The 72089-nt window shown below is 35.0% G+C and overlaps 1 protein-coding gene across 1 annotated transcript; it reads right to left on the reverse strand.

Moving 5' to 3' along the window:
• Window positions 1-18487: 18487 nt before the first annotated feature.
• LOC143639964 (kinetochore protein NDC80 homolog) lies at window positions 18488-58776 on the reverse strand. The gene is given in 18 exon segments (XM_077107973.1): window positions 18488-18625; window positions 21842-21944; window positions 23776-23906; window positions 25175-25267; window positions 31787-31819; window positions 31821-31877; window positions 34145-34297; window positions 38523-38728; window positions 41774-41918; window positions 42655-42758; window positions 44125-44218; window positions 45964-46053; window positions 50360-50459; window positions 54985-54987; window positions 55531-55703; window positions 55803-55926; window positions 57447-57524; window positions 58670-58776. Coding segments are annotated over 18 exon segments (1932 nt in total).
• Between the last annotated feature and the right edge of the window lie 13313 nt (window positions 58777-72089).

Consider the following 72089-nt stretch of genomic DNA (forward strand, 5'->3'; position numbering starts at 1 on the left):
GCCTTACACTGCACTGCATTCCACAATCATAGTGTGAAACCATGCTTGGGAACCATTGTCCTGGGGCGTTTTATCCACAGTGAAAACATGGCCTCAAATTTTGAAGCATTTGTGTAGCAGAACTTCCAGATAACCCTGTATAGAACTTCCAGATAACCCTGTGTCTTCCAACATGTAGAGGTCGTTTTGAAGAAACCAAAATCATTGTGTATTATCCTAAAGTAGACACAAGAGTTCTTCTTGGCTCCCCACTAAATTCACTTCTGTCCTCATAGCTAGTCTGGAGGATATATCTGCTCTTCTGTGGCAACTGGCTGATTGTCAGAAAAGATATGACTTATCCTGGCTGAGATGAAGGTCTCACTTCTCTTCAATGCCTCACATGATATTAGCTCATAGAAGATACCTAGTAAATATTGGAGTTTGATTATTATTTTTCTCTTGCAGATAATACAGCAAGGGAATTGTCTTATGGATGTGAGTATCCTATGAGTCTAAGCACAGCAGAGTGAATTTTTCAAAGATGTGGCAGCATAATTTGTTCTACCCTAAATATTCTTCTTACAATGTGGTGTGTTTCATCAAGAGGTGAAGTATATGTTCCCTCCACTTGAATCTGGGTGAACCTTGGTAAATGCCTTGAACAAGAGAATATGGCAGAGGTGGTGTGGGTCATTGTAAGGCTGGGTCATTAACAGATCTTTGACTTTATTTGTTTTCTCCTTTTTGGCATATCTCTTGGGAACCTCAGTGCATCTTATGAGAACTGTGGCCACCCTGAAGCCACAGTTATACTCTAGAGAGTATACTGAGGGATAACTTACAGAGCTAAAGAGGGGGTGGCCTGAACTGTCTTCCCATTAGGATTTCCAGATTCATACCTAATGTAGCCTTCAGGATGGATGACTCTCTCAGTCATCATGTGGCTGCAATTTATGAAAACCCCAAAGCCAAAACTTCCTGATCTATACACTTACAGAAAATTCCTGACTCTCAGAAACCATAAAGGTAGTTCATGATGATTGTTGCTTACTTCACTGAGTTTTGAGGTCATTTGGTACACAGCATTAGATAACTAGAACTCTAGGCACTGTGTGTATACAATTTTTCTTATAAAAATTTGATAATTGTTCAGCTTTGGCTTTGTAATCTTTATTTCACACCACGGTAGCTGTTTCTCAATGAATATTAATTTTCTTCTCATATTGCTTTCTTCTGCTCTATTGATACATTCAGATATAAATTCTTCATAAGAAACCAATGACTTTTTAGCTTAAAAATGTATCCCTTTCATTTGTCACCAGAATTTCTCCCTTAAGAATCATTTGAGCAGCATTCCAGGTGTATGATGTTTTGCACATTAATGAAGGCATATCTCCAGGAAGGAACTATTGAACTATTGAGTATTTCATAGGTATTGAGACAACATTTAAATTTAAGGAAAATGTGCTAGTAACTGTCTATAGTCACATCTGAAAATACTATTTAAGGTTATTTCTTTTATTTTGACAAATTTCTAGAGAATGTTTATATTTGTAATATCAGATTCATAGAAAATTATGTAATGTTATTCATAAGATAGTAGGCTTGGTGAATTTTGTGTGCATTAGAGTGGTGGTTGACATTTGTAAATAGTCACATTTTATTCCTACTATATTCTGTTGAAACAGGTAAGAAAGATTTTATTCAGATCAATAACTATGGCACATAAAATAATAAACCCTTTCAAAAATGTAACAGAATAAATTATGTGTGCTTGTGGCAGTGGTTGAGAAACCGAACATAAAACTTTAAAATATTAAAGCTTGAAAAACCTAATAATCTATCAGCTATTAAAATAGAACATGGGCAAGAAGTCATTACTCTGAAATTTAATAAGATTGCAAGGTGTTTGGGTGTTTTTTTTAACCTTCTCAGTATAGTAGTAGCTTTGAAGACAAAGCAGATTTGTTTGATCTTAAGTAAGTTGAGTGAGTTAAATCACCATCTGGATTGTTTAGTAGCTATGGTGAGACTTTCTACTGTGTGTTTGATAGTATGGTTAAGTTAAAATAGGGGAGAGGGAATGGGGGTAGGAAGGATAGTAGAATAAATCAGACACAATTTCCTAATGTGTATATATAACTCTAATGACTGGTGTGGTTTTACATCATGTACAACCAGAAGAATGAGAAAATATACTCCATTTATATAAGTTATCAAAGTGCACTCTACTGTCATGTATAACTAATTAGAATAAATTTTAAAAAGGTATACTGTGTGTGTATGTGTGTGTGTGTGCAGGTGCATGCACACACATGTGTGTGTATGTGAGTCACCCTGTTCCAGAGCGGTTCAACTCAGATTATAAAAATAATAAGAACACGTGATAAAATAAAAGTAATTGGATTAGGTAAATGGAATGAAAAGCTATGAACATCAGTTTGAGAATGAGGTTAAAACTTGCATGTTGTTTGGTCTTGGGTGACATTGACATTTTCCCAATACCACTGAATTGTCCACTATTTAACTCACATTCCTCCTTTTTTTTCCCTTCTCATAGTAAAAATCAAGCTTCTTGTCCTAGGGGCAATTTCTTTGAGGTCTGGGGCAAGGCACAGGAGTGGCATAAAGGGTATACTGATGTTTCTGAATGATGGGGACACTATTAAGTAACTTAGAAGCTTTAAATTACTGGCACTTGTGCTGTGAGAAGTAAAAATCAGTCTTAAGATATGGCCTAGCATGTCCTTGCTGTGGGGAAGGGTGAATGCCATGTTGACTGAGCAGACACTTATCTTCCATTTAGAATTCTTCCTGTCTGTGTGCTGTGTGTGTGTACCCTCAATATAGCTATTTAAAAAAAATGCCCCTCTGAACAGGACTAGAAGAAATAAAAGCATTTGTTGGTTTAGGCTAGTGGGATTATGGGTTCATTTTTATTTCATCTTTATGATAATTTTAATGTTGTTTTAAGTATCTTTATGATATAAATATGAAGAAAAAAATAAAAAAGGTTGATTACTTATCAAGTATTACTGGCCTCCAGGATATTTGAAGTCTTTAGAGAGGAAATTCTCATTATACTGACAATATTGTTCAATCATTTAAGCAATATTTACCCAGCAAAATATTGTGGGAAACTCAGGGTCCCAATGGAGACACTGTTCTCACAGAGTCATAAGGGTCATAAGAGGTAAAATAATGTGCTCTGTACATTAACCCTATGGATAGCTTCATTTTATCAAAAGGAATCAGGGATATCTTTTAGAAGTAGGTAGAACTGTACTTTGATTAGGAAGAATGATCAGATTTGGGATCCATGGAGATCAGAAGTCATTAATAGGGGGTTGGTCAAATATTTTTAGCTTCCAGACATATGGTAGAATTGTACTTTTATGGCTTGGTGAAACCACATGACTAGATATGGTATTGAATTGTGTCATTTTGAACTGCACACCTAATTTCTGGTACAAGGCTCCAACATAGTTTTCCTTTTCTCCTGGCATGGCTATACATAGTTTATGAATTGGTGGTTATACCCTCAGCTGGATGCCTATGTATCCAAGGTGGACAGAACTGCCTCAATGAACAGTATTCAAGACATAAAACTTTGTGTGACCAGTTTCTGAAATTTTGGGGCTGCTTATTATCACAGCAACATTTAGCTTAATCTAATGATGTAATGGCAGAAGATATTCAGAGCAGTGAGGTATATGAGGAAATACATTAAAAAAAAATTGACTGGAACGCAATAGTGTAGTGACATTGGTGTAAACCATGTTTGGAAAGACTTGGAGTCATGCACAATGGGGTTATGCCTGCAATCCCAGCCACTTGGGATGCTGAGGAAGGAGGATGACAAGTTTGAGACCACCCTGGGCAACTAATCGAGACCCTGTCTCAAAATAAAATTAAAAGGCTGGGGGGGTGGTTTCTCAGTGGTAAACTGCTTGCTTAGCATGTGAGAGGCTCTGGATTCAATCTCCAGTGTCAAGAAAAAAAAATGGATAAATAAAGGTGGCCAGAGGAAGTGGGGAGAGATGAGACCCACCATGGCAAGAAAGCCTGGAACTTTGTTAATGATTAAATTAAGACAATCCTGTGTGCTGTGGCTGGGAAACATTTTTAATTTCAATGTTATTTCACACTCTACTGCAAAAGTGAAAGTGGGAAAATTTTATGTTTAATGAAGGGGCCTCTCTGTAAAACCTTGATCAGTTTTAAAAAGGAAAAAAATATCTAATGAACAAATTAATAAAAACATCATAAAACACCTCAACACTTTACCTGTATAGGATTCTGAAATGATGAATTTCTCCACATGGTGTCCTTTCTGTGAAATCCAGCTCGCTACCTGTCTGACTGCTTCCTCCCTTCCTAGGGCCTGGTGTGCTCTTTGTGTGCTCCTTGTTAACCATGGTATTTTTGGCCCAAGGAGGATTTCCTTACCATGATCAGGTGGCTTGATCCTCTGAATCAAGTTTGTGCATTCATTGCTCTGTGTTATCTTTTTCTCTGAAGCACGATGAAAATGAGTTAAAGTTTATAAAATGTTTGAGGAGACACTGGGAAAAAATATATGAATGAGATGATACAAATAATGAAATTACAACTGAGTTAGAGATTGGTGAAGAAAATTTAGTTTCATTTGCATCAAACAGGCCCAATGCTTTGAAGGGATGGTAAAGTTAAATCTAATTTCTGAAGTTCTTCAACATTCTCATTTCTAATCAGGGCTTTAATATCATTTTAATGCAGTTTTTTACATATGAATTATATAATAAATGTCAATGTTGAATAGAATAAGGTCACATTTTACTACTTTGACCAGAAGTGCAATCTTCCAAGATTTATTTTTATTACTATTATAACAGTCATACTGGATAAGGTCACCAATATTTCTTTCCAAGTGATATAATATATGACAACAGCCTTTATACCAACTTTAGTTTTGTAATTTGGATTTATGTTCTGAAACATGTTGACAAAGATATGCCACAAATATTTCTTGGTCAAATGGCAGCCTAGGGAAAATGTTTCCTTCTAATTTATGGGAAATTTGAAGATGGATAAATGGAGCCATTGAAATGTAGCATTTTCTTGATCATATCATCACGTGTCTACAGGTAATTAAATTCTGGTGATGTTTTAGTCTTCTGCTTGAGAGAGAAAGGTGATGTTAAAAGACTTCTTCATAAGTAAGAGTTTTTCTCTATTCCCTGGATGAGTGTGAGTGTGAGCAGCCCAGCCTGCCAGACTGCACAATTCATATGAGTGACATGTTCATTGAATGAGAAGAGTTCAGGGTTATACGGGTGGGTAAAGGGCAACTAGCAAAACCATATACCTTGACCCTCTTCTGCAACATCTTGACCAAGCCATCAGTATCTTATGGCACAGCTCCAGTGGGGACAGTGAGTATGCCCACCTTGTGACATTGTCATGAAGATTAAATGAGGACCTCTCTGCCCTGTTAAAAGTGCTCATGAAATGTAAACTAATGCCATTAGGAATATTCTGTTGGCCTTCAACTCAGAAGACACTTTATTTTCATTTTTCCAGAACTCTGTTAAAAACTTTTTCTTATATTGAGTTCAAAGCTATCTCTTTGTCCTTTTAACTAATTAATCTCAGTTTTGACTTTAGAGATCTTAATGATAATGATGATGCTAATTGTCTCAAATTGATATTGAGTGCTTACTGTGTGCCAGGTAGTATATTCAGTGCATAATAACATTTAAACTTCATTTTCTAATGTTTCAAACACACTCAAAAGTAGCATAAATAAAGAATGCCAGTTTGCCTTCAACCAGATTCAGTTGTTACCTAGATTACACACACACACACACAGAGAGAGAGAGAGAGAGAGAGAGAGAGAGAGAGAGAGAGAGAGAGTTTACAGGGTCACCCTGAACATTTTAGTTTCTTAGGTCCATAAGATCTGAACCCTTTCCATTTTAAAGAATGCTTTTGTAATACTGAATTGGTTCAACCTTGCTGTTTTTATGGAATGAAGGGAACAAGTCAATACTAAATAGTATATTGCTTCTAACTTTGCAAACCTAAGAGAAAAATTGTTGCAACTCAAAGCCAAATTCCTCAAGGTGTTCTAGCTCAAAGCCAACCACAACAGGAAGGGGAAGCATGCAATTTCTAACACAGAGTATAATCGTGGTACTCTCTCCCCATGTTCTTAGCCTTCTTCCTTGTCTCTAAATCTTCTCACAGAAGAACACTTCCATGAGATTGCAGGAAAGAGATAATGAGTATCTGAAGGAAGATTCACCTTAGATATTTCAACTATTGTTCAGTGGCCATCTATCTCACACAAGTCGTAGTTCTCATTATCTTCTGCCTATGTAGAATTGTTCATGGATTACTCTTCGTGAATTACAACCCTACAGAGATTTTTAAATTTTTTTAAAAATTGTTTTTTAGTTGTCAATGGACATGTATTTAATTTATTCATATACAGTGCCTCATACATGCCAGACAGGTGTTCTACCACTGAGCCACAATCCCAGTGTCTACATTTTTGTTTTGTCTATCTATCTATCTATCTATCTATCTATCTATTTATATATTTATATATTGATTGATTGATTGGTTGATTTTTAGTTTTAGTTGGACACAATATCTTTATTTTGTTTATTTATTTTTATGTGGTGCTGAGGATCGAACCCAGGGCCTCACACATGCTAGGCGAGCACTCTACCACTGAGCCATAACCCTAACCCGTAAATTTTTATTTTTTAGTTGCAGGTGGACACAATATGTTTATTTTATTCATTAATTTTTAAAAAAAAAATTTAGTTGTAGGTGAACAAAATACTTTTATTTTATTTATGTGGTTCTGAGGATAGAACCAAGGGCCTCACACATGTGAGATGAGTGCTCTACTGCTGAGCCCCAGCCCCAGCCCTTATTCATTTATTTTTATGTGGTGCTGAGAATCGAACCCAGTTCCTCACATGTGCTAGTTCAGCACTCTATCACTGAGCCACAACTCCAGCCGCCTACAGAGATTTTTCCATGGCCTTCTATTCAGTCAAATTACTTTCTCCAACCAGCACTCTTAACTCCAAGCAGAGCTTGCCAGATTCTGCTAAGAGTCAGACTCTAATGAATGATGTTTGCAATAGGACAGGGAGAAGGCTAACAAAACAATGTTTCTAACCAAATTTAATAAAGGGTATACTGCACTTGAAAAAAAACTAGCAGTCTCCTCTTACAAGCAACCCACACAAACTCCAACACAATAACAAGCTCCTCCCCACTCTATCTGACTGAGATATCTCATGATCATTTTCTTGTTGCAACATTTAGTTTAATAAACAACTAGTCTCTGTGAGTAAGATAGCTACTGGGCTTTAACTAGCTTTTGTTAGTTCTGGCTGGCTTCTCTAATTCTCAGAGTGTCTGTCCCATAGAATTAGAGTCTCCTGCCTCTCCTCTTCAAAGCCACATTTTCCCATTTGCTTGATGAAACTCCCCAATTTCCTTTTCTTTGCTCCAGGATATACGTTTACTTAAGGGGAGACCCAAGAACAAGCTGTTTTTGGGTCCCCGTTGCTCAATTGCTCACCCTCTATTTTTTTAAGAGAGAGAGAGAGAGAGAGAGAGAGAGAGAGATAGAGAGAGAGAGGAGAGAGTGTGAGAGAGAATTTTTTAATATTCATTTTTTAGTTTTCAGAAGACACAACATTTTTTAGTTTTCAGAAGACACAACATGTACTGCTGAGGATCGAAACCAGGCCACACGCATGCCAGGCGGGTGCACTATCGCTTGAGCCACATCCCCAGCCCTGCTCACCCTCTCTTTATCCACAGATGGAGAATATATAAATTTTTTGCTCTCAGGATCCACCCCTTGCTCACTACCTTCCATCTGGGGACTCCAGGCTGATATGTCAGAGACAACCAATCAGCCTTTGCCTTCTCCACAGCCAACTACATTTCCAGCCTGATTTCATTCCACATCTTTTCTTCTTCTCCTGAAAATGGACTATTTCAAGTAAATAGCTATTTCACTTCTTTTTCTTTTTTTAAGGTGGACACAATATCTTTTCTTTATTCTTATGTGGCACTGAGGATCGAACCCAGTGCCTCACGCATGCCAGGTGAGCACGCTACCACTTGAGCCACATCCTCAGCCCCTATTCCACTTTTTCATACCCCATTCCAGAAGTGGAGGCATTAAGATTGTAGGTGTAGAAATTAGAATTCCTTTTCCAGGATTTATATGACTTAGACCTTGCCTGGAAAACCAACTCAAAAAAGACTTTCTCTCATTTTCCCTACTGAAGTTGACTGATATCTAGGGATTCCAATTTACAATTAGTTTATTTATCTTCCAATTCAGTGCATTCTTTTTTTCTTTCTTTCTTTTTTTCTTTTTTTTTTTTTGGTGAGCAAAATGAAGCTTTTCTCAAGTGTCCAAATAAATAACTTATTCTTTAATGCATAACATAGTTACTCATTCTACGTTTGAAGACGAAAGATAAGGAAGGGGTAGTTTTTCCCACAATGACACCCTTCTGCGAGGACACTGCTCTGGTTCATATCCTCTTTTAAACAGAGTAACCCAAAAATTTCTACTAGTGAACAGACTGGCTTAGCCTGTATATCTCCCTCCTTTCTCAGGAGTTAGAACGGCTGTCAGTGGAGAGCTACTTATTATCCCACCCTCCACCAACAAGGAACTGTCACCTCCCCCTCAGAGGCACTCCAGTAATGGGCCTTCCCCATTTGTCCCTTAATCCTGACAAATCTGGTGGGTGGAGTCTCCTGCTTTAGAGCTGATATCTTTCTCTCTAGTCAGAGGTTGTTAGGTTTGTAAAGAATAAACAACTCCACTACCATACCCTTCTCACAGAAAAGTGGTGTCACTTGTCCTGTGCAAACTCAGTTGCTTGATAAAAGCCTTTTTGGTGAGGGAGGGGTACTGAGATTGAATTCAGGGGCACTTTACCACTGAGCCACATCCACAGCCCTATTCTGTATTTTATTTAGAGACATGGTCTCACTGAGTTGCTTAGTGCCTCGCTTTTTACTGAAGTTGGCTTTGAAGTGATTCTCCAGCCTCAGCCTCCCAAACTGCTGGGATGAAAGGCTGCACCACCACACTGGCATGAGCCATTTTACCATCCCAAATTTACATACCACTTGCTTGGCAATTTCATTGACCAGATCCCAAGTAGTTGCCAAGTAGTTGACAGGACGGTAGTTGAAAGATCCTTTCCCTCTACTCATATTATTATTATTATTATTTTTTGGTACTGGGGTTTGAACTCAGTGGCACTCAACCACTGAGCCACATCCCTAGCTCTATTTTATATTTTATTTAGAGACAGGTCTCATGGAATTTTTTAGTGCATCGCCATTGCTGAGGCTGACTTTGAACTTGTGATCCTCCTTCCTCAGTTTCCTGAGCTCCTGGGATTACAGGTGTTTGCCACCTGCTTGGCCATGTTATCCTTTTGCAAATTCCTTGGAGGGCTGCCTGACTTCCTGGATGCCTTGCTAAGTTGCTTCACAATCATTTTTATTGATTTCAACTTGTTTCACTTGGGAGATCTATTTTGCCTACTAAATGGGTAAGCAAGTCATCCCAAGTGACATCCCACAGAGAAAATTCTAAAAAAAAAAAAAAAAAAAAAAAAAAGAATGTGAGGCTATACTGTATATAGCCAGTGGTACAGGGCAGCATGCTTGGCATGTGTAAGGCCCTGAGTCTAAGCCTTAGCACCATTTAAAAAAAAATAAAAATCTAACTCAAAAATTAGAAAGGAAAAACCAACCCAATAAATTAAAGCAAAGCAGAAGTCAATTAGTACAGAAAAAAAAAAAAAAGCAAAAATCTATCCGGTTATAAAACAGAAACAAGGGCTGGGGTTGTGGATCAGTGATAGAGCACTTGCCTCTAATGTGTGAGACCCTGGGTTCAGCACTACATAAAAAATAAATAAATAAAGGTATTGTGTCTATCTACAATTAAAAAAAAAACAAGTATTAAGTTAAAAACATCAATAGAGAAATCATTAGCATTTTGATTCTAGGAAAAAGGAGAGTGTTCAAATAAGCAAAAAATTTAATTTTTAAATTTTAATAATTTGCAAAAATTATTAATTCATATATTTTGTTTTGTTGTTTCCTAGAACCATGTGGAAAAAAATCACAATAGATTACTTTGTTGAGTTCTGTGCAAATCAATTTTAGAAACTGGATTAAATAAAGAATGTAAAAGATAATATAGTTTACCAAATCTACAGAAAATATTTGAAACAAAATCTTTAACTGAGTTCTAGAAGAACCAGATAAAGCTGGGTATAATGGTGCATGCCTGTAATCCCAGCAACATGGGAGCCTGAGGCAGGAGGATGACAAGTTTGAGGTCAGCCTCAGCAATTTAGCAAGACCCTGTCTCAAAATAAAAAAATAAAAAGGACTGGGGATGCAGCTTAGTTGTAGAGCACTCCTGGTTTCAATCCTCAGTACCACAAACAAAACAAAGCAAAACCTAGGAAAAATTGCCCAAGAACTACATATATAAAAAGCAACCCACTCAGATATAAAATTATACCAAATTTAATAATTATATTATTTTAGGGGTAGGCATATAGCTCAGTTGGTGGAGTGCTTACCTTGCATGCACAAGGCCCTTTGTTTGATCCCTGGCACCAAAAGAAAAAGAAATCATATTATTTTAATATTTTTAAGTTGTTCCAGAATATTTTGTTATTTGTAAAAAAAAAATGTCTTTTTTCTTTGATGTGAATATAATATTGGTACTAAAACCTGACAAAAATTAAAAACTACCATACCACCACGCTTACTTATGACTATCAATTCAAATAATAAAGTTCAGATAAGATATTAAGAGAGTCCAGGAGCATATTAAAAGAAATAAATACAGCTAGGCACAATGGCACATCTGCTTAGGAGGCTGAGGCAGCAGGATCACTCAGACCCAGAAGTTCAAGTTTGTATTGGGCTGATAATTTGTCCACACTATGTATCAGTAGAGGGACAGCACCTGTAGATAACCAGTGTACTCTAGACTGGGCAAGTTGGTGAGACCCTTTCTGTTAAAAAGGGAAAGCAACACCATTATCTCATAGGATTTATTCTAGTGATGCAAAAATAATTAATGTGCTAGGAATATAATCATACAAACTCTTCAGAAAGAAAACATATATAGCAATGTCATAGATGCTTAAAAGTCATTTGATAAAATTCAACAACCATAATAAAATGATGGAAAAAAATGGGTGCTTACTTATCAACATATATATCATTTATCACAAAAGTTGTGATTGTGATTAATGAGACAACACTCAAAGCATCATCACTAAAATTTGGAAAAAAATCAAGAATGGTCTCTCTCACAATTAGTATTTAGCATTCTTGTATTTGATCAACTGGCGAAGAAAATTAGACAAAAGGAAATTGGAAGTATAAGTAAAAGATGTAAGTAAAGCTGTTACTATTTGCAGGAATTATAATTTAAAAAACCAAGAGATTCAACCACAATGTAACTATTGAATAATAAGATTGGTAAGTTTGTGACAAATTAGATAAATATGTAGAAATCAGTATCTTTATTATATACAAACCACAAACACATAGAAAGTAGAATGGAAGAAAAGACACACTTATAATAAGATAAGATACTTAGGTGGTGCAAAGATACCTAGGTGGCACTCACCTGTAATCCCAGCATCTTGATGCAGGAGGATTGTGAGTTCAAAGCCAGACTCCGCAACAGTGAGGCACTAAGCAACTCAAGTAAGACCCTGTCTCTAAATAAAATCCAAAAGAGAACTGGGGAGTGGTTGAGTGCTCCGTGGTTGAGTGCCCCTGAGTTCAATCCCTGGTACTGCCCTCCCCCCATAAAACTTTTATGAAGCAAAGCTAAAAAAAAAAAAAAAAAGGGCTTTCAGCAAGAAGGAAAATAAGGGGCTGGGATGTGGCTCAGTGGTTGAATGCTCACCTGGCTCACCTGGCACGTGCAAGGCCCTGGGTTCGATCCTCAGCACCACATGTAAATAAAATAAAGGTATTGCGTCAACTACAACTAAAAATTATTTAAAAAACAAAGAAAGAAAAATATGCCCAGCTTTTTTTAGCTGAGCCTCCCCATCTGGGCAATGGCAAATGACTGCAATCCCAGCAACTCTGGAGGCTGTGACAGAGGATTCCAAGTTTCAGGACAATATTGGCAATTTAGACTCTATTTCAAAAAACAAAAAAACAGAAATGTCTGAGGACATAGCTCAGGATAGAAAACTACTAGGTGCACTCTCCAGTACTAAGGAAAAAAAAAGAATCTCTCTAATTTATAAATCTTTTAGTGCAAGTCTTCCTAGAAACAAACCAAGGTGGATTAAATGTGCCAGAAAATCTGAGAAAGTTATCCAACCACAAAGCAATGAAGGGGAGGGAGAGAAAATTGGGTTAAAGTTTTATATACTGCTGGGTCTTCTGAGGAAGCTGTGGAAAGCTATAATGGAATTCTTGAGCCAAAGTCAATTTGCTCCCTGTTGGCAAATCTGTGAGGCACATTCTCATAGGAGCCACACTTCACCAAACATATCCACTTCACCCAGGCTTAGGGCATAACTCTTCCATGGGTATTTCTTAAGAGATGTGAGAGTGGGGTTAGCAAGAAGATTGACAGCCTCTATTCCTACAGTTGATCTCTGGGCCATAACTAGCATTCATCTTCTCTCTCTTTCATTTTCCATCCCCAGTTCCCTTACTCCCAACTGCCAACTGGGCTTACTCAATGCTATGACTTAAAGTTCATGAATGCACTTCTCTTTTGGGTTTGTTCTACTTGTTTGTTCAAAGTCACAATGAGGCAAGAGCATACTAGAAGTGCTCAATGGATCACCTGGTTCTGCCATCATTGTACAAAAGCTGGTCTAGTTCCTTGGTGAATAGGTAATTTGTCTCTGACATGTTGGTGTCTTCTTTACTTTTCTCCTGCTCTCCAAGCACATGAAGTCCACAGTATTGTGGTGGCAGCTGTAAATGGTAGCTGTAACAGGCAGATTGATGGTACTTTGGGCAAGAATATGTCTACTTTGGGAATAGGACCTTTAATCCTGCAGAGTTTGGGAATCGCAAAATCACCATTGGATCACAGAGACTGATGTTATATAGAGCAAATCTTGGTTCCACTACTTGATTTATCACCCATGTATTTTTCTTACTGGGAATAAAGCCCACATAGAGGTCTGCAATTTAAAGCTGGGATATATATATATATTAGTTGTAGAAGGACACAATATCATTCTTTCTTTCTTTTTATGTGGTGTTGAGGATTGAACCCAGTGGCTCACGTGTGTGGCCAAGTGCTCCAACACTGAGCTACAGCCCCAGCCCCAAAACTGGGTTGTATTAAATATATATATATATATATATATATATATATATATATATATATATATATATATATATACACACATATATACACTTAGTTGTAGATGTAGACAATAGCTTTATCTTGTTTATTTATTTATTTTTTATGTGGTGCCATGATTGAACCCAGTGCTTAGGCAAGTACTCTTCCACTGAGCAACAACTGCAGCCCCTGGGTTGTATATTGTGGGATGCCTTCAGTTACTTCTCCAAACATGCATATCACTTGCATCTTTAGAAGTCTGTTCCAGCCATTCTAAGTCAGTATATGATAGTCAATATTCCCATTGTCATGGATTCACTCCTACATTTCTTTCACTGACCAATGTTATATATGTGGAATTTATTGCTTCCAGATCAGGCATTCCTTAAACCCCAGATAATGGTAGGGATTGAGATTCTATGGGGAGAAAAGGGCATCTCTATTATTATTTTTAAACTTAGTATGTCTGTTTTCATACTGACTAGTTTTTGCTTGTTATTCAATAATTATCTTCTGCTTTACTTCAATTAGTTTCATGTTTTTCCCTAAAATTTGAGTTAGATTCTTATTATTTATTTAATTTTTTAAGTTGTAGATCAACACAATAACTTTATTTTATTTATTTATTTTTATGTGGTGCTGAGGGTATAACCCAGTGTCTCATATGTGCTAGGTGAGTACTCTACCACTGAGCCAAAACTCCAGCCCTTAATTATTTCTTAAAAATGTATTTAAAACTATGAATTTTCTTCAGGGTTTTACTTTAGTAGTATTCCATGTTTTAATATATTGTGTTTCATTTCCTATAATAGTAATCTATCCTTGTGAGGATAAAGTGCTAGTCTTACTAGGATGGAAGGACTCATGGAGTCAACTTGTCATCAAATGGTCATTTGGTCTATTTAAGGACTAATACTTATCAGAGGCACAGTATCATTCTCTGTTGCAGACAAGATGAACATTCAGAAGTAGGTCACTAGATCAATCTTGTAAATATGAATCCTGGCTATTGGGCATACATATGACTTCCATTTCTGAAGCATGGCCATGCGGGTGTCCAATTACATCAGTTTTGCTTAACTTCAACTGACTGAGTGATTTTCTCCTTATCTCTTCTATTGTAGCTGTTTTCTGGTGGGTATTGACATGTGATGCAGAAGTCTTCACTTTGTGCCAACTCGGTTTGTACGCTTGGCTCTAACACATATAACTGACTCCTGTTTTTTCATCAGCTCTATGCCTTCTAGGCCCTGGGGCCATGGCAAATCCATTGGTCACTATTTGAGAATCTGCATGTCTTCTCATCTCAGGCCACTTCTACAAGAAGAAAACCCATTAAGAAAATCTTTCCTGGAAGGCTTCCAGGGTCACCTCTTAATGTGGCTGCAAAGTACCTGCTGAGAGTTTTCTCCTTGGAATCCACATAGAACTGGCTGATTCATCCCTTTTTCCTGCTTTTTCAGCTAGTTGCATAGGACTCTGTGATGTCCATAGGTTAAAATTAGGGGGAAAGCTTTTGTGCAACTGTTGAAGGGGAAAGAAGGCCTCAACTTCCTTAGGCAGCTTATTTTTTCCCTCTGATCTTGTTCAGACTAATTCTGGAGGTACTATTTCTATCTTGTGATGGGCTTTTGGGTCTGACTTTATGACAAGGGTCACAATGGGAAGTATACATAGGCACTTACTGTCCCATGCTCATGTGTTGTTTTTACCAGACCTCTGTAATATGCCAACAGCTGTTTCTTAACTGGTGTGCACTTCTGCACAGATAGCAAGAATTTATCCTAGAGCCCCAAACATTTGTTACTGGAGCTCTCTAGTGTATATTTTACCCAAGAGAAATGAAAGCATATATCCATAGGAATACTTGTATGTGAATGTTCATAATGGCTTTATTTGTAATAGCCAGAAATTTTAAATAATTTGTTTTAGTCTGCTTTTCATCACTATAATGCCATAGTCGAGGCAGGTTTATTTTTTTTTATTTATTTATTTTAGTGGTGCTGGGGATTGAACTCAGGGACTTATACATGCAAGGCAAGCATTCTACCAACTGAGATATACCCCCAGTCCCTGAGGCAGGTTTATTATGGCAGATGGTTCTAGAGGCACAGGTCTAGGAGCCTTATTGGATGATAGCCCCTCCATCCCCCTGCAGAGTCCAAAGGGAGCTCATAGTATTACATGACAGGGAACATGTAAATGTACATCCTCTGGTCTGTTTTCTTATAAAACCACAAGGATTCAATTATAGGGGCTCTACCCTAATGATTTTAATTAATTAATAAACCTAAGTACTTCCCAAAGGTCCTGCCTCTAAGCAGCACAGTTGAACTAAGTTTCCATTCTCTTAATTTCTCCTGATGGGGGTTAAATTTAACCACAGGAAGCCTTGGGAGAGAAACTATATCCTAACCATAACATAACCAAGTGACCTTCAATAGGTATGATACCTGAGTGTATTAATTCAAAAGGAATGAACAACTGTTACACAGAACATGCATAAATCTCAAAATATTTGGAGTGAAAGAAACCATGCAAGAGTGCATGGACCAGGCATAGTGACAGATGCATGTAGTCACAGCTACTCAGGAGACTGAGGAAGGATGATCACTTGAGTCCAGGAATTTGAGACAAGCCTGGCCAACATAATGAGGTGTCCTTTATGGAAAGCACTATGGAGATTCCTCAGAAAATTGGGAATGGGGCCACCATTTGACCCAGGTATCCCACTCCTTGGTTTATGCCCAAAGGACTTAAAATCAGCATACTATAGTGACACAGCCACATCAATGTTTTTAGCAGCTCAATCCACAATAGCTAGACTATGGAACCAACCTAGATAGATGAATTTGGATAAAGAAAATGTGGTATATATATACTCAATGGAATATTACTCAGCTCTAAAGAAGAGTAAAATTATGGCATTTGCTAGAAAATGGTTGGAGTTGGAGAATATCATATTAAGTGAAATAAGCTAATCCCACAAAACCAAAGGCAGAATGTTTTCTCTATTATGCAGATGCTAATTCATAATAAGGCAGGGGGCACTAGAGAATATGTTACCTTAGACTAGGTAGAGGGAAGTGATGGGAAAGAAGGGGAGGGGATGTGGGGATAGGAAAGATACTAGAATGAAACAGACATTATTACTTGTTGTATATATGTGATTACATGACCAATATGAGTCTGCAACATGTACACTCAGACAAATGAGAATTATATCCCTTTTATGTATGATATATCAAAGTGTAAAAATGCATTCTACTGTCATATAACTAATTAAAACAAAATAATTAAAATTTTTTGAAAAGTACATTTTTCAATAACTATTTGTGTAAAATTCCAGTAAACACTATAGTTTATCTATCTATCATTTGAGTTTTATCCCTAGTAATAGAAAGATCAGTACTTGCCTGAGGATTGGGTGGGGTGGGGAGTTAGAGAGGTCAGAGGAAAAATTCTGAAAAGCCATTAAGAAAACTCTGGTTTTAATAGATGCTCATTAGCTTGATTGTAATGAACATTTTACAGGTATATGTCATAATTTATGAAAACTTTACATGTTTTCGTTATTTATTTTTAATACTCTATAAAAATGCAGATTCTGATTTAGTTGGTTTTGAGTGGGGTCAAACATTTGTACTTCTAACAAGACCACAGGTGATGGTGATGCTGCTGCACCCCCCACTCAGTTTGAGTGACAAGGCTCTTGTGTCTTTTACCACAGATACCATCTAAGTGAAAACTAACTATGGGAGCTGGTACCATATTGCACAATGCACAAACCATTTCTTTTGAAGAAAGTTCTACTGGATTCTGTAAGTCAAGATTCTAGAATACCTAGTAATCATTAATCTTGTCATATCTATTAGTTATCCTCCAACTATGATCTTTCTTTGTTCATTGTGCTCTTAGGCTGAATGCCTTCCTTTATAAGTCTTTATTGTAATTCCATTCCAAGTTCTCATGCCTTTCTTTTTATCATGTTTTTTTGTTCTGACTTACATTAGATTTTAAATAGTACTGAAAAAATAAACTTAATAGTAGAGGCAGATGCCAGTTCAATTTAAGAGATTGCCTAACTGAGACCTGTTTAAAAAATTCCCCATCCTAAACACAACTTCCTTAGCATTGGGAATATTCACTTTTCATGACTCTTGTAGCTAAAATTTCAGATTGTGCACCAAAACCAAGTTCCAATGTTGTGTCTACCACTACTACCAGGTGTGACCTGCGATGAATCAGAGCTTCTCTAAAAATGAAATCTTATCACTAAAATGAGGGTTTGAGCTAAATTATTTTGCTATTTCTTTTAATTCTGTTTCCTTTAATTTCCTTAACTAACATTGCATATTCTTCTGCTTCAGAGTAAAGATGAACTTTAGCTTCTTGGAAAGCCATACAGCTGTAAACCAGGAGTGGGTTGAACTATTGTGTGTCCAGCATCATTAAGAAGTTTTAGTTGGGTATGGTGGTGCATGCCAGTATTCCCAGGAACTAGCGAGTCTCACAAATTTGAGGCTGGCTTCAGCAACATAGTGAGATCCTGTCTCAAAATTAAAGCAAACAAACAAATAAATAAATAAAAAGGACCAGTAATGTGGATCAGTGGTAAAGTGTCCCTGGGTTCAATCCCCAGTACAAAAACAAAACAAAACAAAAAAAGTTTCAAAATTAGGCAATACTAACCATGTATACTTTATACAAGTGGTCAGTAATCTTTTCCTATAAAGGACTTTAGAGTCAACATTTCTGGCCTTGGAGATCAAAAGATTTCTGTTGTGTATATACTCAACTCTGCCACTAGAGTGGGAAAACAGACAAAATGTAAATGAATGACTGTGTCTGATTTGGTTCACAGGGTACTTGGCTAATTTCTGATTTAGACAACACTACCTATCTTCTCACCAATTGAAGTTAGGCAAAGACATATGAAAAAAAAAAACCACTGTACAAATGTAGTTTTATTAACTATAGGTACATTTAAAACTTGGCTATTGCATCTAAAAATGATCAAGAAATTATCATAATTTTAGGTTTCACATATTTTCAGTTCATGAATTATTTTTATAAAGGATAATCAGCAATTGATCTTCATTCACCAGAAGTCTTAAGTAGAGCAGCATTCTTCTTATATTTTTCTGTAATCTCTCTAATATTTTCCAAGAGATCTTCAGACATGCATTCTTCATATTCTCTATCAACTTTAGTAATCTCCTCCTCAAGATGTTTCTAGTAGAAGCAATTAGAAATTGTTAATGGAGAAACATTAATTTGTTCAAAGTGTGAAATTTGCAAACAAGAGTGAAATGTTTGTTAACAATAGAAATAAAAAGAATATTCTTGTATCTACCATGTTGGCCCTGTGTCCTTTCTTATTGAGATTCCCTCTTTTCTTCCCTAGAGATATTACTTGCCTGAATGTTTTGACTTTCTTTATACTTTTACCACATAGAGAGATATGTATGTGTCTCTAATAGGTTGTTATGTACCACATAATGATGTTTTGGACAATGATGTATTGTACACATAATGGTGGTTTCATAAGATTATATATCACCTAATTACATCTTAGTTTGTGTAGGGATCTATATGATGTGCAGAAAAGGACAAAATTGCCTAAAAATATTTCTATGAATGTGTTTCTGTCATACAATGCATGACTATCTTGGTTTAGTGGGTGCTGGTTTCAACCTTTGTGCTTATTGGAAATTATTAAATATAATAATCTATGACATGTTTTTCACTCAGTATTTTAAGATCACTTAGTGCACAGATGTACTAGCTATAGATTATTCAGATAGTGCTATGTAGCATTTAAATATGACTGAATCAACATTTTCTTATCTTTCTTTCTATTAGTGAATTTTTGTTTCTATTAGTGATTTTTTGTTCATTTCCAGATATAGCAGGCTGAAAACAATAATCTCCCCAGAGCTGATCATGCCTTAATTCCAGGAATCTGTGGCTATGCTATTGTGTATGGTAAAGAAACTTTACAGATGTGATTAAAAAGGTTTTAATTTTCTTTTTTAAAGCTAAGAATCTCATGAAAAGGTGATTATTCTGCATTATCTTGGTAGGCCAAATGTAACCACAAGGTCTTTATAAGGGGGAATTAGTTGTATCAGAGCCAGAGAGAGAGAAGAAAACAGAAGAGGGAAGAGAGGAGAAATCTACCCTGCTGCTGGCTTTGAAGACAGAAGAAAGAGCTACAAGCCAAGGACTGTAGGGGACTCTAGAAGCTGGAAAAAGGAAAGAAATGGATTCTACCCTAAATCCCTTGAAGGGCTGCAGCCCTGTGAACCCACATTAGACTTCTAACCTCCCTAACTGCAAGGTAAGGAACATGTGCTATTTTAAGACATTAATTAAGTTGGTGATAATTAGTTTTAGCAATCATAAGATATTAGCATACCATGTTATTATTATTATTATTATTATTGCTATTGTGAATGATACCATAAAAAATCACCACAAACCAGGTGGCTTAAAATAACAGTCATTTATTCTCATAATTCTTCAGGCTAGAAGTCTGAGATCAAGATGTAAGCAGGAGGGCTGGGGATGTGGCTCAAGCAGTAGCATGCTCGCCTGGCATGCGTGTGGCCCGGGTTCGATCCTCAGCACCACAAACACACAAAGATGTTGTGTCTGCCAAATACTAAAAAATAAATATTAAAATTCTCTCTCTCTCCCTCTCTGTCATTCTCTCACTCTTTCTAAAAAAAAAAAAAAAAGATGTAAGCAGGATGGTGCTCTCTGAAGGATACAGGGGAGAATCCTTTATTGCTTCTTCTCTGTTAATGGCAGTTCCACGAAATTCTTAGTGCTCTTTAGCTTACAGCAGAATCACTCACTTTAATCTCTACCTCTGTTTCATATGGATTTCTTATAAGGACATCAGATAGTGGATTTAGGGCCTGTGCTAATCCAATATGATTTCAACCTATTACCTGTGCAAAGACTCTACTTCCTAATAATGTTATATTCTGAGATCAAGGTAAAACAAGAATTCTGGGTGGCACTATTCAACTCAATACAGTGACCTAGAGGTAGAGTACTCACCTATCACATATGAGGCACTGGGTTCGACCATTAGCACACATACAAAAATAAATAAATAAAATAAAGTTATTAAAAAAAATAAATCCAGGGTGCATAGTTATATTAAGGATTGCCATGTTGTTTTCTAAAAGTGTTATATCAATTTCTACAACCACTGCAGTAAATGAGAACTTCTCTCTCTCTCTACATTGAGAATTATTAAACATTAATCTTTAGCCAACTTTTCTTTTCTTTTTTTTTAGGGGGGGGGTTTACTGGGGACTAATCTCAGGTGCACTTGACCAGTGAGATACATGCCCAGTCCTATTTTGTATTTTATTTAGAGACAAAGTCTTGCTGAGTTGCTTAGTGCCATGCTTTTTGCTGAGACTGGCTTTGAACTCATGATCCTCCTGCCTCAGCCTCCCATGCTATTGGGATTATAGGTGTGTGCCACCGCTCCAGGCTTTGGCCAACTTCTTGAATGTGGAATATGGTATATATTTTCATGTTTATTGCTTCATTTGTGCTTTTCTGAAATTTTCATTTGGGTCTTTCACTATTTTTATTTATTTTTAAAGGCCATAATATTTCTGGATATTAATTCTTTCTCACTTATGTTTTGAAAGCAGCAGTTTCAAGGTCTTTCAGGAGAGATGATGGGAAGTAGGGCAGCATATGCTCATATTTTGATAAGGTGATGTGATGAGTATTTTTTAAGCCATTTTCAACTGGAAATACATTATCACCCAAAAAAAGTACCCAGGAATTCTATGGTTCAGGAATTTATCTTAGCTTTTAGGGCTTGGCATTATAAGTTTGGGGAATAGTTATTTTTTTATTTAGTTGTGAATGAACACACAGTATCTTTATTTATTTTTATGTGGTGCTGAGGATTTAACCCAGTGCCTCAGAAATGCGAAGCAAGAATTTTACCACTGAGCTACAGCCTCAGCGCTGGATAAATAGTTTTATTGGTATACTACTAAGCTATTGGAAAGCTAGGGATAAGGCAAAACCTCATATTTCAGAAATACTTTATTCTGCATTTACATGAAATTACAGAAAGGAAAAACACTTATTATAAAGATATGTTCTTTCTTCTCAATCTTAATTAAATCCCAAATGTTCTCATATATTTTTGTTAAGTTGAACATGGCCTGGTGCAATACCATTATAGATTGTTGATATGAAAATATTATTGTATGTCATTTATGTGAATAAAACAGATTACTTTATAAAATGCACACACATTCTCTTATATTCCCTGGTTACACCATTAGACAGAATTTTTCTGACAAATTTTTATTAAGATATTTGCATATAAATGAAATTAACTATTTTAATTCCTATAGAGACAGAGCAGAAATATATTAAAGTTTTAAAGAATTTCACTCTTACCTCCACAGACCCTACATGTGTAGCAATCATTTCTAAAAGATGCTGCAAGTTATTTCTGACTTTTTGTCTTTCTTCATTTTTAGTCTGCACAACTAGTTGGTACCTGAAGAATAAAAACGTTTTTTTAAGTTTTCTAGAAAATAAATTAATATATCAGGTCTAGTTGGCACACTTCCTATTTTCATATTCAATAAAACAAAGCTGTGATTAGTCTGTGATGCTTACTATACATGTAATTCCTTTAGTTCTAGCTATCAATCATTAAAACAGAAATAATATTTTTCAAAGATGCTTTGTAAACCAACAAAACCAAGAGCACCAAAACTTTATCTTATGGCTTTGGGGATGGAATGCAAGGAATTGTGCATGTTAGGCAAGTGCTCTACCACTGAGCTTTATCCCCAGCCCTAAATGAGCTTACCTAAGTCTCCAAATGGATTATAACCCAATGTTTTAAGAGAAGACAGAAAATTGCAAAGAGGGGAGTAGAATTCTTACCTTTAGGAATTCAAATTGAAAACAAAATAGAGATCAAATAAACCTCTACTGTGTGTTTTATCCCTAGACTACAAATAAAGAAATGAAGATGTGTCACTTTCTCAAGTATTGTCCTTGCAACCTCAGTGTGAGATGTCTTTTAGTTATTTGAGGGCCATATAAGACTTGAAAAAAGTATCTATTCATATCAATGTACACAGAATATTATGGATTAATTATTTAGTATGTTGATTTTTATTTAGGTTGCACAATGTAATCACAAAAAAGCAGAATATTCTTCAAAGAAAGAACATTTTTATAGTTAATACATAGTTTGGCTAAAATTCTTCCTATGCAACTTTAAATTAATTTCAAAAATCTGGTAGGGATATGAGAATAATGCAAATTTGTGCTGGCTTATGCCAATTTTCTCCTTGAGAAATATTTGATGAATGTTGAAAACTGCACCCAGCTGTATCCAGAAATTAAGGTACACACAGAATATACACAAGCACATACTTCAAAAGTGTACTCTCTCAGTTCACTGCAAATGTGATCATGACATGCATCCACAACCAGTGTTATAAAATTTTCCATTCCATATCAGATAAATCTCCTTCTACCTCCTCATAACAACTAAGAGGCTACAACCCACTGAATCCCCATTTCTCAAAGCAAATTGTATGTCTTTTTAAGGTGAAAGTTCTCATGTTTATTTTGCATTTGCATATTTCATAAGTATTTAACATGTGTATGCTTATGCTAAAAGATTTTATTAGGTCATCATTATTTTCTCATGTGTGTCACTGATGTAGTTTTTGAGTGTTGTGCCTAATACCAATTTTCCTATAAGTGCTATAATTTTTAACTGCATTATTTTGCACAGCATGGCAATTATTAGCAAAGTATAAGTTGTATTACAGAACAATGACTCTATAATTTATAATATAATCACATTTTACTATATAATACACATAATTTCTAGGAAATTAAAAAAAAAAGTTTAGTGGGGCTTATTAAAGTTCACTCTCAAGAAGTCAAATTTATTTGAATTGATTTAAAATGTTATTTTGTGGGGCTGAGATTGTGGCTCACTGGTAGAGCACTCGCCTAGCATGTGTGGGGACCTGGGTTTGATCCTCAGCACCACATAAAAATAAATGAATGGAATAAAAGTATTGTGTCCAACTACAACTAAAAATATAAATATTTTTTTTTAATGTTATTTTGTTTTCAGGGATTAAAATTCACTAATCAATTAAATTTAAAATGAATCATTTCCTTCGGGCAATAACTATAAGAGTAGAAGAATGTATCTAACATTTTAAGTTGTTCTGATTAACTTCTATTCACCACTCTCTCCAACACAAATAGGAATTAAAGAAAACAAATATATATAGATTTATAGAAATTATAAGCAACTAATAAAGAAATAAATCTTGGTGAGATGAACTTACTCTGGCTGAACAGCATCTAACTCATTCATAGCTTCACTGAGGCCCTCATTAATAGCACTTTCCAGCAGGTGCTTATGTTTCTCCAAGGACTCAAGCTCTTTGGCACATTTTTCATCCTCTTCCTCAGCTTCCTATTAGGATAAAGTCATGGTTACATGTTTTTGATATTCATATTCCATATATTCAAGGTAGATTTTAAAAAGTACATAAAGAATTTTAAAATAATCCAGATTGCATCATTTGTAATCTCAGGATGCTTACCACAATTGCCATTGGGAATTCTGTATTATAAATATAACACAGATGTGACCTTTTCAAGAGGTCTGTATAGCTTTAATTTGGAATTTTCAAGTCTGACTATTTTATTTTCTTTTTGACAATTTTTTCTACAAACCTGAATTTTTTAGGTCATTATTTCACAATGGCATTAACTGTGCACAAATAAGCCCAAATACAATTTCTAGGTTTTTGAAGATAAATTATGTATCCTAAAGTCTTTCATTTAAGTGCTTCAGAGAATAAACTTAAGCACTGTCATGGAGCATACATGACAAAATAAAATTTATTATTAAATATCTCACATATAGATCATATTTTGTGGTAAATTTTCTAAAATTTTGATACTACTTAAAAAAACAAAACAATAACAATAACAACAACAACAACAACAAAATGCATGGGTTCCAAATATACAGAATAAGAAAAAGTTTTCAATTCCTGATACTTTGCTGGCATTAGTAATGGTATAGCTCAAAATTTCACTTAAATTGTCTAAGTGGTAATGAACAGAGTCATTTGAATACTTCTCTAAGTAAAATGCTGGGCAGGGGGTGACATATAAAGTAATTAAGAATCAATCTTAATATTTTATCTGCCTTCTAGATTTCATGAAAATAGTTTTCATCCTCAATCCTTTTTATCTTGAAACAGGTTCGGGTTAAGTTTCTGAGGCTGGCTTTAAACTTGCCATTCTCCAACCTTAGCTTCTGAAGCAGTTGGGATTACAGGCATGCAGTGACTATTTTTTGTTTTTAATCCCACCCAGCAACACAATAACTCTTGATGGGCAATTATGCATACAATAAGACTTTACTGGTGTTCAAGTTTAGGAGTATATAACATTGAATCTCTATAAAAAGGTAGAAGACATATGTTTAAAATATGTTTTTGTCTTGTAAGAATACTTAATCACATATGCAAGTATAAAATACCAGATGTGTTCTATGGTGAAATAACCTGAATCCAGAAAAATGTACTTTAAAGGACAGGATAAATGATTTACAATAAATTTTAAGAGAAGACAATCAAACATAAAGATTTCAGTTTTAATGTTAGACTATATGGTAAGTCAATCATGACACAGTTTTGGCTAACTTGAACAAATTAGCCAAGTTCTTACCTTAGCTTTTTGTTGGTAAAGATCATCCAGCTTTTGAATTTCCTTTTTCAGTGTTCTCACATTTCTCTTGCTTTCTGTTATCATTGTATTTAACTTGGGGAATAAAACTTTGGTTGAGAATCATAACTATACATCAAAGAAATTTAACATATCATATAATTTTATATTCTCTTTCTGTTATCATTTGTTTAGGCAATACTGGGGATTGAATCCAGGGCTCTACAGGCAAGAATTCTACTACTGAACAACACCCACTGCCCTTTTTTCATTTTTTGAGACAAGTTGCCTAGGTTGGCCTTGAACTTGTGATCTTCCTACCTCAGGCTCCTAAGGAGGTGGTATTACAAGCATGAACCACTTTGACTGGCTAACTTTTATATTCTCCATCAACTAACTATACCAATGTTATTTTTTCTAGTTTTTTTTTTACTTCCAATCTATTGTTTGTCCAAACATTTTATTATTCTCCAAAGAGGAACTGATTCCAAAGAAATTTTAAAATAAGATTACTAGGGCTGGTAATGTAGCTCAGTAGTAAGTGCTTACCTAGCACGTGTGAGGCCCTGGGTTTGATACCTAGCAACTCAAAAAAAAAAAAACACAAAAACAAAAAGCAAAACATAAAAACAACAACCAAAAACCAAACCAAAATCAAATAAAAACAAAAACAAAAAACTCAAAGTACTAATATGTATTTCTAGTGGTGGCTGTGGGAGTGTATATATTATATAAATATTATACACATCACATTATTACATATTATTAATATTGTTATACCAACATATTCATAAGTATAAATTATTTTTGCTGTCTAGATTTTTTATATATTTTATATTTTATATACTTCATATATATGTAGCTTCCTATTTGTGTGTTCACTCTCTGAGATGTTAAAAGAGAATTTTTATATTAATTTTTTTTCTTTTTTTGAGATGATGACTCTTCACATACAAGAATAAAATTTAAAAAAAATGTTTTTTTGGAAAAGCTTAGTTTATTTGGCAAAAGATAAGGTAATGAAATAATTATACTTATTAAAGACAATCCCATATACAGAATGTTATTTTATTATTTTACATATGAGAGGAGTGGATTGGAAAGAATGCTCTTTGCTTGGGTTCACACAGTTACCATAGGGTCAGAAATCAAAACCAAATGTTCAAACTAAAAAGATGTTTTCTAAATGTACATGCTATTTTTGAAGGGACTAACAAGTTAATAAGTGGTTTTGTTAAATTTACCTGCAATAAGATGAAAGGACAACCTAATAGTTTCTCATGGCTGGTCAAAACCATGTTTACCAGTTTCTACTTTCTGTATCAACTCTACCAAAGATATGTCTATTAAACATTTTTCCCCTAATTATAAAAATATTCATTGAGGCAAAGAGAAAAAAATATTAAATATTAAAATATTAAATATTAAAAAAAATAAATAAAGAAAAAAATATTCGGCATACTTTTTTAGTATTTTCCTCATTCATTTAATAAAGAGCTCAAGATAATCCAAGATACCATAATTATTTCAATTAGATGAGCTTCTCTTTTTTTTAATCACTAACAGAAACCACCAATGTGAAATTCCATTATTTCCTGCCTCTAATTAACATAATTGTGTGAGGGTTTTCCTTCTTTTAATGTGCATTCTTTTATTCCTAATATTTAAACTTTATCCTCATTCCCTTCAACTCCCTCTCACATCATTAAACCAAACAATTCCCTTATCTGGCAAAACCAAACAAAACCACAAAAACCAGAAACCTTTTCTACACATCTCTTTTCTTACTACTGTTCCAAATCCTTTCTTCTGATTCAAATATTGGTAGTACTGTAATGTGGAGTAATCCACAAAGGCAAATATATTCATAATATTATATCTCCTTTTCTATTATCCATACCTCAACTCACAGTAATATGGTTTCTGGCTTGTTGGCTCCATGAAGCCGTTTCTGCAAATGTCACTGGTAACTTCTTTCCTCCCCTCAACCCTTTCAATCCAGGCTGGTGGGTTGGTTGGGGATCAAACCCAGGTTCTGGAATGCTAAGCATGTCCTCTATCATTTAGCACACCCCTGGCTCTTCAGTAACATCTTAAATTCTAAAGTCAATGGATACCTTTCAGATATTTAATTCTATTTGTCATTTTAGCTCTAATTGTGGTTACTAATAGCTTCTTTTTAAAAAGCCTCTCCTTGGTTTTTAAGACCATGGAATCTCCTGATTTCATCTCTAAGTCTTGGAAAGTCCCTCTTCACATTCCTTTACATTTCTTTTTCTATTCATAATTTGGATATAGATGTTCTTCCAGGATTCTGATCCTGGCTGTAGTCTCACTTGCTCACTTGGGAGAGTGCTCTCTCACATCACATCTGGGAGATCGTTTGACTTTAACAACCTGCCTGCTAAAATATACATACATACATACATACACATACTGATTTTACACTTTGATATCCCAGAGACCTGAAACTCAGCATATCCCAGACTGCAAAAATTTTGTTCTGTACCTCTCTCTCATCAAATATCAAGGTAAAGAACAACATCACATGCCGATTTGTCAGATACAATGTACCTAGACATTCTTTATTTCACTTTTCTAGCCTTCACATCCAACTGTTCACTTCAGTACTGAATTCTGTTGTCTCCGACTTCCAATTTCTTTTCTCCATCCTCACTGTAGTACCTTGTTGTGGGTCCTTATCATTTATTACACAGGATATAATTTAGTCTCCTAAGTCTATGTTTCTGGCTCATGAACCTCATCTATTTTTTCAAAATGCCAAATGCATAGGTGATTATCATTCTTACTAAAAAATCTTCAATGGCCCCATTGCCTATAGAATAAAAATTCTCCCAGTAAGTAAGGACAAGTTAATAATAATTAGATTATTGTTTCCCCAGGCTTTTCTTTTATCACACTTAACACTCTTGTAATTTGTTAACAAGCTGTGTACTTTGGTTTCTGGGCCTTTAATTAGGGCACACATGTAAATTTCTGTGTATCCACTGATGAAGTCCTAGCTCAGTTAAGTTAGTGCATCTTTCAGAAAGACTCCTATGCTTATCTTAGGGTAATATAAGAATACACAGCTTATTTATACTACAAAAATGTTATGATAGAAGAAATTGTTTTCATACCTGCCTTTTCAATCGAAAAGGCAAGAGCTGTACTATAATAGTACTACCAACACTAATTATAGTACCAGCCACAGAGACACTCCAGAAAATATTTACTAATTAAAATTCAGTGGCAATTATTTAAGTTTACCTGTACATTTACATTTGTAAGAATATAAAACATAAAAAGAATCTTTTTTTTTCCTTTTCTGATCCCTTAAATATCATTGTTGCTTAGTATTCTATATTCTGTTATTTAATTTATACATTCTAAGAAATATCACCCACATCCATGGCTTGTAAGTGTGATTGGTTTGACTTTCTTTTGTGGTGTTTTTGTTTTGGTATACAATAGCCTTTAAGAATGAATTAGGTCTCTTTGTGCTTTTTAGCAATTTACATGTCATGAAAATCATCTGACCTTCAATAATTGAAAACAATGAACTTTTGTAAAAATCACCTGTTATTAAAATCTTTTTGGAGAGCTAATTATCTCTGTACTTTTGATTCTGGTTACTTAATTGTTTTGACATTTTATTTTGAGTCAATTTTGAGATTTGTATTATTCATGCTGTAATTCAATTTGATAAAAAACAATTTTAAAGATAAGATTTTTATAGAATCCTTTTTATTTTATTTTTATTTTTGCCATGCTGGGGATACAACCTAGGGCCTTGTGCATGCTAGGTAAGTGCTCTACCACTAAGCCACATCCTTAGCCCTTCCAGTAATATTTTTGTTCACATGAATTACTCTGTAATTCAAATGAATTTCCACCATCTCTCTATAAACTGTCTACTTCTTACTTCACATTTTCCTTCTTTTACCTGAATAGTTTTGGCAATTATCTGTAAATACTTTTCAGATTGACTAGCTTCATTATTCCAATTTATTAATTTCTGTATGATCTTTACTATTTCCAATTGCTATTTTATCCTATGTCATCTTATCTTGATTAGACTATTGTCAAACTGAAAAAAGGTTTAAGTCTTTAGTCTCATTAGCATCAGGTATTACTGATTACTTTCTTCTTAAAATCTCTCATATTTTGGCTTCTACTACATATTCTCTTCTTTAAAATAAATAACTCTCTTGCTATTTTGTCCACTTTTCTAAGTATTTTTTCCAGAATGTTTTTTTTTCTTTCTCGATCCCTTAAATGTCCTTGTTTCTCAGGATTCAATGTTCTGCTATTTTATTTATACATTCCAAGAAATATCACCCACATCCATGGATTCCACTATCATATGTGTGCTAAAGACTATTAAAACTATTTGAAGCCCTGGTCTCTCTCATGCTCTGAATCTACTGCTTCAACTTTTCTCTCACTTTTCTTCCTCTAGGTAATACACTATAGTCCATTCAGTTGCCCATACCAGAAATCTGGAAGTCATTATAGAACTTTTTTTTCTCCAAGCTTGGTCATTAAATCCTTGGAATTTATTTACCTTCTTAACACTTCCTAAACATGTCCCTTTCCCTCTGTTTCTACTATGAATAGATTGGTTTAATTTTCATTGCATCCTTTCTAAGCCACATTTTCCCATAACTTAAAGGGTTTTGCAAAAATGCAAATCTGATTAGCATAACTGCAGAAATGTCAGCCTTTTTCTCCAAGTGGGAGCCCTTGAAGGGTAGGTTTATCTTTAGAATACTAACATGAGGCCTAGACTATAGTAGGCATTTTATAAAACTTTCTTTCCCCAAGATTTCCTGCTCAAAGTCTTTCAAGTTTCAAGTCATTCTGAAAGTTGTTTTAGTCATGAGGCCCCTATTGCTTGGAATTTATCTTTTGGAGGTTCTTCAGATTTAATGTCCATTTCAACAAAAAAAGAAAATCAAACTGAAGCAGGTTAAAAAAAGACCTTGTCTCAAATAATCACCACACCTTGTATACAGTCTAAACCTTCCCATGCCCTAATATTTCATAAATCCCAAATTACTCAATAATGTTTCAAACTTGGTTTTTTTGAGGAGTTTCAAACTTGTTTTTTAACTTTCTAATACAAAGTAATTCTTTTTTTATTTTTGGGGTACCAGGCATTGAACTCAGGGCACTCAACCACTGAGCCACATTCCCAGTCCTATTATTTTTAATTTAATATTTTTTTTTGTGGGGGGGGGCTGGGGATGTGGCTCAAGTGGTAGTGTGCTCCCTGGCATGCATGCGGCCTGGGTTCAATTCTCAGCACCACGTACAAACAAAGATGTTGTGTCCGCCGATAAATAAAATAAATAAATAAATATTAAAAAAATTCTCTCTCTCTCCCCTCTCTCACTCTCTCTTCAAAAAAAAATATTTATTTTTTAGTTGTAGTTGGACACAATACCTTTCTTTTATTTATTTATTTTTATATGATGCTGAGGATTGAACCCAGAGCTCTGCCTGTGCTAGGCAAGTGCTCTACCCTAGAACCACAACCCCAGCCCCCACAGTCCTATTTTTTGTATTTTATTTAGAGACAGGATCTCACTGAGTTGTTTGATGCCTCGCTTTTTTGCTGAGTCTGGCTTTGAATTCCTCCTGTCTGGGTCTCCTGAGTTGCTGGGATTACAGGCATGGACCACTTGCACTGAGCCAAAGTGAGTTGTTACAGAATTTTTTAATTTAAAAAAATGACTTTCTGTGGGTTATTAGTATAATTATTTGTGAACTACAATAGGCTTTGTTTCTAAGTGAGAAAAAAATAAACATATTTCTATTTAGAGAAAAGATAAGACTTCATTCTTATCCAGGAATCCTAGTCAGAACACAATAGTTCTTTTCTTTATTGTGGTGCTGGAGTTTGAACCCATAGCATTGTGAATGCAAGGAAAACACACTTATCAACTGAGCTATATCCCCAGCCCACACAATAGTTCTTGAAGAGTTGAATTAACAACTAGGGGCTTCCTTTAATTGTTTGGTGTCATAAAAACACACTCTAGTGTGTTTGGGAAGCAACTTCTTAACTTTTCTCAATCAACTACTACAGCAATGTTTACTTTAAAGGTTATTAAATATAATATCAGGTCTTTTTCAGGGATATAGGTGGTTGGCTTGGAATTGTTTCATAACTGTTTCAAGGATCTCAGAAGCAGGAACTTTCTGAAAACTAAATGGACTTCTATTAGCATTTAAGTTCCCCTGAAATTCCATGATCTAGAAAGAAATACTTGGCAAAAAGAAACCTCTAAATCCATCACAGTTGGTTAGCCTCACCATAAATGACACATACATACTTTAAAGTAAAGAGGGAATTCTGTAGTTCTCTTACACCCCCAAAAGGGAATGAAATCTAGTTTCATGTCACTATATTATAGTGATATAAGAAGCCTAGGATATTTAAATTACTTGATAAGTTACTTCAAATATTTCAGTCAAGTTTGTACCAACTTTCATTTTACAGAATTTTTTAAATAAAAATTAATTCCTTGGCAACTAGAAACCACAAATCACATTTAATATTAGGCTTAAAAAACTTATTTTTGCTTTAATCTAAGTTTCATTACTTACTTGTTCTAAAGTATCCTCCAAACCCATTTTTTTTATTCAGAGCTTTATTAATTTCTTCTTCATTTTCATTCAGGAGTTCCTTGAGGGGTACCTATACAAAACATGAGAATGTTAGTGAAAGGTAATAATAAAATTTATTTTATGTGGAATATGTAAATTGTGATACAGGGATTGATTTCTATCATGGGGATTGTACCCAGGGCCTTGTGCATGCTGGGCAAACATTCTGCCACTGAACTACATCCCCAACCCTTTAAAAAATAATTTGAGACAGTGGCTTGGTAAGCTGTCCAGGATGGTTTAGAACTTGTCATCCTCCTGCCTTGGCCTCTGACTAGCTAGATTATAAAGGTATGTGCCTGGAAAGCTGTAATATTTTTAATTTAATACAACATTACTAAGAAAATAAAACTATTTTTTAATGTAATTTCTATACCTGTAGAATATAACTCGCGTTTGGTTTTTAATACTTGCAAAGTTAAAGAATTACTCATCTATTCTGGAAATTCACTTCCAATATTTTTTAGGTACACTAGGTTTACTGAAGTAATCTTTCTTCTTTTTCTTCTTATTTTCTTTGGTACTGGAGACTGAAACCAGGGATGCCATACCATTTAGCTACATCCTTAGCCCTTTGTATTTTTTGAGACCGTGTCTTGCTAAGTTGCTTAGGACCTCTGTAAATTGCTGAGGTTTGCCTCATACTTGTGATTCTCTTGTCTCGGCCTCCTGAACAGGTGGGATTACAGGTGTGCTAAACCATGCCCACCTTACTGCAGTAATTTTTTGAAAACAATTTATATGTAGGTTGTATTTTTATGCTATGTTCTCCAGATAGATCCATTTCTCTTACTCCTCTTTAGTTTTATCATTCTCAACTTGTTTTTTCTATGTTTGTCTTCTGTCCTACAGATTTTAATTTCATCACTACTTTGTTGCTTCTCATTATGCTTTTCTTTTATTGAGGTGAAATTCACATTTTAAGATGGTTAAACTGAAATAAAAAATTAAGTGTGCAATTCAGTGGCATTTAGAGATTCTCAATGCAATGTAAACATATCCCTAGTTCTAAACATTTCCATTATTCAAAAAAAAAAAAAAACTCATAGGCCATTATGGTGGTCTTTAAAAATTTGGGGTAAATTTTTAAATAGTGGTTCTCTACCACTGAGCTATATTCCCAGGCTTGTCAATTTTTTATTTTGAGTAAGGGGCTAACTATATTGCTGAGGCTGATCTTAAAATTGCCATCTTCCGGCCTCAGTCTCTTGAGTCGAAGAAATTATAGGCATGTACTACTATATCTGGCTAAGTCTAACTTAACCCATTTCAGTACACTAATAAACTAATCTCCAGGAAAGTAAAGGTTTAATCTTCGTATTTTATGGTCTGCAACATAATATATATTCAATTAATATTTGTTGAATTATTCTCAAGGGAAAAAGTGCATAGCTTTTGAATTTGACATCCTTCTATTCAAAAAGGTAAGTATCAGCAGGGTGCAATGGCACACCCATATAATCCCAGCAGCTCAGGAGGCTGGGACAGAAGGATTAGGAGTTCAAAGCCAGCCTCAGCAAAAGTGAGGCACTAAGCAACTCACTGAGACCCTGTCTCTAAATAAAATATAACATAGGGCTGGGGATATGGCTTAGTGGTTGAGTGCTCCTGATTTCAATCCCCAATAACCCCCACACCCACAAAAAACAAACAAACCCCCACCAAAAATGTAATTATCATGAAAGAGGGCATTTTAAGGGGCCAATAAAATATTAAAATTTATGAATAAGACATTGTGATAGAGCAAACTAAAATTTTTATTCCCAAAATTATTTCCTTGGTCATGTTGCAAAATTAGGCATAGATTTCTCATTGTTGAATGCTAATATTCCTTAATGCATTAGTACATCTTATGTTTTCCTGTGTGTTCTTTTTCACACACCATCCCATGAATATTTCAGTTTTCAAGATTTCATTACATGGTTACCATCTCTGTGGAGTTTTATTGCTACCTGGGAAAACCAATCATGCTATATCTTGTAAAGACTTCCAATAGAGCACATATTTGTCATTCATTCATTTATATCTTTCTCCCATGAGGGGACTAGGAGCAAAGGTTGTCATGCTTGTCTGTGTAGTCTTGGTGTCTGTCTTGTATATACATTAATTACTTACTGGATAGTTGAATAAAGTAGCTAGAGAAGAAGAGGTTTTATACTTTGAAGAGTTAGCTATAACAAAGACAAGATTTCTACCACCAAGAAGAAAGAAGACCAAGAAGTTCTGACTCTTTAGTCCTGGGATATGGACATATTTAAGTTCAAATTCTTACAGATAACAATCTCATAATTTACTTACATAAACTTGAGCCCTGTATTTGATGAGGCAGTTGGCGCCTGCTTCAGGATTAAACTTAATTTCAAAGTCATAACCTTTGGAATTCTCAGCACTTTTAGGAAGAAGTTTTAATTTTCTAGAGAGTTTTTGATATTCTTCTAATTGTGTTTCAATCTAAGGAAAGAACACAAAAAGAAATGTTAAAAATAAAGTAGCCCTATTTCATATGGTTTTCAACTGGCATTTCTGCAATTTAATATAAAATGTTATGACTATTTTTAGTAGTTTAGTGATTTAGTAATTTTTAGTAATAAGGGTGGCAACTTAAAAATACATAAAAGATGAAAGGTTTTATTCATACTAAATCTATAGAATAATTTTAAGCCTATAATTAATTGGTAAGTATTATATTACTATTCTTCCATTTACCTGATAAACAATTTAGAATAAGTGTCCATATTTAGATTTTAACTAATACTTACTTTTCCAAACGCTAGACAGAGAAATTATGAAACATAAATAAAAACCTTAGTTTCGTCAATGTACAAATTAAAACATTTAATTTATTCAAAATAAGTGAAATTTAATTATTTAAGTTTCAAAATGCTATCTTAACTGTTTGATAAAAATATTTTAGTAATGTATGTCACATTTCCTGTCCTCCCTCTTTCCATCGGGGCTTTGTTTAAATTATGTTATCAGAAAGTTCTCCCTTCTAATGTAGACCCCATGGTTTTTCTCAAACCTCACTTCTTTTTTTTTTCTATAGCAATCATCATTAACTGACAAAATAAATCGCTCACTTTCACTACTGGAATGTAATCACCATGAAAACAGCTGTATCTACTGTATCTACAACACTGCTTGGCATATAGTAGATGCTTACTATTTGATTGAATAAATAAATTGCAGATTCTAGGCACCTTATTTTTATAGTGCTTTCTCCATTTAATATGTACTTGGTTTTTAATAACTATTAAATATTCATAAAGTTTGAGTAAAGAAATGCAATGGCAAATAATTTTTAATTACAAAGAAAGCATTAGATCTCAAAGCAATACTACTTGTATATTAAGATTTTTCTAATAATAAATTAGGAAATCGTTTCTATTTCTTTACTATAATATACTGGCTCTCTTGGAATCATTAAAGTATGTAGTTCTATTTGTCCTTATGCTAAATGATGCTGGGAGTAGTTTCTTCTGTTCTTTTCTTCAAACTGTACAGAAAGCAAATATGTGACACATGTGTCTCTAGTTTCTCTTTCCCACATCAATTCCCACAGCAAAATTTTATTACACTCTTTCCTGATGAATATAGATTTAGTACAATGTCCATCTCAGCAAAGAACTCCAGAAGGCTAATACCAGAGTTGAGATGTGAAACAAAAATTAGTCCCAGAGTGGGATGATAAATGAATGAAATGTTCATACTGATCTTTTGTGTACTGCCACCATCCTTTAATATCTCTCTTAACTAATTCTTAGGAATCCACTTCTCTAAGTTTTGTTTGCACTGTCCATGGCCTTGCTCTGGCTCATCCCCAGTCTACTGCTTTCCCAATTCCTCATTTTTTTTCCTCCATTCAGCCTAGTCATCCAACTACTAATTGTAGTTTATTAAACTTAGATTTCACCTAGATCAGAAATTCATAACTTCCCTTTATTGTACAGTGCTGGTGAAATAAGGTATAGTGAAGTAATTGATTTCAGATACACTGATTAAGTCTAACCATGTTCAATTTCCTGAAGAAGCAAATGGAGACTATGGGAGGTTAGATGACATGACAAGGTCACATAGGTGGGTAGTGGCAAATCCAGCGCTAAACCCAAGGTTTATGAAATTCTAGGCTAGGTTTGAAGACTTTGTCTTACCACCAGAGGCCATCTCCCTTTCCTTCTCTTTGTTGGGATTGAACCCACAGACTCACATAAGGTAAGCATTCTATCACTGAGCTACTACTCCAACATCTATTTCCTATGAATTTCCCTTTTTCTCCTTGATAAACAACTGGTGAGTTTACCTAGCAATGTCATGAAGAAGAAAGGAAACAGATGGCTAAGGAAAGAGCAGAATTATATAAAACATGGTAAAGAAACAAGGTAAAGCTTTGTTAATATTGAACTGTCCATTTCATATTGAGATTCATATATATCGGTATGTAAAATTCACACTTTCCATAAATCAGTTAAAATCTGAATGTTCAAGAAATTATCTGCAGGCTGAGGATGTAGCTCAGTGATAAAGCCCTTGAGAGGCACTGGGTTTGAACCTCACCACTGCAAACAATAAAACAAAACAAAAACAAAAACAAAAAAACCCAAATCTCTTTGATTATGTCTATAATGCTGTTTATAAATGTGACCAGGAATAGAAACTAGTATTTCCCCCTTAGGGAAAACTAAGTTGCTGTGTTTTAACAATTTTTTTCATGTGATGAATGTGTAATAAATACTGGCTAGGGTTGTAGCCAACTGGTGGAGCGCTTGCCTCACACATATGAGGCATTGGATTCAATCTTCAGCACCACATAAAAATAAACAAACAAAATAAAAATATTGTGTTCAACTATAACTAAAAACATTTTTTAAAAAACTGTAATAAGAAAATTATTAGAGGTTATAAGATAAAAAAATCATTATTTTGGAACAAAAATCAAATGATAAATTTTTCTCATTGAGGTTTAGATTTTCAAACTAAATCTACCAATAAGCAAACATTATAAATGAAAATTAAAGAATGAAAAACTTTAAAGAAAAAATGTAAGTCTGAAACGCTCTACTCTCTATTTTTCTCCATTAAATAAAAAAAAAGCCTTTTAAACACTTTTTTACAAAAAAAAAAAAGATAACTGGAACTAATAGGCTATAAGCAAGAGTAGAGAATGCATGAAAATTAAGTGTCAGGAATAATGAAGACTGCCTACAAAAATAAGAGTAACTTTTCATTACCTAGAAATTCATATGGCCAGAAAGTCTACTTTATCAACAATGTTGGCTAAAGTATTAAAGTATTATCTATAAAATTAAGCTTAGGCTAAGTAATTTGGTTTTTTATGCTGAAGTCTAAACCCATATATACAATAATTTATTATGTCCTGGATGCCACATATAAACAATACCTCTATCCCCACTCCTGACTTATTTCATATTTCTCTTCTATTCCCAAGTGAGTGGTACTATTACCCAACTGTGCAAGCTAGACACATGGATGCTCCCCTTCTCCTTCATTTTCTCATTTACTGTACCTCCTAAGTAGCTAGAATCCACTCACTTCTTAGAATCCCTATTAGCATTACCTAAATTTAGCTTGTAATTTCTCCCTAGATTACTGATACAGATCCTTATTTAACTGTTTTGCTCCCTTGAAACACATTTTTTCATATTGCCAAAAATAACACTTTTCTGAAGAGGTGATTATACTTCTGTATAATTTTTAAGTTCTGAGAGTTTTCAGGTCTTATAAGCTACAAGAAAAGTTTGGTCTTTTAAACTACTAGAAAAGGTTGTACATTAGGCTGCTTAGTCTGAGTTTTCCCATATATTCCTTTTTTGCTAATTCAAGCACAAAAGAGTTGCCATGTTAACTCTTTCTTATATTTCCTAATTCAATTTGAAGTGTTATCTCTTAAAGGAAGCCTTTTCTAAAAACCTTCTCATCCATTTCCCCACATCATGCACACTAAATCTGGGTTAGTTATACTATATGCTTCCTTAACACTTTGTGCAAATATCTATTAGAATTTGATCTCACAATAGAAAATATAAGGAGATTCCTTTCTTCCTTTTTGGCAGAACTGCACTGGGGATTGAGCCCAGGGGAACCCTACCACTGACCTACATGGCCAGTTATCTTTGTTTTTTGTTTTGGAACACTGTCTTGCTAAGTTGCTGAGGCTAGACTCAAACTTTTGTTATCTCTGCCTCAGCCTTCTGAGAGGCTGGGGTTATGGGTATTTGCCACTATGCTGGGCTAGGTCAGATGTTTCTTGATGGAAGAACCTTTACATTTTTATCTTTATTTCCCCTATTCTCAGCAGAGTAAGTGGCACACAGTGGCTGTTACAGAACTGTATGAAGAGTGAATAGGTAGATGAAGAGAGATTCATTTCTTCCTCTTCAGATGGGATTTATGAAAATTATTTCATGGTCTTAAGAGAGATTATTTCATTTATTTCTTTGTTCCCTGTAATAAAATACAGTATACCTTAAATATGACTGTGAGAAAGTGTTACTGAATTGACATGAAAGTAATGAGTATTTTAGTCATGCTAAATGTCAATGTTAGACAATTTTACCTCTTTAGCCAACTTAGTCTACCCTCCAAGTTCTTCTTAATTGGAACAGACCTTTAAAAAGGTCAACTCTGATGAGTTGCTACCAAAAATGGTACGACTTACCGCCTCTTTTCCTCTGGCATACTTTAACTCTTCATTCCATAACTGCTGTTGTTCAGCTTCCAGCTCCTTGGTTAATTTATTAATGGTCTGCTGCAATTCATTTTTTTCATGATTTATTCTCTCTATGTCTGCAACTGAGTACTTCTGGTTATCAACAACATTCAGTAGATGTGCATTCTCCTGTTTTATTGTTTCACATTCTAGTTCTGAATTGGGAAAAAAAAACAAACTTTTAACTTCTTCAATTACTATAAGAAAACTGATGCCATTATTTAACAGGACTAATGTCTAACTATCCAAGTTGTGTATATACATATTTCTTCTTCTTTTGGCTAATTTAGGTCTCACTCTGCTAATAACATTCTTAGAAATAATACAGTTAAAATTCTGTTAGTGTCTTATTTCTCTATTGTCTTACTATGGCTTTCAGAATGTAGTATATGAAAAAACTGTAACCTAATACATAATAATTACAATTAAGAATATTTGTACTTAGGAGGGGTAAGAGGGGTAGTCTGTTTCTGTTAATATTCATTTAAATGCTTTTAATAGATGACTTTTTAAGAAAAATTAAACTTTATTTTTTTTTATTTATTTGTATGCAGTGTTGAGAATCAGACCCAGTACCTCACACATGCTAGGCAAGCACTCTATCACAGAGCCACAACTCCAGGCCCAATAGATGACTCTTCAAATAGCAAGAAAAACCACATCCACAAATATAAAAACTTTATTTCATTAAAATAAAGTTTTTAGGGCTAGGGTTCTGGGTTAGTGGTAGCACGCTTGCTTAGCCTACCATGTGTGAGGCACTGGGTTTTATTCTCAGCACTGCATATAAATAAATAAATAAATAGATAGATAGATAGATAGATAGATAGATAAATGGTCCATGAATATCTAAAATATATTTAAAAAGATAAAAGTTTTAATTTAAATAAATCAGTATTTTCCAACATCCTGACTCATGCCTTACACAGATATGATAATATTTTTATAACAGGTTGGGATAAAGGGAAGGAGTTGACTAACTGGGTAAAGAACATCATCTTGAGTGCTGAAAGGACCGATATGTCATTTTTTTGTACCAGGAATTAAACCCAGAGTTGTTTAACCACTTACTCATATCCCCAGTTCTTTTTCTTTTTCTTTTTTAAGACAGTGTCTTACTAAGTTCTTGCTAAGTTGCAGGGCTGTGCTAAGTTGCTAAAGCTAGCTTTGAACTTGTGATCTTCCTGCCTCAGCCTGCTGAGCTGTTGGGATTATAGGTGTGTACCCCATGTCTGGCTCAACTTTGTTATAACCTATCTGTAGCCCAAGCCCAATATTTGGGAAACTCCTCATCTGAACTTAAAATAAATTAATGTTGATTTAGGAAAAACTTTATGTATTTATCACAAATACCTGTTCAAAAATATGTTTAGAGTTAAAATATTTCTTTTACAGTCTTGGCTGCAAATGGCTTTAAATAATCAAGAAAGTTAAAATACTCCCAAGAATTAAGACATCTTAGGTTAATTGTTAAAAAAATAATCTCTCAAACTAAACCACTTTGAAATGACAAATGGTAGCTGAAGTATTACTCTTTTATCTATTCAGTTTGCAACTTTTCGGAAAAAGTTTTTGTAAGTAGGAAATATGACAATTATCTTAATTATATGCTAATAATGAACAGATGGCATTTATGTTAGAAAGTATTGACTTAGTTACATTACAAATATTGTTAGAATAACAAATTAGTTATGGTTCCTTGTCATGATGGAGAACAAACAAAGGGTAGTGACTAGTTTAGTTTGTATAGAGCAAATTAAACATATATAATCACAGTCATTTAGAAAAAAAACTGATTTAGCAAATTCTTGGGATAATTATAAGCCTTGACTTGACAGATGATCAATACTCCATAGACTGAGTTAAATCAAAATACCTGAGGATTATCTATATAATTTCTGCATGGTACAGACTCAATTTATAAAGTTCTAAAATAAAATACAAGAAGGCCAATTCCTGAGAAAGTAAATAGGATAATTTTTCATGTATTTACTTTTAAACTGTAGCCCAACAGTTTTGTGATTTGTAGATACCTTCCTTTTCTCTCCTTCTAGATGCTATCAAATATGTGTGCCACAGTATTTGCCAATTTTACAATTAAGATGGATATGTGTTTATGAAAACAAGGATAGGGAGACTCAGGATACAAACAAGGTTTCTTTAGTTGTGCTTTTGCTTCTTGAGAATTGTAGTATTTGCATCTTTTCATCTTATTTTCAGATTTAGCTGCTGAGCTGCTTTTATTTGTAGCAATGGAGAGTAAGACAGAGCACCCTGAAACAGGCAGAGATCAAGAGTCTGGCTTATTAATTACAAAGCAGAATCGAAAAAATATAGAATAACACACACACACACACACACACACACACACACACACACACCACACACTCATATCTGGCAGCATGTGTTCTTAGGGTGGGTCCCTGTTGACTTTAGAGAGCTTGTGCTTGAAAAAGTGGAGGAGGTTGTATGATGGTGACACAAATATATGAAGTCCTAATCTCTGGAACTTGTAAACATTACTTTATTTGGAAAAGGATTTTTGCAGATGTGATTAAGAATACTGGGACAAGCATATAGCTCTGGATTATGCATGTGGGCTCTAAATATCACAAGCATCCTTGTAACATCAAAGCAGAGGGAGACATCACACAGAAGAAAACACAACATAGAGGCACAAGCATTTAATCCCAGTTCCTTGAGAGGCTGAGGTAGGAGGATAGTAAGTTAAAGGCCAGCCTAGGTAATCTGGCAACTCCATCTCATCATCTTTAAAAAAAAAGACACACATGGAAGGCAATATAAAGATGAAGGACAGGGAAGGCAATATAAAGATGAAGGCAGAGAATCAGAGAATGTAGTGATGTTAATACAAGCTGGGGAACACTGTCCAATACCAAAAGCTGGAGGAGGCAAGGAACAGATTCACCCTAAGTCCTTGGGGGGAGGGTATTGCTATTGGTTTTTGGGACATACAACATCAGTAACTACTATAGACTGAGTAAGTTTTTATTGTTTTAAACTACCAAGTTTGTAGTAATTTGTTACAGCAGCTTCAGAAAACAGAAAAGGCATTGGAAACTTGGTAACCAGCTATAAAAATTTACCATAGAATCAAAATAGATATAGATAACAAAGGTCTTGGCATATATGGGACAATATTCATCTGAATTATTTCTTTCAGCATTAGCTGTGCTTACCTACTCTAGCAATTTCTTCTTTGAGATTATTTAATTTCTGGTTCAGAATGACTGAATGAGACTCCAAATTGCTCATGTATGCCTGATATTTCTGAACATCTGCTTGTAAGGAAGTTTTCAACTTCCTTAATGACTCTAGATGGTTCTTTAAGAGAAAAGAATATTAAATTAGTTATTTTCATCAATAATCATTCCATAGTTTATTTTAAAAGAAAACAATGTTATTAAATTCATCTTAGAGAAAGTTTAATCAGCATTCCCTTTCATTTTAGGAGGAAAGAAGACTATATTATTATTACCTATATAAGGACATGGACTTTTCAATAAGTCACTTTAGAATAGTAAAAAACAAAACAAAAATCCCCACAAGGGCCAAAGATAAAAAAAAAAAACCACAAACATTTAAAATTGTTTATATTATAGAACAGCCTGGGTGCTTCATTAGTAATACACAAAAAAGTTAAAATATCAGTATTTTAATTTAGTCTTTAGAAAACACTTAGGATAATATGTAAGCCAGATATATAACTATTCCTTTTTATAGTAACTATAAAACTCAGGGCTTCTTGTTAATATTGTTCCTTGGAGATATATACCATGGGGACTTCAAAAGCTATTTCTGGTCTTATGTAAAAAAGTAGAAATCTTTCATCATATTCTGAAGACTATTAGTCAAAGACTGATAGATCCCAAGGGAAAAAAAAACTCCATAGATACCAAACATGTTTTCAATGGGAATTTATTCTATATAATACTTAACTTTTAAGATGCTTACTTTGTTAGCTCATTCAAAAAATTTTTGATAAAAACAGCCAGTATTCTCTAAGGAGACCAAGAATCTATAAGACCTCTCAAGGAAGTACATAAACACATTTTCTAACCGGCTCTTCTCTCTCTTGTTCCAATATTGCAATCTGTTCATCCAATGCTTTGTTTTTTGTTGCTAATGATTCCAGCTTGGAAGCATCTACATTATATAAATCCTCTGGAGACAAAACCCAAAAAATTTCATAAGACTCTGGCCACAATATTTTTTGCCTTCTATCCCTCTGGTCGAATTACAAAGTTTTGCCCAGACTGGCCCTACACTTATGATCCTCCTGCTTCAGCCTCTGGTTAGCTCCACTGGACAAGTTGTAGATGAACACAATATCCTTATTTTATTTATTTTTATGTGGGTGCTGAGAATCGAACCCAGTACCTCACATATGCTACACAAGTGCTCTACCACAATCCCAGCCCTGCACTATACTTTCTATTCCCCATACCCTACTTGATTTTTCTCCATAGCACTAATCAGCGCTTGATTTATAGTTGTTTATTTATTACTTCTCTTTCTATTAAAATGTAAGTTTATAAGGGCAAGGATTCTTTTAATCTCATATTTATTACTGTATCCCCAGTGTCTAAATGATACCTAACACATACTAGATATACAACAAAAATTTGAATTGGTAAATGAATTAATTTATATGCTTAATTACATACAGAAATATAAAGTAACTCACTAGATGCATTTTGAATTAGATTACTAGGAACTTTTCTCTCTTAAAAAAAGTGTTATTTATCTTGCTTTCTTTCTCATGTGGTAAAGCTAAAATTGACCTGGTTACTCTTCAGGAATGTACATCCGCAGAACATCAGGGAATGGTTTTTTTTTTTTTTTTTTTTTTTTTACATTTCATGCCATGAGAGGCGAGGTGATATTATCCTGTTTTGATTGACTCAATTGTTTTTGAAGGAACAGCTTCATATATCTTAATCTATTTTACTTTTCTCTGACATTTTATATACAAAGTAAATCTAACTTAAGGAACAATATAAAATAATGTCCCTGGATCATTTTAGAGTTAGCCAGTAATATTGGGCTGTCACCAGATTACACTGAATACAAACATATTTCTTTATTTAGAAATACAATAATCTGTTAACTTTCTATGAATTTAAAATGAGACTTTAGGTCTTTTGACTAATTGGTGCTTTAAGTTTTTAAATAGTAAAGCAAAGACATAAGAGGGATACTATCCCCTTAGAGAAATAACATTTATTAATTACTTTCAATGCTGCTGGTTGTGTTTGGTATTATACTGCCATCTAATCCTGCAAAACTTTGTCATTGTGATGAAGATTTTTGTTGAGTTCACAGTCACTAAGCAACTTTAGGACTGACATCAACACCAGTATTCTGTAGTCCAGTACTACTTTTCTCCACCAAAGAAAAAATCTGCAGGCATCTGTATGCATTTAAAGTACAGAGCTCTTATGAACATTAGATATGGCAAAATAAACTATCATACCAAGAACAGAGGTAAATGACTGAAGGCAAGCACACTGGATATGAGAACACTTACTCAGCTTTGACTGCAACTCTGCATTCATCTCTTCAAAGCTGTCAGCACCATTCATGAAACGCTCATAGCATTTTATGGTGTAGTCCAAAAATAACTGATTGGGTAAAGCAGATTTTAAAAACAAAGCCATGATTCTGTTAGTTTGTTGCACATTTCTAAGTAAAAATTTATTTTGCATAAAAAAGAAGTCAGAAACACTAAGTAATTATATAAATTTGTATGATTAAGAGACAGAAACCTATACACTGTACATACTCAGCATGCTACTTCTAAATGTAGTATTAGATTACTAGGAACTTTCCTCTCTTAAAAAAAATTGGTCATTTATCTTGTTTCCTTTCTCATGTGGTAAAGCTGAAATTGACCTGGTTACTCTTCAGGAATGTACATCCACAGCAGAACATAAGGGAATGTTTTTTTACATTTCATGTCATGACTGGCCAGGTATAAATAAGAAGTATAAATATTTATTTCCTACTTTAAAATATCTTCAGAATTTTAAGCTCAAAAACAATGAAACTTGCTATAATTACATTGCAACTTCCAGCTCAAAAACAGCCTGGTAAGTAGAGATCTAAACGGTAGAACATCAAAATTTTTAATATTTATCCAAGAGAAAGTAACACTCTATTTTGTAGTCATTGGGCATTTTGGTTCCTGAGAATGAGTATTTTTATTAGAAGGCAAAGCTATTCCCTTTGTGCTAATTCTTTGCTTAAAAGCAATTTTCTCATTACTTGGTTGCTATGGAAGGAGTACCTTAAATAGGCAGTACAAGTATTCCTATAACTGGATAGACTTACCACTGATGATAAAATAATATATTTTCATTCTACTTCAAATCAGTCTCTTGTGATTTTTAGTAATAATGAATCAGTTTCCCTAAGCTTGTTCAATTTTAATCTTACAGATTTAAAAAAAATTGAATTTACAGGTACACAAAGCTGAGGATCAGAATCTGGTGAATTTAATACAGTGAAAACTCTTTATAATTAAAAATAGCACTTTATAGATTCCAAAGGGTTTTTCTATATTTAATCATTTGAAATAATAGCTCTGATGGAAAGAATAACTTTTAATGGTTTAAACATTTTGGATGAATGTCAAGAAATTTAATAGTTAATAGGTGTTAATTATATTTGGGTGAAACTGAGGAACAACTAAATGTAGTTGAGCACATATGTTGCAATCTGGGAGAACTCTCTCTAGGGTAAGATCAAAGGCTTTCCAGAAGCAGTTCCAGCTGGGATCACTGCTGATGTAGTAAAGGACATGCATATTCTTGCTCAAAAAATGGGCAGTAATACCACATTAGGTGATATATCACTGAACTATTGACCAGGCAGTAATAAAAGATGAGAATGGAATTATTTCCACTCTCTTTTCATGATAAAGGTTTCAAAGATTGAAGGATAAAATTAGAGATAGAAAGCTTTTCTTCTAGGAGCCCATGTAGTAATTGATCTTTTATGTATGCTGGGAACACAAGTGCATAATCTCAACATTTAAAAGTTATTCCTTGGATCTAGTATTTATTCCATTTAGATATATAGACTGGCATATTTTAGGAAATGGGGGAGGGGAGGCTTGTCACACAGCTTAGGTTCCAGTAAAGTATATAGTTGTATAAAAAAAGTATATAGTTCTATATAAAGTCCATGGTAACTCTAAGTGACAATATGCCTAAACTAAAAAGTCAGAACAAAATAAAGAACCTATCTGTAATATTCTAAGATTCAATTTGTTATCCTTTGTATTAACAAATACATTAAAATATCATTATTATTTTCATTCTATAAGAGGAGGAAAATAAATCTTATATAACATAAAACATCTTACCTTATTATGCATAATTCCATCTTCAGTTTCTTCTCCCCATGGCTGTCCATCATCAAATAAAGGTGAGCTTTCTTTCATGGCAGTATGTATCTAGTTAGCAAATAAACAGCATAGTAAGTTGATTGTCTAGATGTGAAAAACATGGCTTTCATATTTGTAAATTTTTAGGGTAGGGTGGTTCTGGGGATTGAACCCAGAGGCTCTTTACCATGAAACTATATTTCTAGTCCATTTTATTTTTTTAAGATAGGATCCCATGAAGTTACTTAGGGCCTTATGGAGTTCCTAAGGCAGGCCTCAAACGTGTGATCCTCATGCCTGAGCCTCTTGAGCTGCTGGAATTACAGATGTGCTCTAATGTCCCTGGCTCAATTTTTTAATAGTTTTTTTTTTTTTGTAGGTGGACACAATACCTTTCATTTTATTTTTATGTGGTACCAGGTATAAAACCCAGTGCCTCATATATACTAAACAAGTGTTCTACCATTAATTCACCACCTTGGCCCCTGAAATTTGTTTTTTAGTGTCATTTTTAGAAGCTTTTAATTGCATGACTGAAAGTTTGTTTTCCTGGGATGTTATATTGAATCTTAAAACACGATCCTTGAAATTTTAGTTAAAAAAAAATCCCTTAAAAAATTGGAAAGAAGTCCTCCATATTTAGTTCTTCTCCATAGAGAAAAACATGTGACCCTTATACAGCTATTAAGCTATTGAGAATATACACATTTTAATGTAACCCTAAGAATCCATTTCAGAACTGCCATAGAAAAGATGAACTAATACTTATTTCTTTTGAGTTCAATTTTGGTAAATCTCATGTATAAATATGAACTTTAAATTGAATTTTACAAAATAAAATTACAGAAACACTAAAATTATTAAAATTTGAAAGTAATAAATGAAAGTGGTTTTTGGTGGGAAATTTTCTTTTCCTGGGACTTATATACAGGATTTTGGAAAGACACTGTTCTTAGCCCAGAGTTGCCTGTCCTTCTACCCTTTCCCTAATTTCAAAGCACTGAAGACTTTCTGTATGTCTAGGGTGGATGCAGGGAGCTCTATCAATTCATTCTTTGTCTTGTCTTTCATTGACAGGGCCTAAGGTGACAGTCCGGTTTAATGAAGTCTGAGAGACATGTATGATAGAGCCCAAGAAAACAACTGAAGTTTCTACCTTGTCATCAGGATAAAGAAGTTCCTGTTGGCTTGTCAAATGCCCTTGTGAAAACTGTTGCTACTCTGCAAGGTTCAAGGAGAGCCATACACAGAGACAGACAGATTCTCCAAGATCTATAGAAGCCTCAATTTCAAGGACTGAGAGTTTTAAAATGAGAAGATTTGGTTGAAATAGTTGGAACTTGAAATTGTACAGAGATAAAAAGGAATATAGCTAGGCATGATGGTACACACCTGTAATCTCAGCAATTTGGGAGAATAAAGGAGAATAATTATGAAATCCAAGGCCAGCATAGGCAACTTAGTGAGACCCTATCTCTAAATAAAAAATAAAACAGCTGGGATGTGACCCAGTGCTAACGCATAACATTTTATGGTTTAATAGAAATTTTCATAAGTTCAAGTTCAGTCTCCAGTACAGCAAATATACTAGAGGAAATTTTTTCAGCTAAAGGTTACATTTTTTCAAATACTACTACTTCTCAAGATTGTGACACTTCAGGCAGAAAGAATGCAGAGGGATATGAGACAAATCAGGCTCTGCCCCCTTGATCATTAAACAAAGGCTACCAGGGAACTCTAGGGACACATACAACCCTCCTATTCATGGACATCAGTAGAGGAGATTGGGGACTTTCTAAACTACAGCCACTCAAACCGATTATGTGCCAAGCTCTGAAAGGAGGCATAGAGAGAAAGAGAGAAGAAACCAAACGTTATGAAATATTAACAAGCAATTTGAGAGTGTAGCAAAAGAATAATAAACAATGAACAAACAGAGGCTATTAGGAAACCAGGTCAAGAGGAAAAGCATACTCTCTATAGATCCTGCAAAAGCATACAACAATCTTTACCCATTCCTGATTAAAGCAGATGAACTTCAACATGAAAAACATTATCTCAATCTTAATACATTAAAACTAAATAATAAAACTGAAGGAGCAAAAGAGATAGGAAAAAAGAGATTGACTACTTTTCCATGTGATGAGGCTGAATATTGTCAAGATAGAAATCCCCTCCCCCCAATACATCTATGAATTCAATGTGATGTCAATGGGGAGCAAAAGCAAAATGGCTTTAAAAGTGAGGATCTTAGAATAGCTAGATAACTTGTGAAAAGCAATAAAAATCTGCCTCTACTACATAAAATATGTTAGAAAGCAAAGCAATTAGAAAGCTCATGTTGCAGCGTTAGGAGAAAAGAAAAACGGATCTAAAAATATATTAAGAACAGTTCCAAATTGTTGGGAAACAATTGGTTACTCAGTAAATGTTACTAAGATATGTGAGTGAGTTATTCAAAAAAATGCTTTCTCTTTCTTAAGCTAAAATAAATTTCAGAGGGATAAAGGTTTCAAACAACACAAAGCTAGGTGCACTGGCATACACCTGGAGTGTAGCTATCTGGGAGGCTGATCACATGAGCTCTGGATTTTGAGACAAGACTGGGCAACACAGTGAGACCTTGTCTCAAAAAAAAAAAGAAAAAAAAAACACAACCACCAAAAAACAAAAAAAGAAGAAAAACACAAAGAAGCCATGAAAGTACTAGGAAAAATAACTGGAGGCATTAAAACTACCAAACAAACAAACAAAAAACCAACAAAAAAACACCAGGGAATAAAGGAGGCCTTCCCAGGTGTGACTAAAATTTCAAAGAGTAAATGGGAAAGACAATTAGAACAAGAAACCTATAGTGTCTCATGGATTCTATGTTGCTGCAGTGTTCAATTTTATCACATTGAGAAAAGCAAAATAAGAAAAAGGGGATTCCAACCTAAATAATGGGCTTGGAGGCATCTCAAGAGATCTCTTTTTCTAGCTGGATGCAGTGTCTATAATCCCAGCAACTCAGGAGGCTGAGGTGGGAGGATCACAAAATTGAGTTCAGCCTGGGCAATTTATCAAGACTGTTTCAAAATAAGTTATAAAAAAGGGCTGAGAATGAAGCTCAGTGCTCCAATGATTGTCTGGAATGTGTGAGGCCCTAGATGGACATCCTAGTACTGTCCAAAAAAGAGGTCTCTCTCAGACCAGTCACAGCAGTTCCTGTACATCTGAAGATGTTATCTCACAACCACATAACAAAATCCTAAAATGCTTAGGCAAATAAGGTTGAAGTATTCCAGTGCTAATAAGGATATCTGATAGCAAGAATGCAGAGGTGATTACCATGTCCATGGGGTATGTGAGACAAGTTAAATGTATAAATGTTATATATAAAGTCCTATTAATAGACGCTGGTATTGGATATATATATTTCTTTCTTTTTTTTTTTTTTTTTTTTTTGACAACTGCTGATGCTCCATGTACTAGCATGGTTTTGGGTCAAAATCCATCCACCTACTGCCTACTTACATTTACTTAAGGGCTTTTGATGACCAAGAAAATGTCAGGGGGCCATACTGGTTTTAAGAATTCTATTGCTAAGTAGGACAGGAAACTCAGAAGCTACAAAAGGAAGAGACTACATTAGACTAGATGAAAATTCATAATTCAGAATAGTCAAAACATAGTACATAATATCAAAAGGAAAAACCAGGGCATAATATAGACAGGGCTAATTTCTTTATATGTTACTATTAATTTCTTTTAGTGCTAGGGATGGAAGCCAGGGTCTCATGTATGCTAGGCAAGTGGTCTACCACTGAGCTATACTTTCAGCCCTAAATGAATTATTTTTAAACTAGACAATGGCAATCTTGGGTTGGATATAGCTCAATGATAGACTGTTTACCTAATAATCACCTGGAATTGATCCCTAACACAGTTAAAACAAATGACAACAACAAAAACAAATAAAATAGTACAAAATGCAAATGTGAAAATATTATTTATCCTTTTTTTTTGTTATGTTGCCAACTATTAAAAACAATGCAGCTGGGAGTATAGATTAGTTGCAGAGTGCTTGCCTAGAGTGTGTGAGGTTTTGATTTGTTTAATCTTGACAATTGTCTGTATGGAGGAACCCTAAAAAGGGAAATTAAAGGAATAGCTGGGTATAGTGGGAAGAACTTGTAGTCCCAGCTTCTTTGCCAAAATGAACTTTATCTCCCTCAGCTATAGTCTCAGGAACTTAAATGTACTTTGAAAAATGAAAATTTTGAAGCAGACTTGAGATAAGTGGCAAAAGCAAGATAGGAGAGAAATAGAACTACCTTTTAGAGAAAAAACCCAAACTTTCCTATGTGTACATTTAAAAGGTAAAACCAAATACCTTGATGCAGTCTATTAGCCAAACTAAGGCTGCTACAATGTGAGGCCAGGTATGACGGGCTCCCACTGTGCACATGGAACTTTTGGATAGTGCAAAAGTGCTGGGAGCCATCAGCCAAGTAGGTATGACAAATTCCTTGCCAGCTTACTCCCATGCTGTCTAGTGGAAGGACTTCTGAAAGGTGACCTTGCTCAAGGACCAGGGCAGGATCCGTGTTTAGGGTGTTCCCCCTTTAGTATAGGGCAGTTTAGCATAATAGGAGATTAGGGTGTTCCCCCTTTAGAATAGGGCGTATCCTGCTGCTGAGTTCCTCTTGAGTGCTTAGGGTCAGACAGTATATTTTTGGGAGACAGAATCCCAGTGGAGCATGGATTTTGGCAGAGAGTGATTTGGGAGAAGTGGATTTGGGCAGAGAACGTGGATTCCCCCAGAACGTGTTTGTAGACGGCCGGTGTGAATTCGGGAATAAAGAATTGCTGTTTGAATCTACAAGCTGTGTGGAGACTCGTGAATTGTGCCCAGCCAGAGACTGCGGCATCTGGTGGCTCGTACGCGGAACGTCTGAAACTTGGAGGTAAGTGAAATTGCTCGCCCCTGAGGGAAGGCAAGAGAATGGGTGACCATTTCAAAAAACAATGTGTTCTCCTTCTGATTTATTTTGTTTTTATTTCAAGTTGCCTGTTCCTAGAACTTTCTCAGGCAAACTGGGGAAAATGGTTAACTCAAGGTTTGAAGTTGTTCACCTCCGAGGAAGAGAAATTGTTAGAGAAAAAAGGCACCCCAGTAAGACCAAGAATAGCTAGGGCATATGTTGATACAATACAAAAATGCAGCCCATGGCTTTTAAACGAGAAGTTGTTAAATATTTCAATGGGACCATCATGGTATCCTATAGAAGGATTTTTCTTCAACAAGAAAGAGATGGCTAGTTCTGTTTACTACGCTTGTCTAAGATCTTGGTTTTTACAGACATCTGATTAATTTACAAAACTAGAGTGTTAAAATATCAACCACTAAATATGAAATCAAGTACTCTTTACTTATTAAGTTCCATAAGATAATATGTTTAATCATTATGTGTGTCTTCATAAATTGGTGAATGGAAAAAAAAGTTTAATATTGCTTTGGTCTGTGTCTTTGCTAAAACAAGGTTACTAAATATTAAGATTCTATCAGGTGTAATATATATACAAAGAGTATAAGAAGTTTCAGTTGGGTTTCAATTATAGTATTATAGTACCATAAAAAACATGAAAGTATTTCATCTTATTAAAGTGGAGTAATTTGTCTAAATCAGAAATTTTATAAGGGTTATTTCAGAATGTGAATTTATAAAAAGGGTTAATGCCTAGAAAAGAGATTAAGATTAAAGATGTGAAAATATATTTTAATATGGAAGGTTAAAAAAATGTTTCTAGGTGAGATAATCTCTGTGGTAAAGTAAAACAGTGGTAAAATGCCATTTAAAAAGATTTTGAGGAAACTAGACTTACTTTAAAAGCTTGAGAAAGGAAAAAGAAGAAAAAGATATTTGTACATGGCAGATTGAGACAAAGCTTCTTAATGGAGTAAAAAAGGCCTTTGGTTGAAGGGCAGCCATGTAAACTAACATGAAAGCGATTTAAACAGAATCTAAGCCTCGTTTAAAAGAGTGAAGCTGTAGGTGGTGAAAAAGTACATTTAAAAGTACAGTATAGATAATTGGAAGGCTTTAAAAGGTTAATTTGAAGGTGGTTAAGATGCCTTCATGACGGAGGAAAGATTGCGTCATTCGAAGCCTAGTTAATCTTAAAAATTGGAAAGGGGTATATATCCCCCAAAGATAAACTTAAAATAACCCTTTTTACTCTAAACTTTTTAAATTTGGATTCATCAGGACTTAGTGCTGCAAAAAGGCATATGTATTCAAAAAATGTGCATAAGCCTAAAGTTCTTTGGAAAGATATTCTAACAGGACAATGGAAAGGTCCAGACCCAGTGATTGTCTGGAGTCGGGGCTCTGTTTGCGTGTTTCCACAGGGAGAACAGCAGCCGATTTGGATTCCAGAAAGACTAACCAAAACGATTTTCTACAGATCGAAAAGAAGATGATTTGACTCAAATCCATAACAGCTGATATCCAGAACTCCAGCTTGGCCATTCTTACATCTGCGACTGTGATTAACCAGGATGCTTTTTTCAATATCTATTTTATTATTGCATTTTTCCACATCATAAGGTTCTATTTTTATTTTTTGAGCTCATACAAACCTAGGTTAATGTTTTTTTTTTGATCATTTTTATTTTTTTGACTGGAGTTTTTAAACATTGCAATGGAGATTTCACCTAGGTAAAGCTACAAGGCCTTTATTATTATCTTATGTGTTGTATGTTTGTTTGCACATTTGTGTTTTGTGTTATATGTCTGTGTGTGCGTATGTCCGTATTTCATATATGAGGAGCGCTCATGAGAAAATGGATCCGAATTTTTTTTTTATTCACGTGATTTAAATGGCTTAATTTAAATTAGGTAAACAGCTGTTAAAGATTGTTTTTAAAGGTGGTTAACAGATCTGCTTGTTTACTAATTTAAATCAGGTAAACAGCTGTTAAGGATTGTTTTTTAAGTAGGTTAACAGATCTGTTTGTTTACTTTCACCTTTCCTTTTCATTATATTTAATAATTGTTTTCAGGATAATGTCTTTTTAGCATCATTGCCAGAATTCCTATCTTCATCCCAATGAATATAACTCAACAAGTATGCTCAATCAAGAAGTCAACTTACTTTGGGAGGAAACGGACTTTGGGAAGAGACGGACAGATTGATAGATTCCTCCCCTTTGAACTGCTTACAGAACTTGCCTGGACTATGTAACTACGTTTAGTGCAGCAAATTGTGGTAATGCTGGCATATCTTTGCTGATGGTGTCACCAGTAATCTTTGCTGATGGTGTCACCAATGATGCAATTTTTCCAAAGGAACTGTCAATTGGCTTGGTGTCGTGGCATTTCTGTATCCTCCTCCCTTCTGCTAGTGATGGTCTAAAATTTGGGGGCCAATGGCTATATGCTGGACCGGTAGTCAGTGACGGGTATGATCCAATTGCAGTGGTATCAACCTAAGACAGGAGGGTGACGCCTAAAGGTCAATTGCCTAAAGGTCAGTTTTCCAATGACGGGTAAGTACCATATGTTGAATTGGACAACCTACCAGGCACGGTCCTTAAGCCACATTAACCTCACTCCCCCACTGGCACCAAGGCCAAATTTGGGGGCCAACAGAGGTGAGGCAAAGAACCTCACCCCCCCACTGGTGCATAGACCTATCCACAAGTATGGCTGTATGCTGGACCGGTAGTCAGTGACGGGTATGATCCAGTTGCAGTGGATCAACCTAAGACAGGAGGCTGACGCCTAAAGGTCAGTTTTCCAATGATGGGTAAGAGCCATATGTTGAACTGGACAACCTACCAGGCACGGTCCTGAAGCCACATTACTTGTTGTTTAATTAATCAGAAGGGGGGAGATGCTGGGAGCCATCAGCCAAGTAGGTATGAGAAATTCCTTGCCAGCTTACTCTGATGCTGTCTAGTGGAAGGACTTCTGAAAGGTGACCTTGCTCAAGGACCAGGGCAGGATCCGTGTTTAGGGTGTTCCCCCTTTAGAATAGGGCGGTTTAGCATAATAGGAGATTAGGGTGTTCCCCCTTTAGAATAGGGCAGTTTAGCATAATAGGAGATTAGGGTGTTCCCCCTTTAGAATAGGGCGTATCCTGCTGCTGAGTTCCTCTTGAGTGCTTAGGGTCAGACAGTATATTTTTGGGAGACAGAATCCCAGTGGAGCATGGATTTTGGCAGAGAGTGATTTGGGAGAAGTGGATTTGGGCAGAGAACGTGGATTCCCCCAGAACGTGTTTGTAGACGGCCGGTGTGAATTCGGGAATAAAGAATTGCTGTTTGAATCTACAAGCTGTGTGGAGACTCGTGATTTGTGCCCAGCCAGAGACTGTGGCACAAAAGGATACCTGCAGGGGGAGAAAAAAAAAAGCTTATTTTAATATGGTAAAAATAATGGGCAAATTAAGCAAGATGTTACTTTTTAAAAATTCCCCATATTCCATTATTTTAACTTGTTGAGAAAATTTGTTGTTGTTCTGTGCTAGTCATCTATCTCTCCAAAATGATTTTGTGTATTTTTGGTTTCTTCTCTGCAGATTAATTTGTATCTATAAACCCTTAATATGTGGAATTTGATTTATAATCAGCATGTTGGAGTCCCATCAAAAGATCTTTTGTTTCCCTAAATTCAATAAACCACCTGTAAGAACTACTCATCCCCAAATCCAACACTGTGCTTACTCTATTTAGCCCTTTCCAAATTCATATTCACTCCATTAGACCTCAATGATGTGGTAACCGGGGCTGGGGTTATGGCTCAGCAGTAGAGCATTTGCTTAGCATGTGCAAGGTGCTGGATTCCATCCTCAGCACTACATAAAAATAAATTAAAATAAATGTATTGTGTTCAACTACAACTAAATAAAATATTTATTAAAAGAAAAAAACCTGTGGTAACCAGCCTGTACTTTCTACCCCATCACTTCGGCAGTTTAGGGCTTCATGCTCTATCACATGCAGTTCTGTACTAACTTACTGCTATGGTGTGAATGTTGATCTCTCAGAATTCATGGATTGGAAACTTAATCTATAAAGTCAGATGTTAATGATACTCAGAGGTGGGACTTTTGGGAGGTGACTGGCAGAGCCCTCATGAATGGATTAATCCACCTAGAGGAATGTTATTGATGGAGTGGCTTTATTATAAAAGTCAGATCTCTCTGACACATTTGTATTGTTTTGCCATGTGGTACCCTCTTCCATGTCATGATACAGCCCTCACAAGGTGCAGAGCAGATGCTGACACCATGCTTTTGGGTTTTCTAACCTACTAGACCATGAGCTAAATAAATGCCTGTTCTTTATAAGTTACTTTGTTTCAGTATTTGTTATACAGTACAAACACAAAACAGACTAATATATCCACAGTATAATTCCTCTTCTATTCATTCTATATGTACTGTTCACAATAATCATCTTAAACATGTTACTTTTCTAACTCAAACATTAAATTTATTGAATTTGGTTTTTAGGTTCCAATAATTTCCCCAGACTAAGAAATATAATGTACATACCCAAGGTTTTTAAAGATTTTTGGAACCTCTTCTTCAAACTTTGTGTCAGAAAGTTCATATGAAGGGCACAGGAAGCCATAAAGAAAAGTGAAGATCTTCAGGAAGTCTTTAATAGATGGAGCTTGTAGAGATTTTATGCATACACTATATGCATAACCATTTTCTGTAAGAAACTACAATAACTTTTATGAAACATCAAATATTTTGTCATAGTAAAATTTTTGGAAAATATCTAAGAGGAAATTCACAATTATTATTAAATTATAAAATACCTCACAGAGTTGTTGAATACACTGCTGAATGAATGCTTTATTATTAAGTGGTCTTGGGTTCTTGATTTTTTCAGAACTGGAAAATATGTCAGTTTGACTATTCCGGGATACATGTCCACTAGTTCTGGAAACATAGTTTTAAAAGTCAAAGATATTTCTTTCTGTGGTAAAGTCTAAGTTGTTGTTGTTGTTGCTATCATCATCATCATCATCATCATCATCATCATTATTATTATTACTTTTAACATTAGCACCAAGCATTAAAATTTAATTTTTAATCTTTATTTACTTAAACAGAATTCTATTATTTAAAGTAGAGAGAGCTGGGCGTGATGGTGCATGCCTGTAAAATCAGTGGCTCAGGAGGCTGTGGCAAGAGGATCATGAGTTCAAAGCTAGCCTTAGTACAAGTGAGGTACTAAGAAACTTGATGAGACTCTGTCTCTAAATAAAATACAATAGGACTGGGAATGTGCCTCAGTGGTTGAATGCCCCGGGTTCAATTCCCAGTACTAAATAAATAAATAAACAAACAAACAAACAAATAAATAAATAAAGTAGAGAGAATGTAAAATATGAAGTTACAACAGTTAAAAGAAAATTTAGATAGAAAGTAAGGCAGGGGTAAAAATAAACTGATACTTTTCATTAACAACACATACACTCTCCTCTAATGTGTACGGAGTCCACAAGATCTTCTGCACCAACTATTCTGCATGTTTATTCAATAACCCAAGTTCTTATGCTTTTATTTACCCCTCCATAATTGTTCCCTGCAAATCATCATTTACCACTATTTCTTGTGCGAAATCTGCCTTTGGAGATTAAGAGTTAGCAGAAAAACAATATCTGGGCTTTAGAAATGCTCAACAAATGTTAGATCTTATAAATATTTTCATCTCCTTCAATCAATCCTCAAAACTGCCTTGTGAGGAGACACTGTTTTTTGTCTCCAGCCATCATGTCTGGCCAGACCTTTTTATTTTGAGAGAGGGCCTTGCTAAGTTATTGAGGTTGGCCTAGAACTTGTGATCTATGATCTACCTCAGCTGGGTGCTGGGATTACAGGCATGTACCACTGTGCCTGGCTCATTTTATCCATGAGTGTATAGTAAAGTTTTCCAGAGGCTGGCTGTAAGATGCAAAATATTCTAATAGACTTCAGAAGCAGATATGAGAATCTACCTATCTTCTATAAAACCACATATTAAAAGGGATTTGCAAAACTGGAAAACAATGTCACTCTTCTCTCTGAAATAGTTTTGTATTTGGAAACATGTATTTTAATATGAAAAAAACATTATTTACTTTACTATGTAAGAGTCTTATTGCTATTTTAAATTGAATTAATATATATATTTTAAAGTCTTCGCAGTATTGATTTTAAATGGCTAATACTGATAGATGAAGCCCATACAACAAATGCTCCTTGGAGTTCTCATTAAGAGTATGAAAAAGATGAGACTCAAATGTGGGATTAGTTCCTCACTTTACAATCTATGATTCTATAGTATTTGAGTGCTAGGTATAAAACTTCCAATTATTCACATGTAACAATAAAATAGTAGTCTGAATGGGTTAATTTATCTCTTATTACCATCTAAAGCAGATTTAACCTAAAAAGTTAATAATTTAAAACATTACCTTTTACCAAATATAGAGACTTTTCTTTCAGATGCAGGTTTATTTATACTCAACTTTCCAAAGGCTGGTTTCTCTTTGCTTTAAGAAAAACAGAAAAAAACACTTTAAAATAAATACAAGAAATAATCAACTCAAGAAACTTTTGGAAATATGTTGGAATAAATACCTCCTCCCTATTACCTATAAAATTATTCAAAATCATGGAAAATTTTAGCAGCAACCACAGCTGTTATGATAGGGATAAGCTAAAAGTATAAATCATAGTACTAAAATATTAAGAAGCAGAACAAAAATCTTATCTACATTATGATTTTATCTTAAAATATGTACATTTACAGATATATAGAAAAAGGCAAAATGTACAAATAGATATATTCAATCACAGGATAAAAGTTACTTTTGAGACTTTTTTTTTTCTTTTAAAGCTCACTGTTAGAATGTAGCTGCGTTTCATATACAATATTTGAATTGCAGACAAAAAACATTGATGATGGTAACCTTTTCACACCTAATACAATTGCATATCTAAAATCTTTTGATGTAATGTACAACAAAATATTCTGTTAAAGTATTCAGAAGGAAAATAAGTAATTCATATTTCTAAAAGTATAGAAACTCACAGTACGTTAAACCTAAATAATTTAAGAACAGCCCGCAAGTAACTTGTACCTAAGTATTAGAGAAGAATTGATACAGCTCTACAGTGGCTTATAGTGTTCTTCTGTCCACTGCAAGAAAATCAATTATAGAGGAAAAAAATAAAGTTTATGTAGCAAGTTCATTTGGGCACTGTTTTCCCTGTAAATCTTTGAAAAAGTGTTGTTCTGTAGGTTGATATTACATTTTAGCTTATCACCAGAGCAAATAACATTGCTTTGATTTGATGAAGAACTTTGGTAGTTGGAAACATCTCAGTAAATTTAAAGTCACAGCACAAGATCTGCTTAAATAGGAAGCTGTATAATAAAAGAAGATCCCACCATTATGTACAACTCTAATGTACCAATTAAAAATATGAAAAACAATTATAAAAGAGGATTTTGGAATTTAAGAAACACCGGTATCAGGTCTAGTGCCTAGTATTGTTGATCCCAAATTAGGTACCACTGGGAACAGATAGGATTCACTAACACATTACACAGACTACACCTTTATATTAAACATTTTATAATTTCTTTGCCTAAGACAAAAAAAAAATACAGATTAGGACCACTGATGGCAGCACTTATGTTTGAGGAGTATGAAGGCCTTGTTTATTCATGTCCTGAGATCTTGACTTTTGCATAGAAAGGCAGCCAGCACCAGCAGTGGAAAATGAACTGCGCTTCATGCTTATGAACTACAATCATGAATTCACTATTAGAAAAATGTTTCAGATTTAGAACAAAAGTAGACTAGGCAATAACTAATATCTTTATCCTCAAATATAAAAGCAACTAGGTTCATTATCAAGATAACTTTTCCCTTTCATGTTCCTGTACACCGAGGTCTTCAAAGAATACCTATTTAAGTTAATTTTAAAATATTCTACACACAATTTACTCACTGCCTTACCATGTACAGGGGAGTGTGTCAGGTAATACAGGAAATACAAAGAATAATGTCTGATCCCTGCCTTCACAAGAATATTCATGTTAGCAAAATTCCTGAAAATTAACCCTGACTAGCATTCTCAGATCCTGCCCCGGCATCCAGGAAAGTGTACATTCATAGTCATCCTAATACTTTTCTGGGCCCACATTCCACAGTTCCTCTCTTGTCCTTCTCTTCCCTTGCTCCAGTCTCTATTCTCTACAGAGTCCGCTAGTTTCTTCCCTCCTTCCCGGAAAAATCGTTGCTAGTTTAAATTTATTGGACTCAGCTTCAACTTAGGCCTCTCGTGGCAGCAAACACTAACAGATTGCCCCTCTCCATCACTTTCTCCCTCCAGAATAGTTTCACACTAACCAAGAACTGAATGTTATTAGTTACCTTTCTTCCAGTTTCCTGACAAGGCTCAGCGGGCGAATTTCTGTAATTTGTGCAATTACTCTTCGCTACACATTAAAACAAGAGCTTCTGCCTCTGCCCACCCAGAAGGTTTGAATTTTAAAATCTCCACTGGAGGAGTTGACATCATCACGCATTATGTAGCATGCAACTCAATATGTAGGCGCTGCTCTTCTTTGCTGGAACTCTACGTGCTGATGACGCCTCTCCTCCTTGCCTGCACTCTGAAGCTTCTTCTACCAGGTCTGGATTGACCATCAAAGTTATCTCTAAAGACCCAAGGTCCTGTGCCACCAAGGAATAGGCTGAGTGCGCTGGGGCACTGTGGAAATGTTTTTCGTACAGCAACATGGCGGTGCCCATTGAGTCTTAGAAAATTTTTTTTTTTCCTTTCCCCTGTAGGATGTGTCTTTCATGACTGCTATTTAGCTGCACAGTGTTTTGGTTTTCTTGTCTAAATTTCTAGATCTTACTAGCAACCACCTCCTTCCTCACACATGGTGACTATCAAGGGGGAACCAAGATCAAAAGGATCCCTATCACCAATATTATCAGTTAGTATTTATGCAAGCTGTATGTCAGGCCTTGTGCACAACATTTCATAAAGATTATCTCATTTAATTAAATAAACTGAGACATTATAAAAATGATAATTTGGGGGCTCAGTGAGATCAAGTAATTCACTTTGTTAGAAATTTGAGTCTAAATGTTATTGTTGCCTGTACTGTTGAAGCCAGATTTACAGTTAGGTAGTCAGTGTAGTTAGGTAAATTGGGTCTAATATTGAGTGAAATTGAAAATGGAGACCAGGTTGAGAATGAATTTGAGAATGAATGTGGCTCAGTGCTAGAGCGTTTACCTAGCCCTGGGTTCAAACCACATAAAAATAAATAAATAAAATAAAATTATTGTGTCCATCTACAACTAAAAAATATCTTTAAAAAAGGTACAAGGCAAAGAATTTTTGTCTGTTCTATATATATTGAAAAAACAGCCTCTATCACAGAGCAAAGCCTTTCCAAGGAAGGGACATGACCTTAGTCCTTGGAAAGACCCACAGAGCACTCCTAGGCTCATTCCCACCCTGCTGAGTTGTTTATCTACAAATAACAGAAGAGATCTGCTGTGCCAGGTGTCCCTGACTCAGTCAGGCTAGGTGGGGATCCAATCAGCATGAGACAGGGAAATACCTGGGATGCCAGGGGTTTATGGTGCTTGATAACAAGTTGGGAAACCATGTAGTTCAGCACATACACCCCTCTTGGCTCAAACCAATCAGTTCAAACGAATACCCCTTTTGTACTGACCAATCACCCCTACCCAACTTTTTCCTGCCAGTGAATGTGCTAATCATGTTTTAGAGTTGTTATTTGATTTTCCCGTGGTGTGTGATGATTTGCTAAGGGATGCTATGATGTATGTGAAGTCCCTGCCTTCTCCAAAAAATGTATAAAACTGCTGCAAACCCTGGGTTCGGGGCCTCTCAGTGTCACCAGTTGCTGTGTGTGCGCACAGAGGACCGAGCTAGCTCGCAATAAACACCTCTTTGCTGTTTACATCAATCTTGGTCTCTGGTGGTCTTTTGGGGTCCCGAATTCGAGCATAACAATTTAAGTGAAAGTTACTCTTAAATATTTTAGTGTATATTTCTAAAAATGTAGGTATTGTCTTCCATAATCATATTGTATTATCAAAATAGGTAATTAACATTGATGCAGTTATTGGTATGTTACTGTTACTTATTCAGGTTTCCCCAATAATTACAGAAATACCCTTTGCAGCAAAATAAAATCCTAGATTATCCATTACATTTAGTTGTCATTTGCTTTAACTCTTTGACTGATTTTAATTTTTTTTTTTTTTTTGGTACCAGGGATTGAAGTCAGGGGCACTCAACCACTGGTCACATCCTCAGTCCTTTTTATATTTTATTTAGAGGCAGAGTCTCACTGAGTTGCTTAGGGCCTTGCTAAGTTTGCTGAGGCTGGCTTTGAACTCAGGATCCTCCTGTCTTTGCCTTCAGAGCCACTGAGTTTACAGACATGTGCCACTGCACCTGGCTGAAGGTAGTTTTTGAAACCATCTGAATTACAGTTGGTTTTAGAGGTGAGATCAATCTTAGGGACTTATACTTTCAAATTTGATAATTTGGCTAACTCTGGGCAATATGATTTGAAAGGGTAAAATTTCTAAGCTGCTTCTAAGCTGCAGAGCCTGAGTTAAAATGTAAAAGACCGGGCATTGTGTTGTTAAATTCCTCTGCTACACCCAGAACCTGAAATTCCTGAGGCAGTTAAGACAAGGCCCTACTGGCCATTTAGCCTAGGGCCCTGTGCAGCTTGTCAGTAAGCATACAGGGCCCAAACCAATCAGTTTGAATGTGTAACCCGCTTAGGAGTAACCAATTAGCCCTGCCCAATCTGTTCCTGCCAATGAATGTGCTAATCATGTCTCAGAGTTGTTGTTCAATTTTCCCACGTCTCATGATGATTTGTTCTGCTGTATGCAAAGTCCCCCGCCCTCCCCAAAAAAGTGTACTTAAGCATTGTTCAACCCCTGCTCTGGGCTCTGGCCTGCTCTATCCTCCTGAGTGAGCCTGGAGCCTCAGCGTGCTGAATCAGGATCCTCAATAAAAATCCCCCTATGCTTATTGCATGAAGCCAGTCTCTTGTGGTCTCTTCCTCCAACGCTTCACCAGATCCTTACAGTTTTTGATTCTCTTGGGTACATACCTGGGAGTAGAATTGCTATGCCCTATGGTAATTCCACCTTTAATTTTGAGGATGATACTATTTTCCACAGTGGCTGTACCATTTACATTCCCTCTAACAATGAGGGTTCTCAATTTTCCATATTTTTATCAACACTTATTTTCCTATTTTTTTAAAAATTAAAGCCATCCTACTTAGTATAAAGTGGTATCACAGTTTTTTTGCATCATCTAATGATGTTGAATATTTTTTCATGCCCATATTGATCATTTGTATATATTCTGTGAAAAATGACTTTTTAAATTATTTGCACATTTTAAAATTATGTGTTTTAAATTGTTGATTTGTATGAGACACATAATTTGCAAATATTTTCTTCCATTTTCTGAGTTGTGTTTTCCCCTTTGTCGTTATGGTCTTTGAAGCATAATGTTTTATTTTTAATATAGTTCAATTTACCTATTTCCTCTTTTGTTAATTGTGCTTTTGGTGATGTGCTTAAAAAATCTTTGCCTAAACTAAGGTCATGAAGATATATATATGGGTTTCCTTTGAAGAGTAGGTGATGTTGCATATTTCCTATCATAACAGAATTCATATTGCTCAGTGATATTTTGCTTTGAGATTGGAGCTAGGGGAGGAATATGAATATCTTCTCCCCCCATCGATTAAATAAAATCAAGGCAATCAAGACATTTGCAATTATTGAAACCATGTCACTTGAAATTTTTGACTGGACAGTCTTCATACTGTGATAAAATTTGTGATTTCTTTGTTTATTTATTGTACTAGGAATTGAACCCAGGGGTGCTTTACCACTGAGCTACATCCCCAGTCTTTTTTTATTTTATTTTTTTTAAATTTTGAGACAGGATCTAGCTATGTCCAGGTGGCCTTGCTTTCACTTTGTGATCCTCCTCCTTCAACCTCCCAACCTGCTAGGATTATAGTTGTATGCCATGGTACCTGGCTAAAATTAGTAACTTAAAATTGTTAATTTGGGGCTGGGCTGTAGCTGAGTGGTAAAGCACTTGCTTTGCATGCACAAAGCCTTGAGTTTGATCTCCAGCTCCAAAAAATAAAAGACACCCCCCCAAAAAAAAACCCACCTAAAATCATTACTTTGATTATGGGAAATGTTAGTTTTCTGGAAGGTAACTGCTCTTGATGGCAGAAGACTTGGATGCTTGGGGTTGGAATTCTTTCATTCATTGACTTTTTTATTTTAGAACTATTGATTATTCCTGACATTTTTGTACAGTTGCCTTGCATTAGAGCTAGATTCCAATGTTCATTGCATTTGCAGTTGGGAGGCCAGTTAGCTTTTTCAGAGCAGAAAAAGCAGCAGAAGCCTTATTGGAGCTGACTGAGGAGTAAAAGGAGGAAGTGTGGAAAGACTAAGTGAAAATCAGTTTTTAGCTAAAACCGAAGGAGACGAATTAAGGGAATTTCTTTTTTCTTTACTCCATCCTTCCTTTCCCACTTCCCCTCTTCTTTTTCCTTTGCTTTTCTTCCTCTCTTTGGCTTCCCTCTTCTCTATGCTTTCTTCTTTCTAAATTGAATAATATAAGTATATTTATAGATTAGTAGTAAAGAATTAGTAGAGATATTGAAATACAGAAGGAGGGGATATCTGGCCTGACAAGATACTAAAATATGGGAATAAGTGAACCCATCTGGAGGTTCATAACTTTCATAAGTGAAGTCATTCTATAGAAATAGTTAAATAAAGGCATAAAAAGGAAGGGAGAGAGGATTGGGTAGTTGAAGGAACCTAAAGATTTTTATTTTTATTTTTATATGAATTAGCTTCATCTGCCAAGAGTAAGTTTTGACAAATCTGAAAAGTGTTGGGGGTCGATAGTACTTGATAAAAGATAATTAGTAGAATTATTAATAGTTTTGAGAAACTGAGAATTTTAGTGACCCAATTTCTATATTTGTCTTTATATGATTTTCCCTGTATGAAAAAACTGAATTATAATGTGGTATAGAGATAAGATAGAAGGTTTGCAGGAACTGTGAGGTTGAAGGGTAGAGTGGGTGGGGATGGGAGTTGAGGTTACTAGAGAAAAGGTAATGAAGTGATTGGTAGTCTGTGGAAGATGAAGTATGGCCAGGAAGAAACTGAAAGGGGAGCTATAGGGCACTGAATTCTTTGATTAAGGTCAAAAAATAGATAAATGATAGGAGGAAAGAGATTAATGTGATTGATTTCAGAGATGAAGCAAGTGTCATTGTAAAGTCCAGATTATTGCATCACAGTAGACTACTGAAGTAAGGTAAATACAATTCTGTTTGTTTAGATAAAGTATAGTTGAGGCATGTACATGATATGGGCTATGCTCTGAAATTGTCTAGGATAATGTCATGGTGAGGTAGAAGGATCTCAGAGCTTAAATAATCATTGAATATGGAGAGTGAGGATGAAATGGATTCAGTAAGGAGCATTAGTGTAGCAGAGGTGTATAGCATGTGTCTCAAAGAGCAGGGTGCAATAGGGGCTAGAGGTAGCCATGAATTAGGATACTGATTTTTCCCCTCCTGTTGAGTGTGTTGAATGTTGCAGAAGGGGGCATATTCACTTGATTGGGTATCATACAGCTAGTAGTGTTCTGTCAATACAAACTAGACTTTCTACTTTTAATGACAGTAGGATCCAAAACAATGAATTCCTTTTAAAATGAAAGTCTGAGGGCTTCACAGAGCTCAGCGGAATTGATTGGAAAGGAAGAAAAAAACAGGATGATCAATAGGGGATTGAAAATATAGTGGAAAGGAGATGAGGTTGTGTGAGAAGATAGGTGACTAGAGGGCTCAGCATTTTGTGCAGGGCTTTTGGATTATATTGTGTGATTGGAAATGATTAAAAACAATACTGTCTGGCAAATTTGTCAAAGAAAAATGAAGTCAGTTTTTACTTTTGGGTAATAATATGCCCACCAGGTGGCACTCTGGCTTCATATTTAGCTACACAAATAAATAGCTAGAATAGGCTTGTAATGGGGCCAATGTTATCTAGGTCTTTCTCTGCTTTTCTTTTTTGCTATGAATTTTGGTCATATTTTTTTCTGTGTATTTTTAGGTTCAGTTATTTATCACCACTGCAAATAAAGCAAATACCTATTCCAAAACTGGCTTCTCCAAATTGTCTTGTTGTTACTTGGGTGACCAACCAACCGAAGCACCTACATTTTATTAAGGAAGAACTTTATCCTTCTTGGTCTGTGGAGATAATTGCTGAATAGAATTGGGTAAAAGTAAGTTCAGAAGTTAATTTATTGTTAATATAGTGTGATGTAGAGGTCAAATAAAGATAATACCTACTTTTTAATGCTTAATATCTCACTGTTGTAATCCTTCAACAGGATCTAATGAGAACTTATGCTCTGTAGCTAAAAACACCTGTATCTTCCTATTCTCGCTGCTTTTACCATGTCTTTTTTTTGGTGTGTCTTTTTAAAAAACTTAATTAATTAATTTTTATTTGGTCTTTTAGAGTCTATGTCTTTTTATAGTAGAGTCCCAAACTGCTGTCCTTGGGAAGTCAGTCAGGGAGATGTCAGAATGAATTTAAAAAATATATATATATTGGTGTATTATAATTATACACAATATTGGGATTTATTGTTACATATTTTTACATGTGCACAATATAACAATATAATTTGGTCAATTTGCAGAACAAAAAAATTAAAAGCTTTGATATCTCTTGTTTAAATAACAACACACAAGAAATTTGGAAATCTATCACCAAACAAAGAGTGTTGCCCTTCCTCTTCTTCCACTTACTTACCCACAATTTCAGTTATGTTTTGTGTCATCTCCCTCTATCCCCTGTTCTCTATTGTTTCTGAGATTGAGGGCAGAAATACCAAAGATAACCATTATAGTGAGAATGAGAGGATGTATAATTAAGAAACTTAAAAGTGAAAACTAAATTTTAACTTAGGTTCTTAGTGTCTTACACACTACTAAGCCTATTTTATTTTATTTTATTTTATTGGTACAAGGATTGAATCCAGGAGGGCTTAAACCCTGAGCTACACCCTCAGCCCATACATGTGTGTGTGTGTGTGTTTGTGTGTGTGTGTGTATGTGTGTGTGTGTGTGTATACACATACATATATATGTACGTATGTATGTACGTACATACATAATATATATATATATATATATATATATATATATATGTGTGTGTGTGTATGTATATATATGTATGTATTTGGTACTGAGGCTTGAACCCAAGGGTGCCTTTTTTATATTTTAGAGACAGGGTCTTGCTCAGTTGCTAAGTGCCTTGCTAATCTGCTGAGGCTGGCTATGAACTTGCAATCTTCTTACCTCAGCCTCCTGAGTTATAGGGATTATGGGCGTGTAGCACTGTGCCTGGCCTGAGTCTATTTTTAAAATAAATGGTTTCATCTTATTGGTTGAATGATCTTTAATATTTTGCTGCATGCTACACGAATACAAATAAAAAATGTAGAAAGAGTAATGTTTTAGTTCAGAGTTCATTGGATATACTTTTAAAAATATATTGACTATGAATTCCATAAAAGCCCTCCTGACAAAAAAGATAAGCTAAGTTATAACCAATTCAATGTTTTTTATTAATATAGCTAGTATATTATTTTAGACACAGTAGAGTTGCATTTTTTTAAAGAGAGAGAATTTTTAATATTTATTTTTTAGTTTTCGGCGGATACAACATCTTTGTTTGTATGTGGTGCTGAGGATCGAACCTGGGCCGCATGCATGCCAGGTGAGTGCGCTACCGCTTAAGCCACATCCCCAGCCAAGTTGCATTTTTTTAAAAAAAATATTTTCTTAGTGGTCAGTAGGTGCTCAGAATCGAACCCAGCGCCTCACACATGCTAGGCAAGAGACACAACACCAGTGCCCTATAGTTGCATTTTTATGAGCTTTCTTGGTCAATTGGAATATCTTCTAAAAGCTGTGTACATTTACTATTTGTACCTACCTATTTTATAAGAATTGGTAAGACAAATATTTAATTGTATTTTTGCTCTCATGATATAACTTTGGTTGTGGTTTTGGTTGAACTGATAAAGAACCATGATGGGAATGTAACATCTTTTTCCACCCAGCACATTATGATAGCTTTTCTCCTCTTTCTTCTCCCTCTTCTTCTTCTTCACTCCCTCCTCCTTCTCATCCTTCTTCTACATCTTCCTCCTCCTCCTTCTATCCCTGCTGCATCTTTCTCCTCCTCATGGCTTTGCTCATGCTAAGCAAATCCCTACCACTGAGCTATATCCCCAGCCCTAATACTTTTTTAAAACATTTTTTGTTCTAATTTGTTATATATGACAGCAGAATGCATTACAATTTATATTACACATATAGAGAACAATTTTTCATATCTCTGGTTGTATACAAAGTGTATTTACATCATTCATGTCTTCATACATGAACTTAGGGTAATGATGTCCATCTCATTTCACCAACATTTTTACAACCCTTGCCTCCTCCTTTCTTCTCCTTCCCCTTTGCCCTTTCTAGAGTTCACTAATCTTCCTAAGCTCGCCCTCCCAACCCCACTATGATTTTGCTTTCTTATATCAGAGAAAACATTTGGCATTGGTTTTTTTGGAGGTTGGCTGACTTTACTTAGCATTATCTTCTCCAAGTCCTTCTATTTACCTGCAAATGTCATGATTTTATTCTTTTATTGCTGAGTAATATTCCATTGTGTATATATAGCACATTTTCTTTATCCATTCATCTACTGAAGGGCATCTAGGTTGGTTTCACAGTTTAGCTATTGTGAATTGTGCTGCTATAAACACTGATATGACTGTGTTCCTGTAGTATGCTGTTTTTAAGTTCTTTGGGTATAGACCCAGGAGTTGGATAGCTGTGTCAAATGGTGGTTCCATTCCCATTTTCCAAGGAATCTCCATACTACTTCCAGATTGGCTGCACCAATTTTCAGTCTCACCAGCAATGTATGAGTGTGCCTTTTTCCACACATCCTCACCAACACTTATGGTTTGTGGTCTTAATAGTTGCCTTTCTGACTGGAGTGAAGTGAAATCTTAGAGAAGTTTGGATTTGCATTTCTCTAATTGCTTGAGATGCTGAACATGTTTTCATATTTTTGTTGATTGAAAGTATATCACCTTCTAAGAAATGTCTGTTCAATTCCTTGGTCTACTTATTGATTGGGTTATTTGATTTTTGGTGTTTGGCTTTTTGAGTTCTTTATGTACCCTAGAGATTAGTGCTCTATCTATTAGTGCTTTCTCTTTTGCTGAGAAGCAGCATTTTAGTTTGAATCCATCTTATTTATTAATTCTTCATTTTAATTTTTTCACTATAGGAGTCTTATTAAGGAAGTGGAGGCCTAAACTGATATGATGAAGATTTGGGCCTACTTTTTCTTCTATTAGACACAGGGTCTCATGTTTAATGAGTTTTGTGTATGCTGAGAGATAGGGGTTTAATTTCATTTTGTTGCATATGGATTTCCAGTTTTCCCAGCACCATTTGTTGAAGAGGCTATCTTTTCTCCAATGTATGTTTTTGGCACCTTTGTCTAACATAAGATAACTATAATTATGTGGGTTAGTCTCTGTGTCCTCTATTCTGTACCATTGGTCTATCAGTCTATTTTGGTGCCAATACCATGCTGTTTTTGTTACTATTGCTCTATAGTATAGTTTAAGGTCTGGTATAGTGATGCTTCATTATTCTTGCTAAGGATTACTTTAGCTATTATGGGTCTCTTATTTTTCCAGATGAATTTCATGACAACTTTTTCTATTTCTATAAGGAATGTCATTGGGATTTTGATTGTAATTGCATTAAATCTGTATAATGCTTTTGGAAATATGGTTATTTTGACAATATTAATACTGCCTATTCAAGAACAAGGGAAGTCTTTCCATCTTATAAAATCTTCTTTAATTTTTTTCTTTAGCATTCTCTAGTTTTTGTTGTAAAATTGTCTTTCACTTCTTTTGTTAGATTGCTTTCAAAGTATTTTTTGAGGCTATTGTAAATGGGGTAGTTTTCCTTATTTCCCTTTCAGAGTATTTGCCACTGATATACAGAAATGCCTTTGATTTATGGGTATTGATTTTGTGTCCTGCTACTTTGCTGAATTCATTTACTAGTTATAGTTTTCTGGTGGAATCTTTTGGGGTTTCTAGTTATAGAATCATATTGTCTGCAAATAGTGCTAATTTGAGTTCTTCTTTTCCTATCTGTATCCATTTAAGTTCTTTCATCTAATTGCCCTGGCCAGTTTTTCAAGAACTATGTTAAATACAAGTGGTGAGAGAAGTCATCCCTGTCTTTTTCCAGTTTTTAGAGGGAATGCTTTCAATTTTTCTCAATGTAGAATGATGTTGGCCTGGGGCTTAGCATAGATAGCTTTTACAATGTTGACATATGTTCCTGATACCCCTAGTTTTTCTAGAGTTTTGAACATAAAGGGGTGTTTTATTTTGTTGAATGCTTTTTTTGCATCTATTGAGATGATCATATGGTTCTTATCTTTAAGTCTATTGATATGATGAATTACATTTAATGATTTCCATATGTTGTGCTAACCTTGCAACCCTGGAATGAACCCCACTTGATAGTGGTGAGATGTATTGTTGATATGTTTTTTGTGTTTGATTTACCAGAAATTTATTGAGAATTTTTGCATCTATGTTCATTAGAGATATTGGTCTGATGTTTTTTTTTTTTTCTTTAAAGTGTCTTTGTCTGGTTTTGGAATCAGGGTGATATTGGAATTGTAGAATGAATTTGGAAGCACTCCCTTTTTTTCTATTTTCTAAAATAGATTGAAGAATGTTGTTATTAGTTATTCTTTAAAAGTCTTATAAAACTCAGCTATATATCCATATGGTCCTGGTCTTTCAGTTGCAAAGAACAGAACCCAACTAAGCAAAGGGGATTGTTTATTGATAGAATATCAGGACAATTTTCAGAAGAAGAAAGTAAGAAGTTAATAGTGAAGAACTGGAGCAGTTTGTACAATTTCCCCTCCAAGGTAAAACTGGCAAATTAACAGAGCTACCAACAGGTTGCTGTCTTTAATTAACTCTGTTCAAAAGTCCAAGAGGCTGAGAAAGATGAGGCGGAGATTCGAAGCCAGCCCAAAGATGGAATGCACCTGGAGGAGACCATTCTTGGATGCACCAGGAAGTTGTGATTGTCACTTGTGTTCAAATGTGGACCTTAGGAAAATCCTTTCTTTTATCTTTATTTGTTAACTTGGGATGAAAATTATATTTTCAAAGGTGATGATCATAAGAATGGTGTTGGTGGTGTGCCTATTATGTGAGGAAAGGCTATTAAGTTTGGAGTGAATGAGAATGATGAATTCTCTGTCCTCAACCACAGAAGAGCAAAGGTGCCTTCATCCACACATGTCCCATCATCAGTTCTTTGGCACCACACCTAAAGCCAAGTTATTCACAATTTGTCTCGTTGGAAGGAAGGAGCTCTTTTCTTCCTGTGTCAAACCCAGTTTCCTACTAGAAGCAGTTACTCTGAGTGTCATTATTTTTTAATGGAATACAATGAAGTCCCTTTATTTCATAAATTGAAGAAAGACTCATACTCTAAATGTCAACACTGTCCTTTCAAGTCCTTGGTTACCTGGGATGATTTTTTTTTTATTGCAAATACTGCTTATACTTTTAAAAATAAATTTTTATGCAGATATTTATTTTTCTACTTACTACTGCATCGCTATTGATTATAACAGTGCCTGGCATGTCGTAGATTCTGAATTTGTCATTGTTGAGTGAATCGATGATTTCATGTTTTCAAGCAGGGTGTCTTTTCTTTTTATTTTCAATATAAAAAAAGGAACAGAAGTTAGCAAAATTTACTCACTATAAATGATCTGGGAGTATAATGGTAGGTCCTCAGTATAAATATGCTGGTTGTAATACCAGTACATAAAAAGTAGTTCTCAGTGTCAAATAGAGCTCCTTAGACATCATCTCAGGCAGGTTAATCATGGAATTACCAAGGAACCTCTAACCCAGAATAATCTTATAGTAAATTAAGAAAGTACTATTCCAGTAATTCCTATGCTCTAACATTGGTTATCAAAAAAGCAGAAAACCTTATCTGGGTATAAACAGAAAAAACTCAATTATTCTAACTATAATTTCATCTAATTTTGTTTTAATATCCAAATTATAAAAAAATTTCAAAAATAAAATATAATAGTAAAATATAAAAATACATACACTAATGGAAAATATTTATTAGTGGTTTAGTATTTCAAATATTCTAATTACAACTCTCTTTTTGCCGTTTTTGGGTGTTGATTGTCCTCCTAGTATTTAGCTATTTCTCAGTTGAATGACAAAAAAAGGACACAATAAAAATTAGCAAAGCTATTCAGGAATAAACGTATTTCTTACTGTTAATTTGTTTCTTTCCTAAAGAAATTGTATTGAAATGAAATCAAGGTAAAACTCCTTCCTATAATTAGAAACATTTCATTGTAATGGTTTGCTTCTGTGTATTCATTCTTAGCATGCAAATTTATATTTTTACTCATTCGTGTGTTACTGGGGACTTTTTAATAAGTTGTTTCTGAAATTCAAGGAAGTATTTAAAGTATTGGATTGTTGAATAGCATCAGCACTGAGAACATAGCCACCCATTAGTGCAGGAACAGATATAAAATGTGATGTGGAGGCAGTTCTGTGCTTCCTGCAATGCCTCCTCATTCTGTTCAGAATGAGTCTGGAAGAAGGAAGGGAAAGAGGAGATTGATCACTAGACTAATTCTATTCCTAATCTCTTTGAGTCTGCTAACAGTGTTGCTCACACTGCTGTGGCATTAATTTTTCCTGTTGTCATGGACACTTAACCATTGAAAACACATGGATGCCTGCTCCCTGTCCATCTTTCCCCATTCCCTGGTGAGAATTGAGTTTCA

Source organism: Callospermophilus lateralis, unplaced genomic scaffold (assembly GCF_048772815.1).
Source record: "Callospermophilus lateralis isolate mCalLat2 unplaced genomic scaffold, mCalLat2.hap1 Scaffold_101, whole genome shotgun sequence".
NCBI lineage: Eukaryota > Metazoa > Chordata > Mammalia > Rodentia > Sciuridae > Callospermophilus > Callospermophilus lateralis.